Consider the following 71,782-nt stretch of genomic DNA (forward strand, 5'->3'; position numbering starts at 1 on the left):
TTTTACATGGTCATTAAATGTGCTTTGAAGCTGCTGGAACACTTAGCGTTTGTCGATACTCCTGGCGTACTTTCTGGAGAAAAACAACGAACTCAACGCAGTTATGACTTCACCGGTGTTACTTCATGGTTCGCATCGAAATGTGATCTTATTCTTCTTTTGTTCGATCCACATAAGCTCGACATCAGTGATGAGTTCAAACGTGTTATTGCCTCTCTTCGTGGCCATGACGACAAAATACGTGTGGTCCTGAATAAAGCGGATCAAGTTGACACTCAACAGGTGAACCAGTTTCAATTTCTTTGAATTCGCAAACGATATACTCATATCACACATGTTTCATCCTCGCAGCTTATGAGAGTTTATGGTGCATTGATGTGGTCACTCGGAAAAGTTCTAAATACTCCTGAAGTAATGCGTGTATACATCGGGTATGCCATCCTTTTCATTACACCTTAAAGTTTCTGATACAATATCGGTTTAATGAGGCCAGAATCTGTAAAATTGTACTTTGATAAATAAACGAGTACATGTATGTTTAAACAGTTCGTTCAATGACAAACCCATAAACGAGGCAGCGGTTGGTCCACTTGGGAAGGAGCTGTTTGAAAAAGAACAGGATGATCTCCTTTCTGATTTGAAAGATATTCCTAAGAAGGCTTGTGATCGCAAGGTAATTCAATCAAATTTCATATCTCCTTTTATGTCGCACTTTATCGTCTAATTTCTTTCAGACGTTTTCATTGATTGCAGATCAATGAATTCGTTAAGAGAGCTAGAGCAGCAAAAATTCATGCTTATGTCATTAGTCACCTTAAAAATGAGATGCCAGCGATGCTAGGCAAGGCAAAGGCTCAACAGAAACTCATTGATAATCTTGAGGACCAGTTTGCTAAGGTATTTTTTCCCCGTTACATTTAATTTAAAAATTGTTTCCTAGTGCCTTTTGCAAGATTATACAAAAAAAAAAAAAAAAAAATCAAGTACGACCCCAAAATGTAATATTTCGTGTATCTTTGCAATTCATACCCACACTCGAAGGTTCAAATTTTAGGAATGATTTAATCCAAAACTCCACTTCAGGTCAATATAGCTATTTATCAAAGTACTAGTTCAATGAAAAACTCACATGTTGCTCGGATACCGAAAACTTCTCTATAAGGAAATGGGCTCTTTTAGTCTCCAACCGCATCCAAATTGAACCCAAAGCGTCTTCTAGATTTCTGGAATGCAACTTTATTGAAAAACTCACAAGTTAGCCATATCATCCTTAGAAAATCATATTTCAAAATTTCTAAAATAGAATTAATTTAACACTTTCCATCATAATTGAATTAAATATAATTTATTTGGCACCTAATTGAGGCTATTATTCCCAATATTTGGCTGGCCTAGTACATTACTTCTGAAAACAATAATTGACAAGGTTTTTTTCTAATTTATTTCAAATTGATTGTGAAAATGTCGAAACTATGCTTACATTACGTCAGCTGCTTGGAACAGGTTCAGAGGGAGTATCATCTCCCAGCTGGGGATTTCCCCGACGTGGAGCACTTTAAAGAAGTTTTGAGCGGCTACAGTATCGATAAGTTTGAGAAGCTGAAGCCCAAAATGGTGCAGGCTGTGGACGATATGCTTGCTCATGACATCCCCCAATTGCTCAAAACTTTCAGGAACCCATACGAACGCTGAGAGCAGGTATCGCATCGAGAGCAGTTTATAACTACCAATGATTTCTATTATTTTTGAAACAGGGGCCAATCTATGGATGGCTCAGATTCCACCATGTCCCACTGCGCCATGTTATTATTAAATTCGAACTTGTAACTATAAGGTTGAGATGTAGTGCTTTGGATTCATATTCTGTGATATATAATCTTCGATCATTTTTTTTAAAAAATTAAAAGTAAATGTGTTAAATGTGGCAAAGCAAATGCTTTTAGTTGCTTCCTTTGAGTTGCATCAACAAGGGTTCGTATTTCAATAATACTTTGGTTGAGCAAACACATCCAAGTCCGTTCTCACCCAGTGTACTAAAATTGATACAAATATTATTGATCAAGTTGTTTATCGGCACATTCAACAAAAGTATTAAGAAAAGAGATTGACAAATGTACTACTGAAGCGTCGAACTCTTCAGTATAGACAAATAGATTGAAAATGTATTACTAATCAACTTCTGTTATGTTGGTTCTACTGATGCAATCAGCCTTCAAAATTTTTATGCTCGATAATATACTTATGTTTGATTAATTTGATCCAGGATTGATAAATTTAGTCAGGATTAAATGACTAATAAAAATAAGTTTTAATTGGATGTTAGATAAATGAGAAGTCTACTGAGTGATTAGTCTTAACTCGAGTTTAGGTAAGGGAAGTGAGTGAAGTTAGGTTCTATCAAGTGAAGTTAGGTGATGGAAGTCCTGGTTAGTGAAGTCAGATAGTGAAAATCCTAGTGAGTAAAGCTAGGCAATGGAAAGTCTTAATAAGTAAAGTTAGACAGTGGAAAATCCTAAGGGAGGTAACTCTATGTAATGAGAAGTCTTAGAGAAGTGAACTCCAAATAAAAGATAAGTCTAATATGTTAGGTAGACTTACAGGATTAGACTTAGGTTGTTTGTTTGTATTTTATATAGTTGTTTTTGTAGGAATTTAGAGTTGGAAGTAAAACAAAAAACAGACAAACATAAATGAGTGAGTTGTACTTGACTCGGGTCGAACTAGACTTAAACCAGTTCAGTAGACCGAACTAATGGTTCAATAGAGCAATTGAGTTCAGTTCTAAATTATTGAATTGTCAGAAATGTTGATATAGAAGCTTATGTGGAAAAAGATTAGGTTAAGCCTGATGATTTGGCTGAGAATAAATATAAGACTCATGCGACCGAGGGAAGCGCCAAGAGGAGTGTGTGACACTTAGGAGCTTTAGGACCAATCGACAACGATCTGTTTGATTTTCTTGTATTTATAATACTATACGTTTGAATTTAATTTCCATTTGTGTTTACGTACAAATTGTAAGGCGGGTTTCTCTGCCTCCTTAAAATTTTGGAAAAGAGACTACTAGTAGATGGACGCTTCCCATGATTAGGTCTTGGACATATTGACCCCCTGGGGGTCGAGAACCAAGTAAATCCGCAAGTCTTTTTGCTTTGTTATTTTATATTTTCGTTGTGCACTAACTCTGGTAGAAAGACGAATAAACGACGAAACGTGAAAAGAAACCCAGTGATATATATTTACCCTCCTACATTGACGCACACCGATCTTACATATTCCTGCAAGTGCAATACACTTTTGTACTTTCAGAGAGTACTTGTGTAAGTGTAACCCGGTTATAATTTTTGAATATTCTATAAAGATATCATCTAAACCCACAAAGCATCTGGTCTGGATCATGACTCTAATACTATTTGTTGGGACCAAAATAATTTGCGTCTCTACAATGGTATGATATTATTCATTTTAAACTTAAATTCTCATAATTTTATTTTTGGACTATATTTAAAAGGTCTCATACCCATAGAGATATTTTCATCTTTTTAAATTCATGATGTTTTTCATATCTTTTTCATGTTAAATTTTGATTACGTTACCCTTGGTGTAAAGAAACTTCTTTGACGTTTAGTACTGGAAACGTAGCATTTGATTTGACCTCCATTTCGGTCTCTTTCCATTCATGTTTTGCAGATAATATTTCTCCATCCCACAGACTACAGGTTGTTTCTCCATCCGTTTTCATTCTTTATAGAAGATTTGCATGGAACAGCTTGTGCGCAGGCCATTCACTTGTTTATTATTAGAAAAAAACAGAAGAAAGGCTTGGAGAAGCTACATATTTTCAAGTTCTGTACTAAAGACAGTTCTCATTCTCACTTCTCATCTTATAAGTCAGTATTCCACATTTAATTTGCTTAGTCCCACATACTTTTGATTTGCATTAAATGCCAACATATGGCTCATTAGTTTCACACCTTGGTGCCACTTAGGCTGAATTTTTAGTTCCAAACTAATCGATTCACATTTATCGTAAAGTTGATGTCCTTTTCCTTATTATAATGTTGAACCTTGGAAAACCCTTTTAGATGGGATACCATAAAACATACGCAATTAGTGTGCAACTACATATACGATAGCGATTACAAACTAATGAATTAGCTTTTAATATGAAAGAAAGAATGATAACATATCCTCCTATTCTCACAATCTTCTCGTTGACCATCACCTTCCATCAGAAATTTTAATATCAATGCTTTGAGTTAGCACAATTTACTCTCCTTCAACTAGCTTTTAGTTTGTATTGATATGGAGCCATAGTTGAACTGGAAGGGAAAGCTTCAAGAGCTGTCTTAAATGCGGCGATGGCGACCTATAACAATGGGTGTTGCTGTGCTGTAGATTAGCATGTGCTTAGTGAAGGCAAAGGTAAAAAAGTGAAACTAATTATTGTGTTTGTGAGGTTGGTTTCCTCATTGATGGACCGCATCTACTTCACCATCACGTACATAATTTATTGCAGGACACAATGAGTGTTGCTTTCGTGACGGGTTATTGTGGTAACTCTCCTTTCATCCATGTCAGAGCTAGACATAGACTGCCATGGAAAACCTATATTGCTTGGAAGTCCAAGTCAGATCTACCTTGCTCCACTATTTGGGTACATTTTCTTTGTCATAAATGTTTTCTTGTGTCTTGATCTTGCATTGAATTGTTTGTTGTAAATATAAACGATAGTTCTTCCAACAAAGGTTTCAAATCGTGTTATATTATTTGATGCGCGACGTCGGTAATAAATTATAGTTAAAGAAGGAGGTGAAACATAGGTAGAAGGTATTATTTGTATTGAGTATGACTTTAAATTTTATACCATGTTGAATAAAACAAAACGGTTGAAACATAATGATGCTGTCCGGAAGCTGAGTCGGATGGAGGCGTGCCTTGGTGTACTGGAAGTTGACGGAAAGTCGCAGCGACGTCGGATTTACCTGGTACCCTCCAGAAAGGTTTGCACGGGCGGCTGACAAAGGAGGATGATCAGGACGATGACAATGCGGCTCTGTGCACACTCAGACGAGCCCACGAGTCGTTAGAGACCAGAAACCAGGGAAAAAGTCTTCGGGTCAGGCCCTCCGACGCTCAAGTCAGGTATTTTTTCCCCAGAAAGCACAAAGAAAGGACAAAAAATAAAGACTAGTAAGAAATGATGAGTGAGCGTACCTGCATAAGGGATAAAGAATCCCTTTTTATACTGCAACGAATGTTTCTGGAACCTGGCGGGTGTCAGGGAATGTCGGTTATCAGGCCTTGTCTGGCGGTGATTGACATGTGACACTTCCTCATAGGTCGGCGGCAAAACCAAAGGCGTAGGGAGCCCCGATTGTTAGAATATTTCCCGACACACTGATTATTCTATGATATTCTCTGATAGACGGTTACGATTCCTTGACTTGTTTGTCCTGTAGTACTCGGACGCCGAACCTGCCTTCCGAGATCTGTACTCCGACTTGCTTCTGTATGCTATTATCCGTGGCTCGTCAATCCAGACCTATGCATTAGGCTTGTATCCTGACCTGCCTCTGCTGTTATCCATGGCCTGTACATTCCGACCTGTATGCTAGAGCTGTATCCCAACCTGCCTCTGCTGTTATCCAGGGCTTGTACGTCCTGACCTGTACTCCAGGTTTGTTTCCCGACCTGTATACGTTAATCGTTATTCATGGCTTGTACGTCTCGATCTGTACTCCAAGTCTGTTTCCCGACCTATATTCGTTTACTGTTATCCCTGGCCTGTACGTCTCGACCTATACGCTAGGGTTGTATCCCGACCTGTATTCGTTTACTGTTATCCGTGGTTTGTACGTTCCGACTTGTACGCCAGGTCTGTTTCCTAACCGGCCTCTGCTTTCATCCAGGGCTTGTGCGTTCCGACCTGTACGCTAGAGCTGTGTCCCGACCTGCCTCTGCTGTTATCCAGGGCTTGTGCGTTCCGACCTGTACGTTAGAGCTGTGTCCCGACCTGCCCCTGTTGTTATCCAGGGCTTGTGTGTTCCGACCTGTACGCTAGAGCTGTGTCCCGACCTGCCCCTGTTGTTATCCAGGGTTTGTACGTCCCGACCTGTACTCCAGGTCTGTTTCCCGACCTGTATACGTTAACCGTTATCCATGGCTTGTACGTTCCAACCTGTCCGACCGATCTGTTTCCTGACCTGCTTTCGTCTGGCTAGAACTTTCCCGACCTATGTAGGCCAGGTTTGTATCTTGACCTTCTGTTTTGCCCGAAGCCTTTCCTTCTGCGCCTTTATTTGGCCTGTGGGCCCACTCCTCAGCTATACCCGGCCTGGGGGTCCATCCTTTAACTATAGTCGGCCGGTGGGTTCAGTTCTTAGCTATACCTGGCCCGTGGGCCTACTTCCTGATCGCTATCGAGGCTGGTTATTGTCCGACTTGCCTCGTCAGCTGAGACTTTGACCCTGGTCACGCCCCTGGTCACGCAAACTTGACTTCGGACATCCACGTAAGCTTGACTTCTGACCGACCATGGAGGTTGGACTTCTGACCTCCCTGACTTTCACGTCAGCTAGACTTTTGACCCTGCTGACCTCCAATCAGCTTAACTTCTGACCGGCCACGGAGGTCGAACTTCTGACCTCCCTGACCTCCACATCAACTTGACTTCGGATCATCTCATGATCTTGACCCCTAGCCACATCATTTCATTGACCCCACGAACCTGCGCCGTATCACATAACATTCTGATAATGGGTTAAAATTCGATACCACTCAGTATAAATAATATTTCTTTCTTAGGTTTTATCTCCTTCTTCCTTCAACCTCTAACATCATTATAGTTTTTCTATCGAAGACCGAAACTATGACATGGTTGAACTTTTGTGTTAAGTGGTATCGATTTCGATGATTTACACTGATACAGTGCATAATGATGGGGTCCGATAAAATTGTGCAGTCAGAAGTTAAGGGGATGTGACCGTCAGAAATAAAGGAGACGTGACAATCAGAAGTCAAAGGGACGGAGTAGTCAACAGGTATGGAAAAAGGAAATAAGATCGGGTGACAACGTCAGCAACCTGATTCCTGATCGAGCTCTCATAAACCATAACTCCAGATCTGAGACACCTGGGTAGACAGTTGGGGTGATACCTGACCTGAATTTGACCGGTGGGGCTCCCACGGCCTGGTTGTAGTTGTACTTAGGCCTACTGCTCTCAGTAAGCTAAACTCCCGGTCAGCTCTTAGACGATCTCTCCACGGCTCCCGGCCCCCTGGGGTTTAGGCCAGGTGTTATACCTGAACTGAGCATCTCGAGCTGCCCTATTTATGCACGGTCGGGACAGAAGGCGCTACATGACAACAAGGTCAGAGAATTGTAACAATCTGTCAGAGAATAATTGTTGTCAGGGAATATTTCAATGGTCTGTAGTCATCTGTGAATAAAACCTTCCTTCAGTCTACAGGAGGATGGCGCGTGTCCTCTATCACCCAATAAGTCCTAACACCCGACATTTTCTGACATTAGTCAGGCTCCAGAAGGTACACATTGTCATATAAAAAAGGAGGTCCTCTCCCTCACGTAGAGACGCTCTCTCGCACATTCGCACTTGTCTTCTACTTTTTTTCTCCTTCGTACACTGTTTTTCTGGGAAAAAAGTACATGACTTGAGCGTCGAAGGGTCTTCTCCAGGGACTTTTTCCTTGATTTCTGGCCTCTAACGCCCGTGTGCTTGCCTGAGTGTGTGCAGAACTCAGCTACCGTCGGCTCAATTATCGTCGTCCATCAGCGTCACGTGGGAGTCCATTTTCGAAAGCACATACGAGAAAGTTTTAGTCGTCCCTCCGTCAACGATAGTAACAGCTCACCCGACCTTCTTCTGACTCAGATTTCGAACATGATCATACAGAATATAATATTTCAAACCTTGTTTCTAACATCCATAGGCTTCTAGCTTGATCATATATCGGTTGTGCATTTATGTGATTTCGATAACTAAATTATACTTAAACAAAGCCAAATTCATACTCAGTTTGCCATTTCGACTTGGTCCTTCAACTGCTTTATATACTTAAAAAAAAAACAGAATTAATATTCAGCTACATATGGTTTGACTAAAACTATATTTTATAGAATATTTTAAGCTCCTTTTTTTGGTTTCTTGCTAACAAATAATTGTATCCTTCCATGGATGCATGCTTTTTCATTTTTCACTATCTAATTTGAGCTCATCGAACAAGACAACCCTTCAATTCCTTTAGCAACCTAAGTTGCTTTCTTCTCTATTCTCTCTCTCACTATGTATATATATAATATATATATATATATATATATATATATATATATATATAAAAAGAGGGCGAACAATGGGCATGTGGGTTGTCCCTCTCATGTCAACTAGTTCATCACACTCATTTCTGTAGGGTAGGCCCATATTGGATGAGGAAGGAAGTCCTCTTACAGACTTTATGTCACTGGCTGGAAGGACTGCTGCATGCATGGATTGCTGGTCAAAGCGTGTTGCATCTATCATGGTACAACGGAGTAAATGACAGGGCAGAGGAAAACCTTGTAGCCGAGGCATGCCAAGACTCGGTCCTCGATTATCTTTGAATGTCTCGAGAATTCGAGGTGGATAATTATTTCAGCAAAGATAACTTTTAGGAAACTGAGTGACACTTGCTAGTAGTCTCTGATGAAGATAAGCAACACTGGAAATTGCTCTGGTTTGATGTTTATGGCCAGTCAATGAGTTTTATAATAATCAAATTAAAGGATTTTAAAGGAGGTACTGTGAGAGAAAAAATGAGCAGACAATTGAAGATTTAGCTGCAAAGACTCGATCTGTTCTTGAAAGCTACTAAATTTAAGCATATAAACAAACCAGAAGTTACAATCCCAGGACGATGCAAACGCCTAACTGCTGCATTTTATTTGTCTGTTTCTTACAGATTCGATTGGAGGCAGGAGCAGGCTAATGGCTAGTACAGTGCAGGGAAGACTCGCAGTGAAAAAAGGTTACTGGGTACGATTCTAGAACGCCGGCGACGAGGTGGAAGAAGAGGAAGAGTTGACGGAGTTGAGAATGGTGTTCCAGTAGTTCTTGTTCATTTCTACTTCCTCTTCTTCCTCCTCTCGCAGGCAGTCATTGTTTCCGTAAGAATCGCCGCCACCGTAGTCGGAATTCTTGTCTCCCAGCAGCATCCCGGTGAAGCCTCCGCCGGCTTGCAGTTGACCGCATCCGCAGGCCTCTCCATCTCCTAGCCACGGTGCCTCCCCGCCGACGACAGCGTCGTAGATGCCCAAGCCCGCAAAGTTATCCATCCTGTCGGCTCCTTGGTAGCCGAGCCCTCCGGCGGCCGCCGCCGCCGCCGCCGCCAGAAGCCGGTTCTCCGCGAAGCTCAACGTGGAGGTGGGCGACTCAAGATCCGACCTTTGACCTTGCCCCGGCGGCTTCCCTTCCCACGCCCCTCCTCGCCAAGCCCGGAACACGCCGACGCAGCCCGGCGGAGAGGCGGAGGATGAGGGAGGCGACCCCATGGCCGCCGCAGTCCGAATCCTCGACTCGCGCACGAGGCGCGCCTCGGCCTCCAGTCGCGCGCTCTCCCACTGCGCCATGTGACTGAGGTTGGCGGCGCTCCGGGAGCGTCCGGCGTCGGCGGCAGGGCCGAGGGCGTCGCTCTTCGCCTTGTGCGTGCACGGGTCGATGCCCATCTTCGCCAGCCGCTTCTTCAGGTGCGTGTTCCAGTAGTTCTTGATCTCATTGTCCGTTCTCTTCGGCAAGTGCGTCGCGATCGCCGACCACCTGAAACAAAGAAACCTCCGAACCATCAACAACATCATGCTCACGCAGAGAAAAACAATGCAGCATCCGAGGAGCAGATTGAACCTGTTCCCGAGCAGGGCATGCAGTTGGACGATGGTCTGCTCCTCCTGCACACTAAACTCCCCTCTCTTGATGTCCGGCCTCAGGTAGTTGGTCCACCTCAACCTGCAACTCTTCCCACACCGCTGCAGCCCTGCAAAAACACCACCACAATTCACACTTCATCGTCCTTTTTACCCTTCTCAAGCGCAATTCAGGTAGCGGCGGCAGAGGAAGCTCACCGGCTTTCGCCGGCAAAGCTCTCCAGCTCCCGTGGCCGTGCTTCTCGACGTAGGCCAGCAGCTTCTGGTCTTCCTCCGGCGTCCACGGCCCCTTCTTCAGCCCCACCTTCTCGCAGCACGGCGATCGACCCATCACAATTCACACACCCCGACCTCACAGGAACAATCTGCTTATATCTTAAGCTCTCATGCCCGTCGACCAATCTATCTCATAGTGTTATACGCAAAAGTCAAAAAAGGATAAATCCAGCTAGTGCTGGGTGACCAAATCCGATCTCATAGATTTTTCTATCGGCTATTATAATATATATCAAAAGTGCTGATGGTAAATAATTTAAAAGTCTAATATTCTTTATTGTACGTGCTATTTAAAAAAAATTACTATAAATTTACCGTAACTTAGTATTAAATAATGAATACTTAGATGAATCCAAATATCTTAACACTACATAATCCTGAACGTGATACAGCAGAAGTCTAGTATTTATTGGAGAGAGAGAGAGAGGGGGGAGGGGGAGAGGGACATGAGCATAAGACCATCTCCAACCACAAACTCTATTTTGGTGCACTTTCAACACCAATTTGGTGTCATTTGAGCACCAAAATTTTTTCCAACTCCAACCATGAGACACCATTTCCTACACTAAAAGGAATATTCTTTAGAATATTTTATTTTTTCATCTTATAATTTATTATTCAACATACATATTAATTTGTTAAATATTTTTATTACGATAATAATTACTATTAATTTTTATGACATTATGTTTTTAGTTACAAGAAAATTAAAATTAATTGTTATGTATTTTGAAATTTAAATATTTAATTGTGTGTTTGTTATGAAATTATCAATATTATAAATTTTAATATATTTATAATCTTAGCAACATAACCAATATTAAAATTTATAATATATATTTAATTGAAATTTATAATATATAAAATTTATATAATAAATTCAATTAAATTAAATCATATTAATTTATAATATTTAAAAATATTTTAAATATAACTTGTCTATTATGATATTTTATATTAAAAAAATCTCTACTTGCACCAAAATGGTGCAAGTGAACAGTGCGGCACCAAGATGGTGCTGCACTGTTTACTTACACCATTTTGGTGTAATTTTTGGGGTCACCATTGGAGAGGATATGGTGCCCTTTTTACACCAAAATGGTGTAAAAGGGCACCGGTTGGAGATGCTCTAAAAGGAGGGGCACCATACAGAAATGGCACTGAAATAAATAACGCTCTGCCGGTCAGGACACAATAATCCTTCGCAACCTCAGCTTGTCCTGTCCTTCTCTCAGCTCTTTTAACTGCTGGTTGAATCTGTTTTTTCATCCATGGAGGCTATGTCAGGTTGGCAATGAGAATGGGAATGGAAGCAAGGAGGAATGCCCGGCGCTCAGTGCAAGGGAACGCCTGCACGAGGCCTGCCATTCTTCATCTGCACCGCACCAGTGAATGGCGCTTCATCATGATCGTGCAAATGTCGACAGATGTTTCAGCAGTGGATCTTTTGTTCCTTCCAGCAGTCAAAACTTTTATGAGTTTTTGCAAGAAATTTGTGCATTTTGGATTGTCGGGTGTGGACAGTTGGACTGACAAGATAAATAAGAGGAAAACAACAGAACAAAAGAAAAATTAAGACCTCAGTCACACGATCCGGATCCGTCTCCTTGTGTAGGACGACGTTGCCACAAAAGTCAGATTGAGGCACCATTTACTGGCCTTATCAAATCATGTCGTTGAGTTTTATAACATGGTGTGTTTTACTTATACGCTCATAATGTTGTTCGACTAACCAGGTAGAAAAACAAAATTGATCGTCCCCAAATGCCTTGGTGAAGAGATATGTAAACTCTGGTGGTAAAAGATAAAAGCCCTTACGAAGACTTAGGCAGGCCTTCTGAAGAGGGACACGAGACTATTTAACTGTCGGCCGGTCATGTATCATGTTCGCCCTATTTTTACCCCAATTCAAACATTTCAAATCAATCATGTTATCAAAATAGTCCTGAAATTTTATTTTGAAAAGTCTTAAAATTACCTCATAAATTTCTTGAAAATTTAATTATATATAGATGCTATTATATTTAAGAGAGTTGGGCCCAAGTTGTACCCAATCTCTCAAAATATCTTTTTTACCACCAAACTCGCAATAGATAATTTCACTTGAATTGATGGTTACTATGTAATAATTGAAAGTGCATAGGACTTGTCTCAAAAAAAATTATACACTTCGAGTAAAGGGGTATTGAAGGACCTATTGCATACAACCTTATCTAATTTTGCGAGAGATGATTTCTGAGACTCAAATATGTGGCCTAAGTCACACGATATCAAATTTATTATTGCACCAAGGCCCACACTTCAATTGAAAAGAACAATTTATTAAAAAAAAAAAGGTAAAAAAAAATGGCACCTATGGAAAAGACTAAGAAGCCAAGAATGTAAAACCTTGCAATACCTCATCCTCCACACATGCAATCTGTAGCTGGATATGTGTAAATAGACTGTTTTGGCTTCCTCAACCTAATCTGCCCTTGTCGCGTCTTGTGACCTGACTCGACCGCCTGTTGAAAGTCAGACCACTCTATGCTCTTATTCAGAAACAATTGCCCTAACAGGCTCATGCTCGGTCGTATGGTCTTCAAGTTCTTATATGTCCGATAGCCCAACTAGATCCATCAAAAAATCTCAGTCAGTAGCTGTCAAAGCAAGTGATTGCCAAATACTAAATTGTTATCACAAGGAAACTAACTACTGCATTGTGCATATTGCCAGGGGATGCAGAGATGAAGATGTCTGCGTGCATGCTAACAAAGTAGTCGACGGCAGCCAGAAGAGATGCCTTGCCATCCACCTGCATTAGTTCCTCTTCTGAAGCAAGGTTCTTCTTATCTTCCATGAGTGGGAATAACTTTAGCAGGCTAGAAATTCTAGCCTCTCCACCATACACCTGAAGCAAGAAGGTTCAACATTAAGGCTTCTATGCCTTTGTCCACCGGAAAAAATTAGAAAGAGAACACAGTTTCAGACCTTATGGGAGGCGAGAAATAGCCGGGTGCTGCTGTCAAAGCCCAAGGCTACCAGTAGCAGTCCTATTTCTTCAGGGGTTAATGGGCATCTACCCTGGCCTCGCAACTCCTCGTCAGTGAATTGCGAATTTAACACCCTCCCTTGCCATATCACTTGCCTGTATTTGGCTAAGGCAAGCCTTTCAGCTTTACCACCTCCAAAATCACAGGAAGAGTGTGCCGTCATGTCCTGCACGTCTTTGTTGATTATGACTTGTAATCCTGAAGTCCAATTTAGGAATTATCTAAGCGGTAGAAATGTGTTAGGCTATACCTTATCGAACCGAAGGTGTAACACTGCAAATTTTCCTGAGCCTGCTTCATTCTCATCTTGTATCTCTTTTATATACTCATTGGTCTTTTCATGGATTGGATTCCTCAATCTCTTAACAAGGGTCTGTCCTAATGCAGTGATATGAGGAACAAAAGCTAATGCCTGAAAATTTACTTTACATCTCAGGCGTTGTATATCTCCTGGCAAATTGTCGAAAGTCAGTCGGTGGGAGAAGGGAGAAATAGCAGCGATGCCGTAACTGTTGCAGCACAATCAGAGTAAGCAACTGATAGCATGAGAAAAAATATGTAGCATATAACCCATAGAAACTTAATCATGTGACTCTACACAATGTTCTTATAAGCCAAAAACTACTTTAGCTATTGACGAGACCAAATTTGCTAACCCAGCATACAACTGTATTCTTCATTGAATGACAGCTCATTCAACAGAAGCTTTTAAATTTGTTCGATAACTCATTGGTGCAATCTAGTGAGTAACAAGCAGTGATAAGTCAGTTTTAGCACACAGGACTTGTTGAGTCTGAAGATCCAATTACAAGCTTGTATTAGGACTCCAGAAACATGATGAGTTTATAGAAAATTATTAAAGCACAAGAAGAGAATTAATACCCAATCTTTGGCTGTACAACTTGAGGGAGATGGTAAATGTGATAGTTAAACTAGTAATAAACTGTTCTAGCTACATGAAAAAGCTGTATAATCACTGACCTGTATAAGACAGGCAGAACATTCTCGAGATACCAATCTGCAGAAGCATGAACAGGTGCAGTCTTCACTCTTGTAGCACGAATGCCAATAGCATAATACTCTCTGGTGCTCCAAGAGTATTCTTTAGGCAATCCTCTAGCTATTGAGATGTCCTCTTTTAGTGTATCGATAAAATGGTCGATGTCAAATATCTCCTCAAATGAGCTACAAAAGCCAAAAAAGAAAAAAACATTAACTTTTTGTTCGTTATTCAGGTTCTAAACTCACTAAAGATGAAGCAAAAATAAAGCTATTTCTCCCAGACTACCTCATATCTTGCCAAACAGGATTAACTTCGAGGTGTGGAATAACAAGGGTAGCATTCAAAATCTTAGCAACAGCAACTGCATCACAGATCTACAAAACAAGTGAGGTTGAATTGGAAGTTTTCAATTACCAGTTATTGAAAAAGGCAGTAACACAATGAATCTTGCTTACTGCCATTCTTTGTTGATTCAGTCCACCGTCAAGGAAAACCTGAATAAATCCATTTAACTTGCTAGGGAGTGCTAGAGATTATAAAATAGAGATGTCATCCAACGAATCCATCAAGAAAAATCAAACATGGAAAAAGGAGGCTTCTGAGTTGACCATGTAGTCTCACTGCTATACAATACTTACAGGAGGTACTCGATGGTCGGATACAAGGTTTCCATCCTTGTGGTGCTAAGGGAGCCCAAAGTTCAGACTTTTTGTCAATTGACTTGAAAAAAATGGAAACAATGAAAAAGATGAGCATTGAAGTCAGTAGAATATATGATGATTAGTGTGTATAAGTGAATATATGTACTTACTGTTCTATGTTGTAAGGCACCCTTTAAAAGGGACAGATGCTTAGGTTGTGGAGCATTCCACTCCTGCGAATATTATTATCTTGACTCATTTATCAATTAAAATGCAAAGAAACCCAATTCAAATATCACCAATACCACTAAAATGCACAACGATATATGTAAAACTAAAGTGTTCCTGAATGCAGGTCAATATTAATATTTGAAGATCCGCCATACCTCAGTACACGACTCTAAATAGCAAACTCACTCTTATCACTCTAATATACTTTGCTTAAATGAAGTACTTAAGCCAAAGCTTGACCAGTAAATTTGGCCTACAAACAGTTTCAACTAATTCTTTGGGCAAATGAAAATGAGAGTGCATTGAGCCCCCTTATAGGATTTATAGTGAAAATTCATTGTATTCAAAACTCCATAAATTGATATCGAACAACAGCAATTTAATATGAATAATGCCTATTCAGTTGATTCGAGCTCCAGATTAAAATAACATTTTCATGCCTCCGATGACCATCGGTTGCTTTCAGCAAATTGGATAACCAATCCATTTCTGATGCACTCGAGGAGCAAGTGGTTCGGTAGGGCAATCAAATAACATGGATCATATCGAATCATCAATAATCTCCCGTTACCGAAATTCTCATAATTCGAAGGACCCAAAAAAAACAACTTTCGACGCGAAATTTCACACAAATCTAAAAATGGGGAAACGATTTCATACAAATTATAGTAACAGGAAAGAGGGCTCACAGAGAAGATGGAAGGAAAGGTGCGACCAAGCGGGATGAAGAGCGAGGGGAAGAAGGACGGGATGAGGAGCACAAGCGAAGCCGCCAGAAGTCCGCTCCTCTGCGGCGGCCGGTAACGGTAGCTCCACCACCGCAGCAGCATATCGCCTGCGGTCGCTGGATCAAGCTGTGGGGCGGCGGGTTAAGAAAAACATAGAATAAGGTACGCGTATGTTTACCGTCGACGGGACGTGTAGTTCGACGGTGGCAGAGATGCGGATGCGAAGGTGGTACGATGCCTGTCGCCGGAGATCGATGGGCTGGTAGCGGTTTTGGGCCTCGAATCTCGGAGGCGAGGACTAAGGAGGCGTCCTATTGAAACTCGATCCGATATGCTCAATTTCCTTAACGATGAAACTTTACTTTTCGCCCCCACAAGTTTTGATAATTAATTAAATTTGCTCTAAATCTGACTTTATATATGTGAAAACACTATTTGTGCATTGGTAGTTTATCCTGTTTGAAAGTCGAGTCGACAGATATTGGGATGTGGCGTTCTTGTTGACTTGTGTGAAGACTCCGAGCGAAGCGAATCTGCAACCACAATCACGTCAGTAGTGCCGAGTCAGGGAAGGGTTCCCTGACATTGATCCTCCGACGCTCGAGTCAGTTACCGGCGATGTGGAAATAGTGGAGCGAAGAAGTAGAAGAGCAGTAGCAACAGTAGATTATCGCATACCTCCGCTGAAGCTTGGATCACCTTTATATAAAGCTCTTGTAGCACGCGGATACATTTCCCAAGATACACACGCCTCCTGTAGTTTTCTCTGAAAATATGTATTAGTAAAGTGCCCTTGACACAATATCTTAACGAGCCGAGCATATCTCGGAAGTGGTAGTAAAAACTTCTGTCGTACGATCTTCTGTCTGAACCAACCGCCGACCATGCAGCCTGTCAGCGACACATGCTCCCAAAAAGATAATATTCAGCCAACCGTATCTTTTACTAGGTCGAGCGGAATAACCGTTCGGCTCGGCTGAGTGTGTTCTCTAGCCGATCAAGGAGGTCGCTCGACCGGCGCTTCCGATATCTTGAGAAAGTCACTCGACCGATCTTTTGTTTTAGCATAGCTCGATCGTGCATCCGCTTTGTATAAGGCCGAGCGAGGAAGCCGCTCGGCGTACCTTTGCATATGCCTATTTCTGAGCATCGGAAACTCAGAACTTTGCCGAGCTGTTATGATTTCGGATCGGGTTTTCTTTATCTCGATCGGGTGCTACCCACTCGGCCAGTGATCTAGGGGGCATTTGACCACCTTGATCGACTTCTACTATGACATTAATCTCCATCATGACAACAGGATGTGACCCTCCCTGATCCCTCATTCAGTTTAGTTGATTATCTACTTTTACTATATCCAAGTTTTAGTATTGCAGGATTTACATTTCTTTTGCTAATTGCATTGATATGGTTGCATAATCTCTCTATTTTTTTTTTTTCAGAAATTCTGACTTTGCCACAAGGCAAAAGTATGTTTAATTAGTTCAATTTGTCAAAGAATATCTCTAGTGACTATGGTGATCTATAAGAAGTGAGATGATTTTTTTATGCAAAGGTTCAAATTTTAATACTAGACCCTCCATCAATATCCATCTGTGTATTTTCTGATTTATTTTTATGATCAATAAAGAATATTAATAAAATTAGATCAATCATCTCTATAGAATTAATTAAATTGTAAGAACTAGAAATCTAAATTATCTATATATATATATATATATATATATATATATATATATATATATATATTTTTGATGTTATCCTGTCCACCCCACCCTACACGCATGAGAGATAGCTGCTCACGTAGTAGTTGATGGTCAACATTGCACGTAGATAGTAAAAGTGAACCCTTCATGTGTGCACTGAGACATATGCTTAGGTGGGTAAGATATCATTACCCTATATATATTATAGCATAGAAGTGAATCTTTCCAGGACAATACCAATATACCATATTTTCTGTAAAGGAATAAATTACGGGAAACATTTTCTCTAAAGAAATATACTTTTGAAGTTATGATGTAAGAGTATGTTGTTGAAGTTATGTTGTAGGGGTGTATTTTTGGACTTTGTGTTTTTGAGTGATTTTTATTCAAATCGTGAAGGAGTTGAGAGGCTGAGGTTGGTTTGAGGTAAGTAGGATTTATTTTGGGTCATAAGAGATACTAGGTCAAAAGATAGGTTATCCTATTTTTTTATCCTAATTCTTAGGTGGGTTTTTTCCAATGATCCTCACCTATAAAGAACATCACAGAGAACCAATGCCCCAATTATTATTGTTCAGAAATACATGTAGTATATCTTTCTTATTAAGTAGAAAGTGGGAAAGAACAAGACAAAATCTTCTTTAACCTAGCAACAAGTTTAGTTCGTCATAAAAAGGTCTTTATTAAATAAAAAAATTTATAGACCAAACATAATAGAAAGGAGATTCAACAAAAAGAAAATTACATTAAGGATATATAAACAAGTGATAATTACATACAAAAATACTAAGAACTTACAAACTAAGAAACTTGTACACAGAAAAATTATTTGCACACTGCATTGGATGCTTTACAAGGAGAGAGATGAGGACAGGCCCGACCCTGGAGGAGGGTCATCTTGGGCGATGGCCCTGGGCCTTGAGTTTTGGGGGGCCCAAATTTTTTTTTAAAACAATATTATGTTTAAATTTTAATAGGTGTAGTGCATCCGTGCAGGATTAGATTTAGGGCTTTTCTTCCACCACCTACACCTGTGCTATGCGATGAAAAACTCGCCACGGTGCCCCTGCTGGTTGCTGCCTTCGGCTTCACCTGTGCCTACAAGAAAGAGGACTCAAAAGATAAGTCTTCTCCTCCTTTTCGATTTGAAATTTTCTATCCCTATCGCATCTCTTCTTCTCCTTTCGCTCACGGCTTTGTCTTCAACGGCTATTTCTGTCACATCTCTTCTTCTCCAGTTCTCCTTTCAAATCTATGTCACTTCTCAAGATTTTTTTTACTGTTATTTTTGTATCCACAGAGATGATAAATACAGCCCATTGAATTAGATTTTTCATTGTGAACTACTGAACTGTGAGCTCTGCTTTGGTTGTCTACTTGTTTGTTGTCGTTGTGAAAAAATTGAAGACTTGCTATCTTGCTCTTGGTTAGTTGGTTGTATACTTGTATGCAACTAAGCTAATGATTTAATTGTAAGCTTCTTAAGGTGCTGCTTTTCTTTACTCAAGCTAATGATTTAATTGTCTTTCTTCAACTTTACATCTAAACTTTGTTTCTGCTTCAAATGATTTGCATTACTTGCTGCAGAAAAAATGATTTGCATTACTTGCTGCAGAAATAACATTAAAATCTGCAGCATTAAAATCTGCAGAATTAAAATCTGCTTCAAATGATTTTTGCATTACTTGCTGGCTTGCTGCAGAAATAGCATTAAAATCTGCAACATTAAAATCTGCAGAATTAAAATATGCTTCAAACGATTTTTGCATTACTTGTTGGCTTGCTGCAGAAATGACATTAAAATTTGCAGCATAGTGACTAGTGATTAGGAACTAGTTAATAAGGTTAAAGAGAAGTCTCACTATGATGTTGTCTAATGTACTTAACAAGCTAATTTTGAGCTGCTAATTTATATTGTGTGTTTTATCTCCAGTATCCATTTTCTTGTGAGCTTCTCAAGGTACTGTTTTTCTTTACTCACTTGAAGAATTGCTCTTGGTTGTATGCAGCTAAGCTAGTGATTTAATTAGTCAACTCATATTGATCATGCATACATTGTATGCAGTTACAGGAAAAACTGGTTGCATTTTGCATATTTGTTGTTTGTTAACTCAGATATCTATAGTGTAAATGACAATGTGCAATGGATATAGTTGGACTTATAGTTGAAAACCTAATATAAAAATTTAGCACAAATAGAGTTTGGACTTGATCTTAGGATGTTAGAATGATTACAAAATAACTCTCCTTTCAAATGGAAATGAAATGCTAAGTCTGTTGGTACAATGATACTCTTAAGTGGCCAAATTTTATTTAACTGAATTACTTATTTTAATGTGTTTTACAAAGGGTGTTGTTTCTATGCGCTTGAACTTGTGTTGTTATAATTAGTATTGTTGTTTCTTTAAGTACCATAATTTTACTAATTAATTTTAATTTGATAATGATTTGATTTTCTTTTAACAGGTGTTGTCTGACGAGGTGCTTAACTTAACGACCTAGGACATTTCCATTAATATTGAAAACTATCATATTCCAGGTGTTATTATTCCTTTACTAGTGAAATAATTTGAATTATTTTTTTTTTTTGTAATTGTTGTGGTTTTGTACATTATAATATGTTGCCTAAAAAACATCTTTCTGGATGTGAGAAAAGGAAAAAAAGAAAAAAAAATTAGAACAATTGACTGAATCACAAAGAGGTGCTATTAATAAATTCTTTATTAATAGTTCTCATGATAATGTACAAAATTCAACTATGATTGTGAATGATGTAGATGAGTGTAATGAGATTCACGATATTAATGAAGAAAGGGAAAATTTGAGTGAGCATGAAAATGTTATAAATAGGGTAGATAATGAGAATATTAACATTGATGAACAATTTATTTCTTCACTTGATATATATGATCCAAGAAATTGGGATAATCTTGATAACAATGCACGTGATATTTTAGTTGAAAAAGGGCCTATAAGAGAAATGAATATTATATATCCTTTGGACGATACTTCTAGGCATTTTTCTTGTGCTCATTATTCTAGACATTTAAGTAATGGAGAAATAAGAGACCGAAAGTGGTTGGTTTCCAGTAAATATGTAGATAAAGTTTATTGCTTTTGTTGCAAGTTGTTTAAATCTGAAAACAATAGAAGTTCATTAGCAAAGGATGGATTTAGAGATTGGAAACATCTTAGTGAACGACTTAAAGAACATGAAAATACTATTGAACATATAACTAACATGAACACTTGGAATGAATTAAAAATGCGATTAGATAAAAATCTAACAATTGATAAAGACTTACAACGAGAAATTTCTAAAGAAAAAGAGCGTTGGAGACAAGTTATAACAAGAATAATAGCAACTGTAAAATGTCTTTCTAAACGTTGCTTGGCTTTTCGAGGATCTAATGAAAAACTTTATCAAGACAATAATGGAAATTTTTTGGGGTTGATTGAAATGATTGCTGAATTTGATTATGTGATGCAAGATCATATTAGACGTATTCAAAGTAATGAAATTCATTATCATTACCTAGGTCATAAAATTCAGAATGAGTTGATTTCTATTTTAGCTAATAATGTTAAAAGTGTTATCATTAATAAAATTAAAGAAGCAAAATATTTTTCAATAATTCGTGATTGTACCCCAGATATAAGTCATCAAGAACAAATGACTTTTATAGTACGATGTGTTAATATGTCAGGTAATAAAGTGAAAATAGAGGAGTACTTTTTAGAGTTTCTAAAAGTAGATGATACATCTGGTTTAGGACTTTTTAACGAATTACAAAATGTGTTAAAATCACTTGATCTTAGTATCGAAAATATTAGAGGTCAAGGTTATGATAATGGTTCCAATATGAAAGGAAAACACCAAGGAGTTCAAAAGAGGTTACTTGAAATAAATCCAAGAGCGTTGTATATGCCATGTGCTTGTCATAGTCTTAATCTAACTCTTAGTGATATGGCACATTCTTGTGTTAAAGCTATTTCTTTTTTTGGAGTAGTGCAACGCATATATACATTATTTTCAAGTTCTCCTAAGAGATGGAAAATTTTACTTAATAATGTAAAGGGATTAACCGTCAAATCTTTGTCGAATACTCGTTGGGAAAGTCGTATTAAAAGTGTTCAAGCTATTAGATTTCAAATTGTGGAAGTGAGAGCAGCTTTACTTGAATTAAATAATATTTGTGATGATGCAAAGTCAATAAGTGAAGCTGAAAGTTTAGCTAATTCAATCGAAAAATTTGAATTTTTACTTGATATGATCATTTGGTATGATATCTTATTTGCTATAAACATGGTGAGTAAGAAATTACAATCAAAATCTATGTGCATGGACTCTGCTATGAAACAATTAGAAGGTGTAATCTTATTTTTTGAAAAGTATAGGAATGATGGTTATGCTGCAAGTTTGACTATTGCTAAGAGTCTTGTATTAAATATGAATATAGAGCCAATATTTACAACAAAGCGCCGTATTTTTAGGAAAAGACAATTTAATGAAAGAGAAGATGATGAAGTTTCACTATCATTAGAAGAGTCTTTTAGAATTGATTATTTTATTGTTGTTGTGGACATGACAATTGCTTCTTTAAAATGTAGATTCGAGCAAATGAAAACCTTTGAAAATATATTTGGCTTTTTATTTGATTCAAAAACATTAAGAACTTTGAATGATGATGAATTAAGAAAATATTGTGTCAATTTAAAATCTACTCTAACTCATGACAACTCATCAGATGTTGAGTTAGATGATTTATTTACTGAATTAAAAATATTACAAACGACTTTACCAAATATGATAATGTCTGCAATTGATATTCTTGAATTTGTTCAAAGTATAGATTGTTATCCAAATGTTGCAATTGCTTATAGAATTTTATTGACTATGCCTGTTACAGTAGCATCGGCTGAAAGAAGTTTTTCAAAATTAAAATTATTAAAAACATATATGAGATCGTCAATGTCTCAAGAAAGATTAAATGGATTGGCAATTTTATGTATTGAAAAAAACATCTTAGAAAATCTTGAAACTGATAATATTATAGAAGATTTTACAAATAGAAATGCTAGAAGAAGTCATTGTAGATAAATTATATATTATTAAAAATTTATTTAGGATCTCGTTTTATTATTTCGCCCAAGACCTCCTGAGTTGAAGGACCAGGGCTGGATGAGGACTTTAAATAGGGAGAAGAAGGTTTCTTAGCAGAGAAGAAAAGAGATGACATTTTTAGAAAGCCATCAAACAACCTATGACTTGTAATATCTTTTTGTTTAAAAGTTGCCTCTAAATCTTTCAAAAATAAAAATGGATGATATTTTTAGAAATATCTCTATATTTATTTGTGTTTATATTGATGACATCTTAAATTTTTTCCAAAATTAAGTTTGAACATTTTGTTCACCTACGTATTATCTTCGACCTGTTTGAACAACACGAGCTAATTATTTAAAAAAAAATTAAGGATATATTTGTCTTAAAGTGTAAATATTAAAGGATATTTTTTATCAAAAAATTTTATGAGAGCTGCTTCCCCCCTTGACACACACCCCCTCCACCTCCTCTCTCGCTCCCGGCCAAAAGACGCATGTAGTCTTCTCTTTGTTTTTTTTATTTTTTTTATTTCATTTAATTCTCATTTAGTTTTAATTTTTTAATTAATTTTATTTAAAAATAACTCTCATACAATTATATTTTTAATTTTATTTAGTTTTGTTTTTTAATTAATTTAATTTATTATTTTTTTATCAAATACTTTATTTTTCAATTTTATATAAATTTTATTTAGTTTTTATTTTTTAATTAATTTAATTTATTATTTTTTATCAAATACTTTATTTTTCAATTTTATATAAATTTTATTTAGTTTTTATTTTTTAATTAATTTAATTTATTATTTTTTTCATAATACTTATATTTTTTCAATTGATTTTTTTAAATTTTATTTTTTTATTAATTTTTTTAATCAATTTCTTTATCAATTTTTTATGAGTTTTATTTTTTTTTTCAATAATTTCTTTTATATGTTTATTGATCCTGTCCGAATGCTGAATCAGCGAACGCTGGGCACGGGGCGCTTTCCGACTGCTGACGTGGATCTTCGACTGGTGGCACGAAGCTCCGGCGAACCTGCACAGAAGTCGGGCCGGGAAGGGGTTCCCGGCGGCGACCCTCCGACGCTCAAGTCAGGCAAGCAAGCAGTGGCAAGTGGCTCTCGAAAAATCAGAATGCGTACCTCCGGTGAAGGATGGAGGCCTTTATATAGGGCAGCGGAGAAGCAAGTGCACACACACCGAGGTGTACACGTGTCCGTAGCCCATACCCCAGTAAGGGCTTGTCAGTGAGCTTACCTGACCCATACTGCTACAGTTCCAGCATGTCCTCGATGGGACAGCGGAACCCCCTGTCGCGTGATTTGGAGTATAACCATATCAAGAAGCATGCCAGTTGTCAGAAGATGTCCTTTGTTTGTTTCTCCAAACTCCTGCCGGGCACCCGACCGGCCCACGTCCGACTTCCGTCCGACCGGCCAAATATGATGGTCCACTTGGGAAGTTTTTGGTAATGTGTGTTTTGGCGACCGTTAGCAGTATGTTTCATGTCTTCGGCCGAGCGTGTCGTCCGCTCGGCCTACGATCTTGTTCAATGAGCGGCGGAACCCCGACTTCCATAGGGGTGCCTTTTGCCCTCGGCTAAACACCGGGCGGCCGCCCGGTCGATCAGCCCCCTTTCTCCGGTCGGCCTAGCTGGTCCGACCTTCTCCGATGGGCCGTCCGGGTCTTTGACTTCCACGTGGCGTTGACCCCTTACAACGAGGGTCCCCTGTTCTTATCGCCGGATCATTTGCCTCCCCTTCAAGTCTAGTCGAAGGAGGCGAAAGTCCGACTGACTGGACTGCGAGTCTGGCCGGGCGGCTCCTTCGTGCTAGTATCCTCCGATCGGCCTACCGCAGAGATGGCCTTGAGTGAATCAACAGTGGCCTTCATCGGATCTCCTCGTAATCTGCGCCAATCTTCGACATTAAGGCTGAGCATGCGTTCATTAAATGCTTCGAATGGTCGAATGCCACGTGGCGCAATGCCATCATCGTACGGCGGCGGTGGCATGGTGCTTTGATGTGATCGAAGCGATTTCAAATGGACGGCCCGATGCACACTTTGATTCCCGTGACCTGGATCCGACGGTGGAGACCGCCCGGCCTCCACCCTATAAATCCTTCGTTTCCTTCTCTCTCGCATCTTCCTTTGCGATTTCGACCCCTGCCCCCAGCGCTTTGGAGCTCTGGCGATTCCGCTTCTGCTTTCCGACGACCTCCGGCGCCTTCTTTCCGCTCCTTCTCATCGTAAGGCCATCTTTCCTTGTTTCCGGTGCTTTCCTTACATTCCTTTTCCATATTTTCATCCTCGGGATATCTTTTCGTTCGCTGTCTTCCTCCTTTTGCCTTTTTGCCTTTTCGATTCCTTCCGATCGGACCATGGCTAGTTCTTCTCATCCGGAAGACCAGTCCCTTGGGCCATGGTACACCACCATGCAGTCACGCTTTGACCGGCGTGACTTTGATATCCTGACAGATAACTTTGATATTCCCGACGATTTTGAACTTCTTTTAGCCGGTCCTTCCGCTCGGCCGCACAGGCCGCTGCGCGGAGCCTTCTGTGTCTTCCGCGACCAATTTACCGCCGGCCTGCGGTTCCCTGTACATCCCTTCATCGTAGATGTTTGTAATTTTTTTGGTGTGCCGCTCGGCAGTCTAGTACCCAACACCTTTCGTCTCCTCTGCGGTGTTGTTGTCTTGTTCAAGATTCACAACATCCCCCTCCGACCGGAGGTCTTCTTTTATTTCTACTACCCTAAGCAAGCCGAGCCGGACACCTTCATGTTCCAAGCTCGACCCGGCTTAGTCTTCTTCAACAAGCTACCTACTTCCAATAAACATTGGAAGGATTATTTTTTCTACATCCGTATGCCCGATCGGGCCAACTTCCCGACCCAGTGGCAGGTCAGCCTACCCCCCACTCCCGAGTTGAAGAAGTTCAAGACCCGACTTGACTATCTCCACGCAGCAAATATACTAGCCGGTCTGCGACTTGACATCAACAAGCTTCTGCACGAAGGAGTGATGTACATCTTCGGCCTAAGTCCCATACGGACTCCTCTTCTGACCGGCTTCGGTAAGAACTTTGCTTGGGCATTTGCTTTAATTGCTAACTGATTTCTTTTCTTTCCCTTGCAGCGGATATCGTCATGGATTCGGTGATGGCCGGCGTTTTGAAGAGAAAGGCGGCAGCTCTGGAAGCCGCGGCAGCTAGAGAAATGGAAGCGTTGGGTATCCAGCCGGTCGGATCCCACGAAGGAGAGAGCGGGACTCAAGCTGAGTCGGCCGCTCCCGCTTCTCAGCAAAACGTGGCCAGCGGAGCAGCCTCTACAAAAGAGGAAGGTTCCGCTCGGGAGGAGGAGCAGCCTCTACAAAAGAGGCGCCGAGTGGAGACTCCCCTGCGGTCGGCAACCTCCGCGGTCCAACCATCCGAGCGGGTCACTTCAACTGCTCGGGGCAAGGCGCCAGAGACCGAAACCATTTCGTCCGACCGGACGCCTTCTGACTGGGACGAGCCAGCTGCTCCAGTGGAGGCTACTCCAATCAGCACCCTTCCGCCCGCTCGCCACTCAGTCCAGTGCTCGACCATTCATTCCCAATTTTCTGCGCCAGCTTCTGATCCCCTTCCAACCGCCGGTCGGACGACCCCCGGTCATGGCCGCACGATTCGGGTCACTCTTCATCTCCCGACTGAAGAGCTGCTTCCAGAGGTCGACCGCCCATCCGCGCCCGAGCACACCATCACCTTGAAAGGGCCCCTAGCTGAGATGTGGGTCGATGCTCGGGCACGCACTGCGCTGATCCCCCTCCGAAACTTGGCCAATAGCCACATGCGGGAGGCCACGGGGGTAAGTTCACTCTCTACGAAGTTTTGTATGCATTCTTTCCGATCGACATCTAACAACTATAATTTTCTTTTGCCAGAGATGGGTGGAGGAAATTGTGGTTTCCAACCGCTTGGCCTTGGTGGATGAAGAGCTGCGACAACTGAAAGCAACAGTTGGTCCGTCCGGCCCTCAGGGCCCTTCCTATTCTGAGCTGCAAAAGGAGCTGCAGAAAACTCAAAATCTGCTGGCGGCTGAGCAGAAGAAGACAGCCGATCAGGCCCACGCCTTGGCCGAGTCGAGCGACAAGTCAAGTCGCTCGACACAAAAATAACCCTGGCCACCACTCGGAAAAATACAGCTATCTCCGATCTGGAGAAAAAGAACGTGGAGGCTCGGGGCCTGGAGCTGAAGATAAAGGAGTTGACAGAGCATCTCGACAGGGAGAAGGCGGGCCGCTCGGCCGACGCGGACAAGCTCCAGAGTCTGAATGAGGCCCTTACTAGCTCCCTGGCGACCTTCAAAGAATATCAAGATGCCGAGCCGAGTCGAATTGCTGCCTTAAGACAGAGCTACATCCGCTCGCCTGAATTCTCGGAGAAAATATGCGAGCGGATGTACACAGCTTTCGACTTGGCTATGACCACCACCACTACTTATCTGAAGTCTAAAGGTCTTCTTCCGGAGTCTACTACTATTCCGGCCGGCGATCAAGTGGAGCTTCTGAATAACATTCCCAGGGACCTCTATGATTATATTGAGTAGTTTTATGTAATTCGGCCACCCGCTTGGATATCATCCTTTTTGTAATTGGGCCGCTCGGCTTAAAGCTTTACCTTTAATGTAATGTTTTCCTTGTATTTGCTGTCTCCTTTCATAACCAAGATGTGTGTTTATCCGCTCGCCCATTATTATTTCTCGTGCTCCCCCATAAGGGATTTTAACAAATCGTCGTGATCTCCCCGCTCGGCAAAATATACCGTGTTCTCTGATGGTAGAGCTCGTTTACCCAATGCCAAGTACTTTTGGATACTAGGCCAATCGGAGTGTGGAGACGATCGAACGGTATCAAAGTCGCGTGTCTCGGGACATTAGATGCTTCCGCTCGGACGTTTATAGACGCCGGCTCGTCTCTCGATTTTTAACGTCGGAGCTCGACGGTCTTCCGCTCGGAGGGTTTATAGACGCCGGCTCGTCTCTCGATTTTTAACGTCGGAGCTCGACGGTATTCCGCTCGGAGGGTTTATAGTGTTGGAACCCCAAGGTTGTTTTGGTGTGATCAACAAGCTAAGTTAGGTCCTGTGTGTATTTAACCTTGTGTCTAAGTATGCAGGAGCTTAGGAGCACAGGTACTCGAGCGGAAGACGCAGCTAGCGAGAAGGACGGCACGCTGTGCGTCCGAGGGACGAGGCGCTGCGGAAGAGTACACCGGCGGACGAGAAGGAAGCGCGCGGTGGTTCCGAGGGACGAAAGTCGGAGTGGAAGATTGCTCGGGGAGCAAGAGACGCAGCTAGCGAGAAGGTCGACGACCGAGGGACGAAGACTGTGGATGAGTACGCTGGCGGACGAGAAGGAAACATGCGGCAATTCCGAGGGACGAGAAGCCGGAGGGAAGCACGCTCGAGAAGACCGGAAGTTGGGTTCGGGTGAGCCCTTTTCCGGATGGCAGAGATCACCCAAGCGAGCGGATCCGGAGTAGAAGACCCAGACCGAGGCGGGACTGAAACGGAGCAAAGGTCCCGGACTCAAAAGTCAACCAGAGTTGACTTTTTTCTCCGGGGCGCCCGGAACTGTCCGGGGCGCCCGGAGCAGCCCGGGGCGCCCGGAACGTGAAGTTTGACTAGAACGCATCTTTCGCATTCTGGACGTTGGGGGATAAAGTTTTATCCCCCCTAGGGCGCCCGGAACCCTTCCAGGCGCCCCGACCAAGGCTATAAATATAGCCTTAGTCCAGAAGCTTCAGATCATCTCAGTAATTAGCATTCCAAACACTTGTGCGCTCACTGTTCTAGTTTAGCTTCTGTTTTTGTGCTTTCATCGGTGTAAGAGGCTTCTCCGCCCGAAGGAGTTTTTAGTGCGATCACTTTCCTTGGATTAACAACCTCCCCGGTTGTAACCAAGTCAAACACGGTGCCTCGTTTCTTTCTTGTATTTCTGCTTAGCTAATTTTATACAAGTGTTAGTTTAAGAGTTCGAGAAGGGTTGCTTTTGTTTTTTTACAGGGCTATTCAACCCCCCGTCTAGCCGGCCCAACGGTCCTACAAGTGGTATCAGAGCCAAGGCGCTTCAGGAGGACTAACCGCCGAACGAAGCAACGCGATGGCCGGACCAAGCATCCACTCGCCGAAATATGAAGGGGACTTCGCTACCTGGAAAAAACTGATGCAGGTATTTCTTACAACAGATATTGAATTATTTTTAACAATGAAATTTGGCTTTGAAGCTCCAGAGGACAAGGAAATAGATAAATGGACAAAAAAGGAGCAGGCCGACTTCGTGGCAAACGACAAAGCAGAGTACCATCTGCTGAGCGTTCTTCCGCCTCAAGAAGTCAACAGGATCGGTAGATACAACTCCGCAAAGGAACTTTGGGAGAAGTTTCTTGAGCTGCACGAAGGGACGTCCGAAGCCAAGCTCGCTAGACGAGATCTGCTTCGCAATCAGCTCACCAGCCTACGACTTGGGGAAGACGAGACAGTCGCATATCTGCACTCCAGAATAAAAGAAATCATCACCGGACTCACGAATCTCGGAGAAAAGGTAAGTAACCGAGATTCGCTTAGGTACGCCTTAAATTCATTTCCAAGAAATTCAAAATGGGCATCACTAGTAGATGCTTTTTACATTTCTAAGGACTTAGAAAAAATTTCATTAGAAGAATTTTTTTCAACATTTGAAGTCCATGAGTCAAGATGTGCAGGAATAAAGGAGCCCAAGAACAATGTCGCCCTCAAAGCTTCGAGAGACGAACCTGAGTCAGAATCCTCTCTCGACGACGAGGAAATGGTAATGATGGTAAGAAGATTTAAGAAACTTTGTAAATCTAGATCTACTAACCATCCGCAGGGAAAGAAGAAAAGGACGATCCGCTGCTATCACTGCGACGAAGAAGGGCACGTCAAGGACAACTGCCCCAAGCTAAAGAACAAAGACAAGGAGAAGGGTAAGAAGCCTATCCAGAAACGAAAGGCCCTGAAGGCGACGTGGGACGATACGTCGTCCGAATCGGAAGTCGAAGCAGTCTCCGGACTCGCACTGATGGCGAGCCATCAAGACGATGACTGCGATTCAAGCTCTTCCGAAATGAGCATCGAGAGCATCGATGAAGGGGGAGACACATCGGAAGAAAGCAGCAGCTCAGGGGGAGAAACGGACAACGAGATCGACAATGTAAGTCAGGTACGATCTCTTCCTCCCGATAAAATGTTCAAGTTCATTAAACTTTTAACAAAAGACTGCTGCAAATTAGAAAGTGAAAATAAAAATTTAAAAGTAATTCTAGCTAAGTCTTGTCTCTTAGAAGAATTAGATAAATTAAAATTGAAAAATGAAAAATTGGAATTAGAAAATCAAAATTTGAAAATTCAAATAAATAACTTAAAAAACTATGCATGTTCATCTAAAACCAATTTTAGAAGATTTAATAATTTAAATTGGTACTTTAAATATCACCCGGGACAAATTAGGAACATCTCAAGAAAACATGTCCCTAAAAACTTTTTAGTTAATCCAGTAGGTTGGAACCTATATTGGGTTCCTAAATCATGCTTAAATTAATTTTAAAATTAAAATTAGCGCTTTAAGTGAGAAAATTAAACAAATAATTTCTTTATGAGGCTTTGTCTAAGGAAGTGGTTGTTGCTCCAATAACCAAGAAGGCCTAGTGCCTCGCCACGACCTGGAAGCCAAAATATTGAAATAAATGTTTAATTAACTTACTAATGAAGCATTAATACAAGAATTAATTAGTGCTTGAAAAATGTTATTCAAAACATTTTATTTCAAACCTACTTAGAATTTTTTTTAAAATATTATCAAAAATCATTTTTTTGTTAAGAATCTTTTTAAACAAGAAATCTCAGCTTAAATTACTTAGAAAAACTTTCTAAATTTCTTAAAAATTTAGAAATTTTTTTTGAAATATATATTTTTTTAAGTCTTTAACCCTTAGATTATTTTTCTTGGAACCCCATTTTTTGTGATCAAAGGGGGAGAAAGGGAAAGTATAAGTCTAGGGGGAGGTAGGTAGATAGATTTAATATTTCTATCTTTTTGTACTTAAATTGCAAATTAAGTTAATGTATTTAATTTTATTAAATGTCTATTTTTACCCTATCTTAACTTGGGTTGATCACACCAAAAAGGGGAAGATTGTTGGAACCCCAAGGTTGTTTTGGTGTGATCAACAAGCTAAGTTAGGTCCTGTGTGTATTTAACCTTGTGTCTAAGTATGCAGGAGCTTAGGAGCACAGGTACTCGAGCGGAAGACGCAGCTAGCGAGAAGGACGGCACGCTGTGCGTCCGAGGGACGAGGCGATGCGGAAGAGTACACCGACGGACGAGAAGGAAGCGCGCGGTGGTTCCGAGGGACGAAAGTCGGAGCGGAAGATTGCTCGGGGAGCAAGAGACGCAGCTAGCGAGAAGGTCGACGACCGAGGGACGAAGACTGCGGATGAGTACGCTGGCGGACGAGAAGGAAACATGCGGCAATTCCGAGGGACGAGAAGCCGGAGGGAAGCACGCTCGAGAAGACCGGAAGTTGGGTTCGGGTGAGCCCTATTCCGGATGGCAGAGATCACCCAAGTAAGCGGATCCGGAGCGGAAGACCCGGACCGAGGCGGGACTGAAACGGAGCAGAGGTCCCGGACGCAAAAGTCAACCAAAGTTGACTTTTTGCTCCGGGGCGCCCGGAACTGTCCGGGGCGCCCGGAGCAGCCCGGGGCGCCCGGAACATGAAGTTTGACCAGAACGCATCTTTCACGTTCTGGACGTTGGGGGATAAAGTTTTATCCCCCCCAGGGCGCCCGGAACCCTTCCAGGCACCCCGACCAAGGCTATAAATATAGCCTTGGTCCAGAAGCTTAAAATCAACTCAGTAATTAGCATTCCAAGCACTTGTGCGCTCATTGTTCTAGTTTAGCTTCTGTTTTTGTGCTTTCACCGATGTAAGAGGCTTCTCCGCCCGAAGGAGTTTTTAGTGCGATCACTTTTCTTGGATTAACAACCTCCCCGGTTGTAACCAAGTCAAACACGGTGCCTCGTTTCTTTCTTGTATTTCTGCTTAGCTAATTTTATACAAGTGTTAGTTTAAGAGTTCGAGAAGGGTTGCTTTTGTTTTTTTTACAGGGCTATTCAACCCCCCTTCTAGCCGGCCCAACGGTCCTACATATAGACGCCGGCTCGTCTCTCGATTTTTAACGTCGGAGCTCGATGGCCTATTTAAGGCTAACTTTAACACCGCTGCTCGGCAAACCCATTGGCCATCCTTTGAATTAATTTTGCTGCCTGCATTACAAGAACATGGGCGACTAGAATATACACAAAAGTGAGTTACATCAGTGCACCTTTCACCCAGCTCTATAAGGCTGGAGATGATTTGCACTCCATGGCCGATCCAGCTGCCGTCCGTCTTCATCCTCCAAATAGTAAGCGCCCGAGCGGAGCTTTTCGATGATTTTGAAAGGACCCGCCCACGGAGCTTCTAGCTTGCCGACGTCGCCGACCGGCTTGACTTTCTTCCAGACAAGGTCGCCGACTTGGAATGATCTGGGGATTACGCGTCTATTGTAGTTTTGCTTCATCCGTTGACGGTACGCCATCAGCCGGACGGACGCCTTGGCTCGCTCCTCATCGATCAAATCCAGCTCCATGTTCCTCCGCTCGGCGTTGCCCTCATCGTAATTCTGGGTCCAGACGGATTCGACACCGACTTCGACGGGAATCACCGCTTCGCCGCCGTACACCAGATGAAAAGGCGTGACGCCCGTTCCTTCCTTTGGAGTCGTTCGGATGGCCCATAGGACGCCCGGCACTTCATCCACCCAACTTCCTCCCAAATGGTCGAGCCGAGCGCAGAATGCGAAGAATTTCCCGATTGGCTACTTCGGCTTGACCGTTGCTTTGGGGATAGGCTACAGATGTGAAATGTTGCTCGATGCCATAGCTCTTGCACCAATATTCAAGAAATTTTCCGGTGAACTGCCGTCCGTTGTCGGAAATCAGTCGGCGAGAGATGCCGAACTGACAGATGATGTTCTGCCAAATAAATTTCTTGACTATCTGCTCGGTGATCTTGGCGAGTGGCTCGACCTCCACCCACTTGGAAAAATAATCGACCGCCACTAGCAGAAATTTTCGCTGCCCGGTCGCTATAGGAAATGGACCCACGATATCCATTCCCCACTGATCGAACGGACATGAGACTGTTGATGCCTTCATTTCCTCTGCCGGCCGGTGGTTGAAGTTATGGTACTTCTGGCACGAAAGGCACGTCGATACGGTCCGAGCGGCGTCTGCTTGTAATGTTGGCCAGAAGTACCCTGCCAACAGGATCTTCTTAGCCAGGGATCGTCCGCCCGGATGTCCTCCGCATGATCCTTGATGTACTTCTTGGAGGATGTAAGCCGAGTCCTCCGAGCTCACGCATTTCAACAGCGGGCGTGAGAAAGCCTTCTTATAAAGCTGGTCGCCGATGAGTGTGAACCGACCGGCTCTCCTCCTTAACAGCTGGGCTTCATTCTGATCGGACGGTGTGGCTCCTGAGCGCAAAAACTCCGTGATGGGTGTCCTCCAGTCGCTCGGAAACATAAGGCCCTCCATCCGGTCGACGTGCGCCACCAAAGATACTTGTTCAATTGGTTGCTGGATGGAGATCGGTGTTATTGAGCTTGCAAGTTTGGCTAACTCGTCAGCCGCTTGGTTCTCCGCTCGGGGTATCTTCTGGATAATAACTTCTCTAAAGTCGGCCTTGAGTTTCTCGAAGGCTTGAGCGTAAAGCTTGAGCCGAGCGTTGTTGATTTCAAAAGTACATGTGAGCTGCTGAGCGGTCAGCTGGGAATCCGAGTGAAGCGTTACCCGACCGGCACCCACATGCCGTGCTACCTGCAAGCCGGCTATGAGGGCCTCATACTCTGCTTCGTTGTTCGTAGCTTTATAATCCATCCGGACGGATAAGTGCATCTTTTCTTCTTGTGGGGAGAGCAACAGTATTCCGATCCCGCTTTCGAGCCGAGTGGAGGATCCGTCCACAAATATTTTCCACATGGCTTCTGGCTCTGAATTCTGCACCTCGGTCACAAAATCTGCCAAGGACTGCGCTTTGATTGCCGAGCGGGGCTGGTACTGGATGTCAAATTCGCTTAACTCCGTTGTCCATTTGATGAGCCGCCCAGACGCTTCTGGATTCAATAATACACGCCCGAGCGGGCTATTGGTTTTGACAATGATGGTATGCGCCAGGAAGTATGGGCGAAGGTGCCGAACGGCGAGGACCAGAGCAAAAGCCAGCTTTTCGAGTCCAGTGTAGCGAGATTCAGCATCTTTTAAAATATGACTAAGGAAATACACAGGCTCTTCTCCGCTCGCCCTCAATAGTGCCGAGCCGATTGCCTGCTCGGTCGAAGATAGGTAGATACAAAGTGGCTCACCCGCAGCCGGCTTGGCTAATACCGGGAGGAAATTCAGATATGCCTTCAAATCCTTGAACGCCCGGTCGCATTCTTCGTCCCAGTGAAATTTAGTGGCCTTGTGCAAGATTTTGAAGAAAGGAAGGCTCCGGTCGGCAGTTTTGGAGATGAACCTGGACAGAGCAGTTATCTGACCGGTCAAACGCTGCACTTCCCTTGTATTTCTTGGAGGCGGCATGTCTTGTAGAGCTTTCACCTTGCTGGGATTTGCTTCAATGCCCCGCTCGGTCACTATGTACCCCAGAAAACGCCCTCCTTTTGCTCCGAACAAGCACTTCTGGGGATTTAGCTTGACTCCATACTTGCGTAGCGTTCGGAAGGTTTCCTCCATGTCTTTGAAGAGATCGGCCGCTCGGCCGGACTTGATGAGAATGTCGTCCACATAAACTTCCAGATTCCGCCCGATCTGCTCTCTAAATACTTTGTTCATCAAGTGCTGATATGTGGCTCCCACATTCTTCAATCCGAACGGCATCACATTATAGCAATAAGTGCCGTCGGCCGTCACGAAGCTGACTTTTTCTTGATCTTCACGGGCGAGCGGCACTTGATGATAGCCTTGGTAAGCGTCGAGCATACATATTAATTCGCAGCCGGCCGTAAAGTCCACTAGCTGATCTATCCGAGGCAGAGGGTAAAAGTCTTTCGGGCAAGCTTTGTTGAGATCCCGAAAATCTATGCATACTCTCCACTTGTTGCCCGGCTTGGAGACTAATACTACGTTCGCCAGCCAGCTCGGGACCTCCAAGAGTTTTTCCACCTCCGCTCGGATGATGGAATTCTGCTCGGCGCTGAAATCTCTCTTTCTCTGCTTTACTGGCCGTGCGTCCGGTCGGACGTGTAGTTCATGCTGCGCTATACTTGGTGAAATTCCGGGCAGCTCATGTGTTGACCAGACGAAGACATCATGGTTTTTCCTGAGGCATTGGATCACCTCCTCTTTCTGGTTGGCCTCCAGATCAAACGCGATGAATGTTGTAGCCTCCGATCGGGTGGGGTGTATCTGTACTTCCTCCTTTTCTTCGTAAACTAAAGAGGGAGGCTTTTCAGTTATAGCATTCACCTCGATCCGTGGTGATTTCCGAGCAGAACTTGCTTCTACTCGGACCATTTCAATGTAGCATCGCCGAGCTGCCAATTGATCTCCCCGTACTTCTCCCACTTTGTCTTCGACGGGGAACTTGATCTTCTGGTGGAAGGTAGAGACGGTCGCTCGGAACTCACTGAGCGCCGTGTTGGTGCAATATCCTTTAGGTCAAGGTTGACTGAGTTGACCAAGCTTGGGTCTTAGTCATAGTTTCGATGTTTGACAATACATGTAGACACATGGACAATGCAGGTGCAGTTGTTCATGTGGGGAGATTCTGATCAGGGATTGATCAGTGTGATTGAAGGAGAGTCAAGTAGGTCAAGAGTGACCAGATACCTGACTAGGAAGTCCTAACTGGTATGTTAGGCAGCAGAAGTGAAAGTCCTGGTGAGTGAAGCCAGGCAGAAGGAAAGCCCTAGTGAGTGAAGCTAGGCAAATTGGAAATCCTGGTGAGTGAAGCCAGGTGAAAGTCCTAGTGAGTGAAGCTAGGCAGAAGGAAATCCTGGTGAGTGAAGCCAGGTGAAAGTCCTAGTGAGTGAAGCTAGGCAGAAGGAAATCCTGGTGAGTGAAGCCAGGTGAAAGTCCTGGTGAGTGAAGCCAGGCAAGGGAAAATCCAGATGGATCAAGGATGATCAGACATCTGGTGGAAGTCCAAGTAGGACAAGAGAGTGACCGGATACTTGGCACGACGAGTAAAGTCCAAGTGGGTCAAAGGGATTGACCAGACACTTGGTGGGAAGTCCTAGCAGGTCAAAGGAGTGACCAGATGCTAGGCATGATGTATCAACAGGTCAAGGTTGACCGGATGTTGGTTTGAGAGGCTTGGGACTTGGTTTTGGGCAAAAACCAAGTGCTGGATCGATCAGTGGATCGATCCAGGAGCTGGATCGATCAGTGGATCGATCCAGGCCTTTCCTAGCGAACAGAGAGCCTCTGGATCGATTCGTGGATCGATCCAGATGTCCAAATCGATCAGTGGATCGATTGGGACGCGGCTGCTTTGCGCGATAAGCGCTGGATCGATCCGTGGATCGATCCAGGCGTTTTTCCAGAGCACAGAGGCGCTCTGGATCGATCCGTGGATCGATCCAAAGCCTCCCGATCGATTGGGAATATTCGAATCGATCGGGATCCGACCGTTGCAGGCGTGTGTTGGCTGCGGCATCTCTTCACCGATTCACTCCAGATCTCTCGCCAGCTTCTCCACAGCACTTGCAAAGCTCAGATCGCCAATTCTTGAAGGATCTTGGAAGGTTTCCAAGTCAAGAGGCGGATCAAAGTCAAGAAGAGAAGCTAGGGTTAGGGTTTGTACTCATTGTAAGCTTGTAAGCTTGTATTTCTTGTATCCTTTCCCTCTCTTCTTGTACTGAGTCATGTAGGGCTTCTCTGCCCTTGGTAGTTACCATAAAGGAGAGTTTTATTAGTGGAGGGTGCGTGCGTAGGTGTGGATCCTTGGACTAGTCACCTCTTGTGAGGTGGATACCAAGTAAACCAACCTTGTTAGCATTGTGTGATTTGTTTCTTTGTATATCCGCTGCACATCTTTGAAGGAACAAGCAATGCCGAGCACCGAGCGAACGCGACGAGCTATTCACCCCCCCTCTAGCTATTTTCGGTCCTAACAAGTGGTATCAGAGCAAGGCCGCTCTTCACCGGAATCATCACCGGAAGGGTCAAGCATAACAAGAAAAGCTAGAGGGTGAAGAAGTTGAAGCAAAAATTGTCAAAGTTAAAGATATCAAAAAGCTCAACTTTAAGATGCAATTCCAAGATGGATTTGGATTTGACACAAGGGTGGCTCCACCATACACTTCCACGAGTTTTGATTCTTGGAAATCAAGAATTGAAAATTTTCTTATGATGGAGATAGAGCAATGGTTTGCTCTAATGGAAGGCTTCGAGGCTCCAAGAAATTCAAAGGGCAAAGTTCTCAAGAGGAGCAAGTGGAGCCAAGAGCAAGTCCAAAGGTGCAAGGCCAATGATAAAGTGACCAAGCTCTTGGTAAATTTATTGCCAAGCACCATCCTTTGTAAAATTGGAGAATTTGAAGATGCAAAGGAATTATGGAGCAAATTGGCCAAGCTTCATGAAGAGATCCCCTCCACTGTACAAGAGCAAGAAGTATCCAGAGAGGGTGACTCTTTGGAGCAAGACCAAGAGGAGGGCTCCGAGGTTGAGAGATGCTCAACCTCCGAAGAAGAGGAAATCCAAGAAGCTTCATCCTCAAGGGAATGCAACGAAGGGAACAAGGAGGGAGCATACTCCTTGTTTCATATTCAAGATGATGAAGCCTCCACCTCTAGGATTGAGGGGGAGCAATCCTTGGTGACGCCGGATCAAGAAGAAGGAGAAGCTTCTACATCCGGGTCAAGAGATGAAGAGATTGAAGAAGCTTCTACCTCCACGAGTCAAGAAAAATCAAATGGAGGAGAATCAAGATCGGATCAAGAGGAAGCTTCTACCTCCGGATCCAAAGGAAAAGATGCCACCCCTACAAGGAAAGGTATAAATATTTCAATTAAAAATAAAAATCATATTATATGCTTTGAGTGTAGGGAACATGGGCACTACAAGAGCAAGTGCCCTAAATTGGCCAAGAAGAAGGGCCAAGTGGCACAAAAGGGCAAGGCGAAGCCCAAGGAGATCATCCCCAACACAAAGAAGAGCAAGGAGCATATTATATGCTTCTCTTGCAATCAAAAGGGGCATTACCGAAGTCAATGCCCCAAGGGGAAGAAGGTGGTCAAGGCTCAAGGAGGCACTAGTCAAGGGGGAGCCTCCAAGGTAAAGAAGAAGGTATCTTTTATTGAGCCTACCCCCTTACATTATGGTGAAAAGCATGATAGTTCTAACTTTGATCATTTTAATGCAATTTACCATAAGAATAGAAAGCATGAGGGCTTTAAGGAAAAACATGTGACCCTACATGCCAAAACTACCCAACCTAAGGTTAGGAAGGTAGATAGACACTTGGGCGGGAACACTAAGGAAAATAGACACATGCCCAAGATCAAAAATGCTCATGGACCAAAACCTAAGGAATTAATGATAGAAAATCAAGTCTTGAGGTCAAGACTTGACAAACTAGAAAAGACCCTAAAAAGGATGGAGAATATCCTTAAAGGGCAAAATGAGCAATACCTAGGGCTAGAAGCACAAAGGTCATCCAATGGCTATAGAGGTTTGGGATACAAACCCAAAGCTAAAAAGGATGTGCCTAGTTATCATAGGGTTCCATATAGCTATGGAACAAACCCTAAGTCTAGAGGTCAAGTCAAAGATACAAGGGAAGATATCCCTAGAAGTATCTTTGCAACCAAAGTGACTAAGACTTCTAAGAAGTCTAAGAAAGTCACTAACAAGGTCACAAGGGAGGCTATCCCTAGAGTTGACCTAGAAAATGTGACCAAGGCTTCTAAGAAGCCCAACAAGGTCACTAGGAAGGTATCTAGGGAAGTTATCCCTAGTGAGTACCTAGAGTATCCAAGGAGCACCAATAGGTGTTGGGTTCCTAGGAGCATCTTCTCTACCCCATAGATGGGTTAGAGAGTGTCAACTCCGATTAGAAAGGTAGTTAACCCAACTTTGAGGAAATTGACACTCAAGGAGCATTTTCAAGGTTTTAGTTAACCTTTGAAAATGAAATGGACCTATTATTTACTCTTATGGAAGAGTAAAATGTGCCTAATGGTGGAAAATTTGATTTTATCTTAAAATGACACAAATTGGGAAAACCTAGGGAAATACCAAGTTGGGATTTTGGTATTCTCTTAGAAATTTAAGGCAATCTGGGCCTTGATTTATGTGGTTACTCTTGAGGAAAAATGGAATATGCCAACATTTAAGGACATGTTTATTTTCAATTGGCATACATTAAATCAAGGAAATTAGAAATGCCAATTTAGGCTTTGGCATTCTCTTGAAGCACTTTAGGGCAATCTAGGTTTAAGTTGTAAGTTTAGCTAAGACTTTAAGGATACTTAGATAGTTAATCTAGGTATATTTTATTTATGCTAAATCTTGCCATGATTGTTTGCCCATCATATGCCATGATATCATGTCTAGTTTTGCATTCATGTTTTATTATGAAAAATCCAAAAATACCATGTCATGACATTCATACATCATGTAGTTATAGAATATTTTTCTTTTGAAAATTATTTTATTTTGATGTATGCCATAACATAATCATGCGTTAAATTTAATTCCTTGTAATTAAGGACAAATGGCATTTAACAACACTTATTGACAAGTGACATCCTAGGTGGATGTCTAATATTTCTAAAATGCCTAGATAGATATGCATGATCCCTAGATTAGGGCAAAAACTAAAATCTACATCTCACAAAGACTATAAGGTGACTTGTATGTGATTAGTGCACATTAGATACAAGTGAGATGTTAGGATGATGAACAAAGCTCAAGATGTTGATTTAGTGCATTCTTTTGAGTTTTTAGGTTCATCAAAACACATAGTTATGTGTTTTCCCATCATTGGGAAAGCTAATGTACAAGTCATGTGCATTAAGCCCAAGGAACATGATGGGATATTGGTTTTTAAAAGGTTTTTAAAATGTTTTTGAAAAACCTTGGTGAAGGCTATCTTTTGATAGTAATCACCGTTGAATAGTTAGACACAAGCTTGAAGAAAACACTAAGGTTTTTGTAAGTTTTCAAGTTTGTGTCAATCTTTGAAAATATGAAGTATTTTCATAGAAAACTATTTTTCTTTGATAGTATATGCCCTAAATAATGTCTACACGAAATCTCATGATTTTTGGATTTTTGTAGAATTTTCTAGGGGTTTCTGAAGTTGACTGAAATAGAATTTCAGCAACTATCAGAGCTCCGATCGATCCATGGATCGATTGGAGTGCCTGAATCGATCCGTGGATCGATTCAGAAGGCAAGTCTCCCGCGAGCAGAAGCTCGCTGGATCGATCAGCCGATCGATCCAGGTAGTCTGAATCGATCAGTGGATCGATTCAGAAAGGTTCAATCGATTGGATCCCAACTCCAATCGATCCAAGTTGCTGATTTTGGCTGGGAAGGCATGATTTCAGCATCTTTGAACCATGGTTAGTCTATGCAACCATTCCAAACCCCTAAAATACATTTGTATACAATACAAGGGTGTTTTCGTGTTGAAAACAAGGATGGAATGGTTAAGGAAGACTTCGTTGAAGTTTAAGTTGAGGTTTGTTTCAAATTTTGAATATTTGAACCTCAAAACTTCTAAATTTGGGTTTCCTAAAGTTTTGGGGATTCCAAGTCATTGTTGGTGCAATGACAGAAGTTACCACCATGTCTTTAGGGGGAGGGACTCTTTAAAGACATGAAAATTATTTTTCATGAACCTTGGAAGGTGGTCAACCTTCCGTTAAGAACATGCTCAAGGTTGAGCGTTTGAACTTTAATGGAGAGTGGATATCCTCATTGTTCAAGTGGCTTCAAGTGGATAATGCTCAAGGATGGGCACTTGCCTACATTGGGGGAGAATGTAGGGTTAAGGTTAATGAAGGGTATGGGACCTTCATTATCGTGTTGGTCACAACGAGTGAAGTTGTGAACAACGATGAGCAACTCTTCAGGGGGAGAGTTTTCAACAATGGGGCATTTGTTGAAGTGTGCCTAAAATTGAGGCATGGATTGATGTGTGCTCAAAGATGGGTTGATGTGTGCCAATAGGGGGAGAATGTGTGATTTAAGCTAGGCTTTCATTACCTATGGGGGAGCTCATAGGGGGAGAATGAAGGGAACCAACATTCATACTTTTGGCATGAATGGAGTTAAGGCTATGGGATTAGCTTAACTCAGAATGGTCCTAACTTAAAGGTATTGTCAAACATCAAAAAGGGGGAGATTGTTGGTGCAATATCCTTTAGGTCAAGGTTGACTGAGTTGACCAAGCTTGGGTCTTGGTCATAGTTTCGATGTTTGACAATACATGTAGACACATGGACAATGCAGGTGCAGTTGTTCATGTGGGGAGATTCTGATCAGGGATTGATCAGTGTGATTGAAGGAGAGTCAAGTAGGTCAAGAGTGACCGGATACCTGACTAGGAAGTCCTAACTGGTATGTTAGGCAGCAGAAGTGAAAGTCCTGGTGAGTGAAGCCAGGCAGAAGGAAAGCCCTAGTGAGTGAAGCTAGGCAAATTGGAAATCCTGGTGAGTGAAGCCAGGTGAAAGTCCTAGTGAGTGAAGCTAGGCAGAAGGAAATCCTGGTGAGTGAAGCCAGGTGAAAGTCCTAGTGAGTGAAGCTAGGCAGAAGGAAATCCTGGTGAGTGAAGCCAGGTGAAAGTCCTGGTGAGTGAAGCCAGGCAAGGGAAAATCCAGATGGATCAAGGATGATCAGACATCTGGTGGAAGTCCAAATAGGACAAGAGAGTGACCGGATACTTGGCACGACGAGTAAAGTCCAAGTGGGTCAAAGGGATTGACCAGACACTTGGTGGGAAGTCCTATCAGGTCAAAGGAGTGACCAGATGCTAGGCATGATGTATCAACAGGTCAAGGTTGACCGGATGTTGGTTTGAGAGGCTTGGGACTTGGTTTGGGCAAAACCAAGTCTTTGGATCGATCGATGGATCGATCCGGCCTTTCCTAGCGAGAGAGCCTCCGGATCGATTCGTGGATCGATCCAGATGTCCAAATCGATCGGTGGATCGATTGGGACGCGGCTGCGATAAGCGCTGGATCGATCCGTGGATCGATCCAGCGCTTTCAGAGAGGCGCTCTGGATCGATCCGTGGATCGATCCAAAGCCTCCCCGATCGATTGGGAATATTCGAATCGATCGGGATCCGACCGTTGCGTCGTATTTGAGCTGCAGGCGTGTGTTGGCTGCGGCATCTCTTCACCGATTCACTCCAGATCTCTCGCCAGCTTCTCCACAGCACTTGCAAAGCTCAGATCGCCAGTTCTTGAAGGATCTTGGAAGGTTTCCAAGTCAAGAGGCGGATCAAAGTCAAGAAGAGAAGCTAGGGTTAGGGTTTGTACTCATTGTAAGCTTGTAAGCTTGTATTTCTTGTATCCTTTCCCTCTCTTCTTGTACTGAGTCTTGTAGGGCTTCTCTGCCCTTGGTAGTTACCATAAAGGAGAGTTTTATTAGTGGAGGGTGCATGCGTAGGTGTGGATCCTTGGACTAGTCACCTCTTGTGAGGTGGATACCAAGTAAACCAACCTTGTTAGCGTTGTGTGATTTGTTTCTTTGTATTTCCGCTGCACATCTTTGAAGGAACAAGCAACGCCGAGCACCGAGCGAACGCGACGAGCTATTCACCCCCCCCCCCTCTAGCTATTTTCGGTCCTAACACGCCGGTCGTCCCAGAATGACGTTGTATGATGAGGGAGAGTCGACCACGACGAAGTTTGCTGAATGCGTCCTTCTGAGCGGCTCTTCTCCCAATGAAATAGCCATCCGGATTTGTCTGACCGGAAGTACTTCATTGCCCGTAAACCCGTAGAGGGGGGTTGTCATGGGCAGCAGCTCGGCACGGTCAATTTGTGGTTGATCGAACGCCTTTTTGAATATTATGTTGGCCGAGCTTCCTATGTCAACAAAAACGCGGTGAATAGTGTAGTTGGCTATTACCGCTTTGATGAGCAGAGCGTCGTCGTGGGGCACTTCAATTCCTTCCAAGTCCCCAGGCCCAAAACTGATTTCGGGTCCACTCGCCCGCTCTAGGCTGCAGCCGACTGCATGGATCTGGAGCTGCCGGACGCTCACCTTTCTTGCTCGATTGGAGTCTCCTCCGGTCGGCCCGCCAGCGATAATGTTGATCTCGCCCCGGGAAGCATTACTTCTATTTTCTTCCTCCCGAGCGGATGGTCGAGACCGTTCTCTGGACGTTCGGCGATTCTCCTGCCTTGGAGAGCGATGCCGATCGGGAGTCTGTTGCTGTCGCCTATCAGCTCGCGCACGGTCGACTTCATGAGTTCTCTGTCGCCGGTCGACTGAGGGAGACCGTCGGCCGCCATTCCGGGGAATGGGATGAGCCACAAAGGGAAGACTGCGACAATCCCTTGTGTTGTGTGTGTCCGTCCGGTGGAAAGAGCAGAACATCGGGGTCCATTTCTTCTTTGGCTTGGGCCGGGCGGTAGCTACTTCTTGCACATGAGACCTGGTATGGGGGGAGCGGATTGCTTTGGCCCTCGGTCCTCTGGGCGGCTGATGAGCGGCGTGCTGTTTCCGCTCGGCAGGAGGAGCCCGCTCGGTTGGAGTTTCTTTTTTCCTGGCCGCTCGCGCTTCCTCCACGTTGATGTATTCGTTGGCCCGGTGTAGCATATGGTCATAGTCTCGAGGCGGCTTCCGAACGAGCGAGCGGAAGAAGTCCCCGTCCACGAGGCCTTATGTAAATGCGTTCATCATTGTCTCTGAGGTGGCCGTTGGAATATCCATGGCTACCTGATTAAACCATTGGATATAAGCTCTGAGCGGCTCTCTCGGCTCCTGTTTGATGGCAAACAGACTAACACTGGTTTTCTGATAGCGCTGACTGCTTGCGAAGTGGTGGAGGAAGGCCGTCCGGAAATCCTTGAAGCTTGTGATGGATCCGTCCGGCAGCCTCCGAGAGTGGTAAGAAAAACTCGGCATTTCACTCCATCTGTGTATTGATGGAGCGTAGCTGTATTATCAAACTTACCCAGATGATCGTCTGGGTCGGTTGTCCCATTATACTCGCCGATCGTCGGAGGCACATAGTGCTTGGGCAAGGGGTCTCTTAGAATGGCCTCCGAAAATTGGCGGTTAATTCGCTCGGGCGATGCATCCGCTCGGGGGGCTTTTCCTTTTCTGTCATCCCGTCTAGGCCTTTCATCAGAAGAAGATCCCCGATCTCTATTAGTTGCTACGGCTTCGGGGGTGCGGAATAGGGCCCGATGAAATGCAACGGTGGCCTGTGGTGCCTCCGCTCGGCCACCAGACGCTGACGTTGCTTGCTGCTCCGGCCGCTCGGCTGTGGCTTTTTGTTTTTGCTCCACAAGCTTGGCGGCCCTTATCTTGATCAGAGCGTCGAGTTCCTCCATCGAAAGCGTCACCGTGTGTTGTCGTCCAGCCTCGTCCATTGTTTCCGTTCGGATGCAGGAGCGTTCCCACAGACGGCGCCAAATTGATCCTGTCCGAATGCTGAATCAGCGGACGCTGGGCACGGGGCGCTTTCCGACTGCTGACGTGGATCTTCGACTGGTGGCACGAAGCTCCGGCGAACATGCACAGAAGTCGGGCCGGGAAGGGGTTCCCGGCGGTGACCCTCCGACGCTCAAGTCAGGCAAGCAAGCAGTGGCAAGTGGCTCTCGAAAAATCAGAATGCGTACCTCCGGTGAAGGATGGAGGCCTTTATATAGGGCAGCGGAGAAGCAAGTGCACACACACCGAGGTGTACACGTGTCCGTAGCCCATACCCCAGTAAGGGCTTGTCAGTGAGCTTACCTGACCCATACTGCTACAGTCCCAGCATGTCCTCGATGGGACAGCGGAACCCCCTGTCGCGTGATTTGGAGTATAACCATATCACGAAGCATGCCAGTTGTCAGAAGATGTCCTTTGTCTGTTTCTCCGAACTCCTGCCGGGCACCCGACCGGCCCACGTCCGACTTCCGTCCGACCGGCCAAATATGATTGTCAACTTGGGAAGTTTTTGGTAATGTGTTTTGTGGCGACCGTTAGCAGTATGTTTCATGTCTTCGGCCGAGCATGCCGTCCGCTCGGCCTACGATCTTGTTCAATGAGCGCCGGAACCCCGACTTCCATAGGGGTGCCTTTTGCCCTCGGCTAAACACCGGGCGGCCGCTCGGTCGATCAACCCCCTTTCTCCGGTCGGCCTAGCTGGTCCGACCTTCTCCGATGGGTCGTCCGGCTCTTTGACTTCCACGTGGCGTTGACCCCTTACAACGAGGGTCCCCTGTTCTTATCGCCGGATCATTTATAATCTTTTATTTATTTTTAGTTTATATTTAAAACTAAAAAAAATACTACCAATTAATAATGAACACATTCATAACTTAGGAGCAAACTTATTTTTTCCAAATGAAGAGTACATGTAATAATACAAAAAAAAACATAAAAACGTATAAAAATAGAAATCTTAATCAATATTGCCTCCAAATTCTGCTCCCGATGCGTTTGGTGGTGGTGTACCTATTACTTCGTACCACAATGAGCGCGTGTCCTGTAACGATTGACCCATCCTTTAGCTTCATACGATGAATGTTGCCACCACCAAGTTGGAATGGGTGGTACAGGATAATGAGGATATAAGAAAACTTGTACGAAGTGATTGCCAATATGAGCAATAGCTATTTCTCGACGCTCTTGGTTTGGAACTGGAGGAGTTCTTAATGGCAAGTGAGTAAAACAACTCCCAATACCCTTACATAAGCAGCCCTCATGTTATCCTGGCTGAATACCCTTACATAAGCCCCTCAAGTGAAATGATTTAGATGTCGGAGACATGGCGAAACGGTGTAAAGCTAACATTTACTACTTTCCTCTGCTAAATTAGAATAATTGGTGCAATGGTAGAAGAAGAGTAGGACTATTAAACGTACATGAGACAGCAAACTAGTCGACTTATATTGTATGTTATCCTTCCTGATTTTTTTTTTCAACAAGTCATAGAGTGCAGAGATTTTTTGTGAAATGATTTAGAAATGTTTGAGATATAGTGAGACTTCAAAAGATAGCATTTACTACTATCCTCTGCTTAACTAGAATTGATCATGCAGATGCCTATGAGTTTTTTGGTGCGATGGTTAAAGAATACTAAGAGTATTGAACATAGATGAGACAACAAACTAGTCAATTTGTATTGTATGCTATCCTATGTGATTATTTTTACATAAGTCATAGAGGAGAGAGATTTTCTCAAGTAATATGGTGAGACTTTGTAAAGCTAACGTTTACTACTATTCTCTACTAAACTAGAATTGGTGCATGCAGATGGCCATATGAGATCTTTGGTGCGATTTTTTTAGATAACCTTTGTATATTTATCTTTCATTTGGAAGTCTAGATTCTGCATGTAGATTAAAGATTATGTTTGGTAGTTTCATTTTCACTTAACACAACCAATGTTAATTCCAAGCCGGATGGAAAAGGATGATGGTTGCATTGGGTCTAGGCAGCAAGGTTCGATTTGTCTAGTAATTTCATTTTCATTCACAAGTAGAAATTATCATTCATCTTTACAATACTGATTTACATTATTTATATATCATTATTTTTCGGTATTGTAAGTCTGAAGTTGATTACAAATTCAAATATGTGGAGTTGTGTTTTACACTGTGGATGTTTCATTTGATTAACCTAAATTGTTATCTGACTCATTTTTGTGCATTTCTCAATTGATGGTCAGTAATCATTTCTGTGCATTTCTTGTCAAAGAATCCACTCATGGAAGCATCTAAGCTATCAGATTGTCTTGCCTGTAAGAAACTGCTGGTGCTCTATTCTAGAATTCCCTTTATACTGGTAAATACATCAAATAACGGAGCTACTTGTTCCTACTACAAGCACTTCTATAGTCAGACCTCTTAGTAATCAAATGGATAAGTTGTACTTCCATCAAAATTATGCCAAGATAAAACTTCATGTACAACTTGTGTCTGATTTTCAGGGCTAAAATTTTTTTGGATGTCATTTTGAACTTTCAATTAATTAAATGTTTCAGGACTTGTATGCTTTATCATGGCAATTAAGGGATCCTATGACTTCCTTTTGAATGTTGGCAACTTGGCAATTTATTGTTCAACTAAAATAACAGGTGTTGCAGGTTCAGCCATCCTAATCACATGCAAGTAGTTCTTCTTTCACGTGTGTGGAAGTGCACATCTTTATTATATTTCTTGTAGAAGACAAATCCATTCCCCGTGTAGTTTAAGACAGCAAGAACAATGTAAGTAAAAGCTAGCCAGTTACATTAAAGTTTCATATCAAACTAAATTCATTACTGCAAGCTAATTGCCAGAAATTGCAAAATCGAAACTACTTGAGACTAATTCCCACTTTCACTATTTGTTTTTCTCTAAATATAAAAACATCTATGACCAATATTAAAACTAATTGTATGATTTTCATTGTTTCCATAAGCTTTCTGTTTAGTGGTTGGATCAGTGATATAAATATTTTTTGATTTGTTTGTTTTTTCCATTTTAGCAAATTGTAAAAAGTAAGTTGTTTTTTGGTAGCTTTTCTTACTTTAAATTCTCCTTGTATGATCTTTTTAACTTATACCCCTATGATGACATTATCGTTATGTTAGTTTTGTGTTTAACCAGTCATCAATTGCCACGAAAGAAACTATATGATTCTATCTTGCTGGTCAGAAGTCTTGAACGTGGGATTCTTTATTAGCCAACTGCACAGTCTTCTAATACATGCATGGAAAAGCAAGCAGCTAATTGTAAATGTATCTATTTTCCTATGAGTTGATTTCTAAATATACCATTTATTTTCAAGATTGTAATGATTCTCTTTTGATATTTGATTCTGCTGCAGATCTATACATTCTCGACCATTTCATTCTTTTTCTCCTGAACTTTGATGCCATTCCATGTCAAGTATTAACAAATGGATGAAAAAATTAATAGAGGATGGATTTGAAATAAAATTGAATTAAGACTAGATTTCTTAGAAAATTTAAGATGATATACTGTTTTTGTTGAAAACTTTAAGGTAAATGATATTTTTTAGTAATCAACCCTTTCCCCTATCAATGATGTATGTTCTTATTTTTGCTGATGGACTCAAACTCTCTTCCAAATATTGCATTAGATTCTATGAATATCATCCAAATATCACCTTCACCATGGAGAGATTAACTGTCTTAGCAGTTGGGAGGAAAACTTGAATGAGAAATTCTTCTGATGAACAGTCATTATTAACAGTGGTACTCTGGACACTCTTTTTGATTTTAGCAGTGTGTTCCAGAGGTGGACATAAATAGCTTTGTAAAAATGGACTGCGTGAAGCTGCACTTTGTATGCTAACTTAATTCTTGGTACCTGCTTCAGGTCCCCACAGTCACCTTGTCTGGAGGGTAGCTACATGTTCTTTTCAAAAAGTTAGACTTTAAATTTGTCTAACTTCTCTTTGCTGTTAAATTCCTCGTGGTAATCCAAGAGTACTAATAACTCACCTGCTCAAAAATCAATCCATCCCACTCTTCGTTTGTCCGTGCGCAGGTTACAAAGTAGGAAGACATGGATAATGCTTCAGAGATGAATGCACTATGATTGCAGCTGGAGGTGGGTAGAAGCAGTAAAGATATTGCTGAAATCTTTGTCTAGTGGTCTCCCTGATCTGACACACTTCACCACTGTCGCTGCCACTGCCGTGCCACATCCTTCACAAACAGAAATGGAGGTAAAGTTCATTGGCTTCTTTGAAAATTTCCTGCAGTGTTAAATCTTTAGTGATGATGATTGATTTGATGTCTGCTCAGTCATGTCCTCTTAGCACTTTGCAATCAACCCACTTACTCTATCTGTACTGAGATTTTGACAGCCTACGTATGTAGTATGTAGCATCCGTTTCTTTTCAACAAATTAATACATTAAGTATAATTCTCTTGTGACCAATTCTTATTTTGCACGATACTTTGATAATATGCTACATTAATTACTATATATGAAGAAACCTTTGCAATTGTACCATGTGTCCATATGTTGATTAGATACCAGGCTCGAACAGCACAAGTTTCTCTGCCAAACTGGCAATAGATAGGGTAAGATTTTGAGTGAAAGAGGATGACAACCCAGGGGAAATGTGCATGACAGTATCGAGTCATAATTGTCTAGGTGATCATTGTTGCCATGCCCTTCCTTCCATGGTATTGTCTTGATGATGTCTTTTCCTGTCATTCTCTTTATGAATGCAAATAGTTTGAAGCCATGGCCGTCCCCAGAGCCTGCGTGCCATGTAACTATCTAGCTGCAGTTAATACTAGCATGCTAATGTGTGTTAGTGTTTTTAACTATCAGACAAGTTGTGGCATTAATTCATGGTTTCGTGCAAATGGAATCAGTATTGAATCCAAATTTTATCCGTTTTGGTTTTGACTGGTTCATTATCTATTCCGTCTTAAGGCTTAATAAATATCAGATGGGAGATTGATCTCGAGCCAAATCAGCTAGTTTGGTTTGACTTTAAAAACTCTCGTTAAATTTCTTCTTTGTAAGGGGATGTGCAAAAGTGATCTCGAGTTTTTGCATTGTGAGACAATTAATTTGCTGTAGCATTCCTTCTTTGGAGTCACAAAAAGTAGGTGAGTAGGATGGTACATGAGCTTGAGTCCCCATAGGAAAGATGTCATGAATGTGTGTACCTTCTTAGTTAAATCTAGAATAAAGGTCTCACAGCTCTTTCCTTTATCTTAAAGTTAAAACTCAAGTCTCAACTTCTTCAACTTTCCTAATAGCATTTTTTAAAGATTATTTTATTTCTGGGGAGATATAAAACTGCTTTATTGCATGCTGTTCTCAGTTTACTGAATTGATTTGATTTCCAGATGATCTACTTTGGAATTTAATGGGAAGAGCTAGTTGGGTAGGACCTTACTGTCATTCCTTTCATTACATCCACAGCACAACAACTACTCCCTTGCTATATATGGTAATCTTCCAGGGCCCCTGAAAGTTGAAGCTGTGCAATTGAGAAGAAAAAGATGCCTCTTATGTGAACTCATTGTCCAGTTAAGCATATGGAATATGGTTGGGAATTGATTGGGACCCTTCAACGAAACCAATGGCTATTTGGAGCTGTGTAACATCTAACAATTAATCTGTCAGAACAACGAAGTGGTGGAGATGAGTTTCTGTCGGTCAAACCTAAGCTTCGCTTCCATAGAATGTTGGATCTGGATTAATTCAGACTTGAAGGTCTGCAATAAGATTGGTCAATCATAAGACATCACTTGCACCATGGGAAGAGGAAATTAAAACGTTCAAGTAATATGCCTCACGAACTCTGAGTCTTATGCTTAAGAGCCCTGTAAAATAAGTCAATTACATGCTAATATAAAAACTTTAAGAGAGTTTTCACATTCCTCAACATCTTGGAAGGGTTGTATTTGCAAAATGGGAGGAGAAATGGCTTGTATAATTTGATATGAGGATGGATTGTTAATAAGTATGGACACCTCTAATGCCGGCACAACTAGTTCTCATCTTGATTGTCTGACATCTTGCGCATTCAATGTTGAAGAGTCTTTGGCACTGATTAGACAAATTGTTCATGTCAATGCCATTGCCTTATCAGCATCTGATATAGGCTGATAGTTGGTGCCAGACAGTTTCAACTATACTATATGATCGAGCATAGTACAAAATGGGCATTAGGATTCAATCCTGGCTAAGAACCTTCCTTATGCAAGCACCAGATGTGCTTAACACATCATGAAATGGTGCCACCAACTTATTCCAAGGATTGATTGGCAGCAAAAGATGAAATCGTCACCTTGGCGTCCCCTCCAGGGTGCCCTCCCAATGTGGAAAGGAGGTAAATCACGGGAGACTTCACCCAACAACAGCAACACATGCAAAGAGGGGTTAAGGCAATCAGTGGGACATTCCACATTATATCAAGGATTGATGCATGTATTGGATGTGGTTTAGACTTTGGAAATTATGGAAAGGTTTCATATCTACTAAAGCTGTGTAGTTGTATGCCCTAAAGAAGTAAGCTTAAGGGATACATTATTCTTTTCCTTGCATGCTCCTCCAAGTTGCATCCAACCAGTTCTCACGTTGATTTACTTACCTGAACAACACAACAATTATAAGTAACGAGACTCATTATGGATTTTATCTTGCCATTGGACATTTAATTTATTTGACCTATTCTCCATAAATGTATGACATCTGATATTTGACTGTTTTATCAGTTTGAAAATGTGCATTCTTGCTGCCCTCTTCAATGAACCCACTCCTACTGTCCTCATTTAATTGCAATGAGCCAGCCACCCACAGTGGTATTACACAAACTGCAACAAACCCTAGCTTTGAGGCCTTTTGGGTGTAGGGTGGTACATGCTTCGTGCAGAAACAAGTAGGTCCTTGTCTATTTCTTGGGGTGGTTGTGTTCCTGTGACCATTTAATATTTAGGACGCTTGAGCGTTGCATAAATAGGCAACAGATTTGGTTGGTTTAAGGTATCGATTAGTTGCGTTAGGTTTATTCTTATTCTTTAAACTTAGAACGAACAGTTGAGACAGCTTACAATTAGCATTTAGTGTTCGAGTGCCCTACCAATTTTAACTTCACCAAGTTTGATGAGGTTGAGTTACTATCCAGGTTCCATTTCCCACATCCATTTTCAAGGCTGGTGGTCCTCAACTCTCCCCTCTGCAGCTACACAGCACGAGCTTTCATTCTTTCTCAGGGGAGAGAGAATAATGTAGCTCCATTTGGGTGGTAAATGATTCAAAGCTAAATATTAGCCAGAGGCCAATAGTATTATTACGCAGGAAAGATAAAAAATGACTTTGGCAATAGGATCAGATGGATCAAAATTGTCCGGAGGGAAGTAAATGGATGCCAACGAATTGCTTTGGTCAGATGCAAAATGACGCTAGCAGGTCCGGTCCGTTGCTCAGCATGGTAAACCAGAAGCCAGACCAGTCTGATCGACTCTGTTAAAGCCGACTGGTCTACCCTTCAAGTTTTTTAAATGCACTCGGCTTCACCATTATTTGCTTTTAACTTCAACTGTGCACGTCTTGTGCGTGATGAGAAAATTCCCACACGTGTGGAGCAGCGTCCTGGTGACCAATAAAGAAGTAACGAAATCAGTTTAAAAAGATCAAACTCTTTATTTCAATGTCCTGTTCCACACTGCTTAATTGATCATTTCCCTGTGCTGAAGGAGAAAGCCATGACCACTGCTTTCCCCTCCATGGAGTGCTGCCAGAGGTCACCAGAGAGCAGTGAGGTTGTTAATTACAACAACAATGGTTCGCCAAAGATCAGTGCAAGAGGACACTGGAGACCATCCGAAGACCGCAAACTCAAGGAGCTTGTTGAGCTCTATGGCCCTCAAAACTGGAACCTCATTGCAGAGAAGCTGGAGGGCAGATCAGGTGCTAGTCTTTACTCAATAACCTATATCAAAACTTTCACCCTTGTTCAAGAAAGTAGAGTAACTGTAGTTTTTTGTGAATGAAGGGAAGAGTTGCCGCCTGAGGTGGTTCAACCAGTTGGATCCTAGGATCAACCGGAGACCATTCGGCCATCAGGAGGAAGAGAGACTAATGGCTGCTCACAGGGTGCACGGCAACAAGTGGGCAATGATCGCGAAACTCTTCCCTGGAAGAACTGACAACGCAATCAAGAATCATTGGCATGTCATCATGGCCAGGAAGTACAGGGAACAAACAACGCCTGCCTCTTTGAGGAGAAGGCTTATGGTCGAGGAGGAAGTAACCAAAATGGCGTCTCCTTGCTTGCCTTTTCTTGGTGGCTCATCCAGTGACTTTGATTGCAGCTGCGAGAGTTCTACTCGAGCAACTCCATTTGACTTCTTCTCTGGTAATTTTTTTTTTACGCCATTACATTTTTATTCCTTTACAAAAATTTAAATTGTTTTAGATGCATGCATATCTATTATTTTTTCTTGAGTAGAGGATATAGTACCACACCCACAAAAGCATTACATGTATACATGCATTCTTCTTTTACCTTGAAATTTTCATTATTTCTTTCTTTACTTGCCCCTATGATTAGAATTTATCAAAAGAAATAGACAAAAAGCATCTTAGGTTTCACGTAAGAAATAGATATATGTTTGTTAACTGTTTTTTTTTTAATAAAAATAACCATATAAATAAATACTTCTGTTTCATTTATTTCTTTTAGCAGTATTGAGCAATATCCAATTTTTCCTCCATACATTCTCAAATCCCCATTAAATATTTTTTTCTTTGAAATATGCGACATGTTACGAATTTCTCTTAATAATTGCAGTTGATCAACCCAAGGTTCGTTTGTTCGACCAATCATCTTTCATTAGCTTTCCACCTCAGCAGTCAAGCCATGTTTCAGCCAATGAGACACCACCATTTGATCACGATCATGAGATCACCAATCTTGATGCACCGCCAAGCTTCATAGATTTTCTTGGTGTCGGGGCCGGATGAGTTGGCAGTTGGATTAGTGGGGACCAATTTGAGAACACAGAAGGATCCTCTTGGTATGTGTTACCGGACACTTTGTTTTTTTCTTTCCCTTTTCCCTTCGTCTAGATCAATTAATTGTTTTCTGAACAAAATATTTTGTTCTTAATCTTTATAATCTAAAAAATATTTTATATCCATTAGTAAATTATAAAGCAGACTAAAGTCATGAAATTAGTAATATATATATATATATATATATATATATATATATATATATATATATATATATAATTTACATATTTGTAAGTTATTGTATTGATTTATTAATTTTGCTTGCATAAAATGTATTTGCCACTTCCAATTGTATTCCATAGTCTTAATTAATTTCATTATGTTAGACTTTTGTTGTCTGCTAATTCTACTTTAATTGGTCCTCAAACATTCCAATTTACCACCTCAAATTACATCAATTCCATAGTCATAATTTACGTCAGTTTTTCAAGAAATATATATTATATACCCCGTATCTCTTGCACGCACAAAAGGACTTTCTTTCTTCAGGAAACTGTAGCGGATAAGTTAAGTAACATGGACCCAAAATTGGTGGTTCAATCAATGGGCTCAAAGGTGTATCGTTAATGGAATTCATCCCAAGTTTCTTGATGATCTTGTTGGCTTGATCGGTTGGATGGTACTCGTCCCAGAACGCATACTCCAATCTTTATACAACTAGTTCTTAAGCCCTACATTAGCTGAAATTGTTACCATCCAATGTGCTAAGATTTAGAGAATTTTCCATGACGGATGATACATACTATATATGTATGGTCGATTGATTGGACTTTGGAAGGCATAGTAGGCATCCCCAAACTTAAAGGTTGCATTAGGGAGAACTTTGGATTGGCTGCGGCTTTGTTGAAGTTTTGTGCAAGCTCTTGACAGCTTCCTGTTGACGCCATGAACCAACAGTTGCAAAGGGATGCATCCCATTGGCCCGAAGCCGAAGAATGTCAGTTGTCTAGCACCCAACAAAATGCTATTCAACATGTTAGAGCTATGTTTTAACTACTTGAGATTGGTTATATGGATTTTATTGTTTTGGTCGAACTTTATGCAAAACTATAGCATAGTAATATTCAAATAAAATAAATAAATAAATATATTTATTAGAGTTCAATTTAAATCTATTCAACATGATTGGAATTGAAATATGCATGTGTTGAACTATATATGTGTTATAGGAGTAGATGATTTGCCTTGAGTTGTGTCTAAAGTGTAGTCATGAGGTAATCGATGAAGGTATCGCTATTATAGTTCCATGAATCAGTGTGCACTGGAAGGAGGTAACTGTTGAGGAAGTCAATGCTTCCTAGTGCCACCTCATAGCGAGATTGCTTGAAGAACGGGTTGGTTTAGGGAAAAAAACTCTTTTTATCTTCTAGTCATTTTGCGATCGACTATAAGTCGACCCTGTGATTTACCTCCCTTCACATAATTTGAGGACAGATTGTAAGGGACACCTATGGTGAACGTAATCACTTTTTATTACAATCGAATAATTTGTTGGTTGCCTCACTACTACTCTTTTGTCCTAACAACTCTTGTATCCCTTGAAATAATTCTTCGATTTGCTTATAAAGCGAAAATCGGAGTTGAGATCTCGAAAAGAAGCACCAAAACAATGATCGCAATGGGTCGTTTTAGTTGTCTTCCTTCCATGGTGTTGGATTACACCATCAAAAGACAAGCTTTTGAGAAAGTTTGTATAAAACGCTTGGGAAAAGTACTTTAAGAAGTGGGGTTCATTGTGGTTGAGAGTTAGAAATCTTGTTTATTTCAGTGGATCTACTTCGAACTTCCAAGCACTTGTTAGAGTTTGAAATGTGGAGTTAGATTTTGATGATTTGGTTGGTGGAAAGGTAAATTTGCTTTCCTAATATAATGTTTTCGAAATCTGATGGGATTGGCCGGTTCAGTCGGTATATCCGAGATCCAACTTTGTGCAAATCGTCTTGCTTGAGCAATGGAGAAATATCGGCTCTCACCAGTTAGAAATATAGAGTTGGTTTTTATGGTTAGGTTGCCAAGGAGTTAGCTTAATTCACTTATCTCATCGAAGAACCTAATGCCTTTTAAATCGATCTTATTAGCAACGGGGCAATCTCAACTGCATCGGTCGAAACTTTTGAATATTGAAAAAAATCTTGGCCATCTGATTTTGAAAATACTAATCACATTTAACGATATGATGCACCTAAATCTCATTGAAGAACTTGTTTTTCTCTACTATAGCTACAAAATGTTGTGTGATACAGAAAAAAATGAAAAATTGTTGTGTACTTTTAATTGATGATGGGTGGTTGGGTCCACCTATTGATTGATATGGTGGTTGGGGTGCCGATTTTCTATTAGCCCGTGAATCTTTTTTGGTCCCTTGCAAGATAAATATCTCCACTAAATGATATAATTTTAAAATATTTTAATATAACATTAAAAAAATGATTTTTATCTCTTAAGATTGCATATAAATTTATCTTTTTTTAAAAAAAAAAAATCATGAAAATATGTTTGATTAGATTAGATTAGATTAGATTGCGATTTTTCTTTTTAGCGATTTTTTCTTTAAAGATTTTCTATTGCTCCTCTTAAAAAAAAAAAGCTTGCGATGACGTTGTTGACTTTTTTAATTAAAAGAATTGTGTTTAAATTAGAGTCAAATGTGTTGTAGATCTAGGCAATCTTACCTTGGCGATTTAGTGACTTGAATGTAGATGCACTTTCTTAAGTCAAGAGAATCTTTCTAATTTGGTAGAATTGATCACGTAAAACATTTGGACAACAACTTAAAGAAACAAGTTTTTGGACCATGTTCGAAGTTAGTGGCGAAGGAAAGTGAAAGCACACTTGAATCAACAACAATGACTTCAAGAATATATATAAACAATGAAACAAACAAACAAAAAAAAAAGTTGCAATCAAATAAGTTATGGTGAATGCGAAAAGTGAAAAAAGGAATGGTTTTGATTAAGGCAGCAAACTAGCCAAGCTAAGCTAAGTTTTATGGCGTTCGAAGATGTTTGATAAGGTAATCGAGTCACATCAAATATAAAATAAATCAAATCATTGAAATGACTCTTCAAGCTTGATTTGATTTCTTTTTTATAAGTTTGAACTTGGTTCAAGATTGACTTGAGCTTGATTCGTTTAGTTGTCATCGAGCTCTTAATTCAAACTTATTTGATTATTTTAAATTTATTTGATTGATTATTATTTTAATTTTTTTATTTATTTAACATATCGATAAGTGTTTTACTGATGAATATAATTTACGAACATTATTTTCGATTATTGTTCATCAAGTTGAGCATATGTATTCAAACTTATTTATTTAAATTAATGAGTTATTCGAACTTGTTCACCAACGATCAGTTAGTTGAACAAATTTAAACAAATTCTTATCAAGTCAATATCAAATTTGTTCACAATGGTTCAATTCATTTATGGCTCTAGTTTTGATTCCACAATTTCGAAAACACTACTACAATTGCAATGTAAAGTGTGAAGATGAAAGTAGGATTGTAAACTAGCTCGAGCCCTCTTAGGCTCAAGCTTGACTCGACTCGATTTATACTGGATCGACTCGAGCTTGCTCGAGCCTATAGAGTTGAGTGCGAGCTCATGTTCGATATTTAATTATGGACTCGAGCTTGAGCTAGAATTTTTTTTTTTAATTATTTTTTAATAAATAAATTAATATATTATATATTATAAAATATATATATTACTCAAACTCGGCTCGATTTCTAATCAAGCCGGCTCAAACTCGGCTCAATTTCTAATCAAGCCGGCTCAAACTCAGTCAACTTTGAACTCGAGTCGAATTTTGATCAAGCGACTTGCGAGCGACTTGACTTATTTACCTCCTTAGACGAGAGAATCCATTATTTTTCACAAGGCTATTTCAATCTGTCTAATTTGTATTTGGTACATGTTTGACATGAATATCAAATATTTTAGTCGATCGTTTTGATTAGACGATGGATTCGATACTTAAGTATAATGCATCATAAAAGAGCACACTAAAGGTGCGTTTGGTTCAAGTTATTATGTATTACCTTTGTTATGTGATTATCAAGTAGTCATATAACCAAGGTTATGAGAAATAAAACATAACCAAATGTTATTTGGTTCAATCTAGATAATGCAACAAAAATTTATTTGTTTGAAGTTTTAATAAATAACCTAGTTTAATATTTTACTATATTATCCTTAGTTACAAAACTAACCATATATATTATTATTATTATTATTATTTAAACTCTATGTTTTCTTTTCTTTTTTTCTTTTTCACGCTTTCTTTATTTTTATGTGTTTTCTTTATTTATTTATTTTTTTTCCATTTTTTTATTTAAAAAAAAAATTTTAAGTTTTTTATATTTTTTTTACTTTATATATATATTTTGTATGTTTTAAATTTTTTTATATTTTTTCTATTTTTTTAATTTTTATTATTTTTTATGTTTTTTATTTTTAAAATTCTTTAAAGTTTTTTCTATTTTTCTATTTTTATATTTTTTTAATTTTTTCCTAGTTTTTATTATTTTTTAATTTTTTAAATGTTTTTTCTATTTTTTTTAAAAAAAATTATGTTTTTTTGCATTTATTATTTTTTTTAAAAAAATATTTAATTTTATTATATTTTGTTTCTTTACATTTTTAATTTTTATCACATTTTTTCTCTTATTCGAGGGTATTTTGGGTAAAAATTTTTTGTTAACCTCGGAATCAAGAAAAACCTCAGTTTTCCGAGGTTTTTTAATTCCAGATTGCATGTCCCTTTTGTTGACGTATCGGGTATGAAAATTACTCGGGAATCATCAATTACTTAAATCAAATAAGATTTTTGTTGATAATTTTGGATGGATACCTAAGGTTATCATGGATAATCATAAACCAAACACACCCTAAAAATAATGAACAATTGAGAGTTAAAGAAGTAATTACGATATTGTGCCAACATTGAACGTGAGAACCATAAAGTTAAACTTCTCTAAACAATGTTGTTATACATATTGAAACCTAGATCCAACTGCTTATTGCTAGAGCAAGTAACAATTGGTTGATGACTCATTTACAACAAAGTAAAATATATAGAACATTTATCAACTATTCGTGTCTAACTTAAAGTCGATCGAGATACAAATCTTTCATTCGTTTATAATTCTCTACATGAATCTTATCTATAATGAATATAAAAGAGAATTATCAGAATTGATCAAGATTAAATCATCAAATCAAATCAAATCAGTATTAAGATTATTCTAATAATTTTATTATAATTATTAGAATAATTCTCAAAATAATTCTTAAAATAATTATGTTATTTATTAATTGTTAATTAACCAAGTACTTTTTAAACATTATATATTGTATTGTCCTTAAGATAAATATCAATGAACAATAAAATTTATGATTGCTCTTATATTTTTATCCTCTTCCTATTTTTCTTCTAACATGATATCGGAGTATGTCTTTTTCTTTTCCCTTATCTTCTTGAGGCGGAGATCCAATTAAAGATGAACCCTTGTTAATTAACCTCTTCCCTCTTCTCGATTTTTGCTATGCCTGTGCACCTGTTATTGTGCACTGTTACCATCTTTTAAATCCCTCTTCCAAAAATTTGCATAACTTTTTTGCTGCCTCCGGCATTCCTCCGACCTCCGGAGCCCTCCAGAGCTCTCCGTCGTCGCAACCCATGTTCCTCGTCACTTCGTTGCCCTCTTTCGTAGCAGCAAGCTTCATTACCAAGGTTGTTCCCACGTTGCTGGCGAGTAGCGATTTTAGCTTCTCCTTGTCTCTGTCCTTGCTGCTGAACTTCAGTGAGCTTGTTGCTTCCGCCTGATTTTCTACCACTGCTAGCCACAGGAGTATCTCCTTCACAATATGTAGAAGCCAACATCATCTAAACAAGTTATTTTACTTTAGATGTCAAATATTCAACGACATCAAGGAGGCCAAAAGTAAAAATTCAGACCGATGTCAAATTTGTCACATCGTTTGTCATATTGAAAATCTATACCCTAGAAGATTTGATTAGTCATATACTCAGGGGAAATATCAAATTTTTATCAGAAATGGACATTTTGATATTCAATGTCCTAATCGATTTGACTCGAATTTCATTGGTGGTCCTATAACTTCAAGACAACCATCGATTTCACAATTCTATCGAAAGTTCTCTACTCATGGTAAAACCCCAGAGTTTTCATCTACTGATTAGTATATTGACACTGGAGCAACTCATTATGTCACATCAGATTATAATATCCTTACAGACATAATATCATATTATGGCTTAGATACGGTTCAAGTAGGCGATGGTTCAGGTTTATAAATTGCTAATCTTGGAAATACATACATTCATTTATCTAATCGTACTTTTTACATATGCAATGTCTTTCATGTTCCATCTATCACTAAAAATTTACTCTCTACACGTCAATCTTATCTTGATAACAATGTCATTTTTGAGTTCCATCATAATCATTATTTTATAAAAGATAAAGGAACAAATACTATTGTTTTTGATGGGAGAATTAAAAATGACCTCTACTATCTTCAAAGTTCTTCAATTAAATCTTTTGTTAGTGAACACACAAATAAACCAGCTTGGCATGCTCGACTTGGTCATTCTTCTCTTCGCATTGTTCAATTAATCATCAATAGGTATGGTTTACCTACTTCATTTACCTCCTCTTCATCTCATTCATGTAGGGTCTGCATGAAATCTAAAAGTCACAAGTTACCTTTCTCTTCATCCGATCATGTTTCTAATTTTCCACTTGAAATAATTCATTCAGATGTTTGGGTCATGCACCTATTTTGTCTAACCAAGGTTTCCAATATTATGTTACTTTCATTGATCATTTTAGTAATATACTTGGTTCTACCCTATAAGAAGGAAATATGATTTATTAGACATATTCTGTAATTTTTAGAATCAAGTTGAACGATATTTTAATCATAAAATACTCTCTTTTCATTTTGATTGGGGAGGTGAATATCAAGCTCTTCATCGTCATCTTATCTCTTGTGGAATTGTTCATCGAGTCTCTTGTTCTCACACCCCAGAATAAAATGGCCCTGCTAAAGGAAAACATAGACATATAGTTGAAATTACCTTAACTCTTCTTCATCATGTCTCAGTTCCGCATAAATTTTAGGATGAATCTGTTAACACTGCCTTATATCTCATAAATCAACTTCTTACTTCATTGCTTAATCATAAGTGTCCTTTTGAAAAACTTTATAATCAAACTCCTTATTACACTTTTCTTCGAATTTTTGGTTGCGCATGATATCTATGGTTACACCCCTACTCTAAACATAAACTTAACTCTCGTTCACTACAATTTGTTTCCCTTGGTTATAATAATTTGTACCATGGTTATCATTACTTGCATATACCAATAGGATGAATTTATATTTCATGATATATTACTTTTGATGAGCCTCTATTCCCTTTTTCAGTAGCTTCTTTGATCTCTCCTTCAGATACAGGTGGCACCATCTTAATATCTCCTAAAATTGTCAGAAGTGATGACATTCTAGGTCCTGCTCTGGAGCTCTCTGATAACTCTCATATACCATCAGAATCACCTCAGACTGTTGATCCAATCTTTGAAGTTTCACCAGTTGAAGATAATACAAGTCCATCAAAATCACTATGTTAGTCTACTTCCTCGTCACCATTAACAAGTGATTCAGATGATAATCCTCTTTGTCACATGCTTCCCTTGAGTGACATATATGCACAATGTCTACCAATGACAACTTGTCATCCCCTTCCACGAGCTCTAGTGGTCTCTTCAAAATCTATTGAGTCAACTTGTTTTACATAAGTGAGCAAGGATCTAAATTGGTGTAGTGCAATGGCTAAAAATTTGATGCATTTTTTCGCAATGGAACATGGAGTCTAGTTCTGCGTACTCCCTCCATGAATATTGTGGGCTCTAAATGGATATTCCGTCTTAAACATCAAGCTGATGGTTCTCTTGAACGACACAAAGCTTGACTTGTAGCCAAAATATTTAGTCAACAACCAGGTATTAACATCAATAACACTTTTAGCCCAATCATCAAAATTACATCTGTCATATTATTATTATCGATAGCTGTTAGTTCTAATTGACCTGTATGTCAATTGGACATTTCAAATGAGTTTCTCCATAGTCATCTTAGGAAAACTGTATTTATGGAGCAACCACATGAGTTCATTCATCCATAATTTTTGTCTCATGTTTGCCAACTTAAGAAATCCTTATATGGTCTTCGACAAGCTCCTCGTGCATGGTTTCATCGACTATCTAATTAGTTATAAGCTCAAGGATTTTCTAAATCAAAGATTGACTCGTCTCTATTTCACAAATATAATGATGGATCTATAATATTTTTTTCTTATTTATGTAGATGACATCCTGATAACCGGTAATGATCACAAGGATATCACAACTTTATTAAGTCTTCTCAATCAAGAATTTCCTACTTGAGATTTGGGTATTGCTCATTTTTTTCTTGGTATTAAGCTTATTCCACATGATGATGACTATCTTCTCTCTTAGAGCAAATATATTACTGGACTTCTTCAAAGGGCCAAAATGGATTGAGCAAGTCCGGTCTCTACACCAATTGCTATAAACAACTCTTTAACTTCATCCTCTCCTACTCTGTATAATTCACAAATTTATCAAAGCATTGTTGAAGTCTTACAATATGTCACTATTACACGCATTGCTATTACTTTTGCAGTAAATCGTATTTGTCAATTCATGCATGCTCCAACTGAATAAAATTGGGATAATGTAAAAAGAATACTTCGTTATCTCAAAAATACTATTCTATATAATTTTCTTTTATATCGCTAATTGTTTCGAGATTTACATGCCTAAAATGATACAGATTGGGCAAGTTCTCCTGAAGAGACACTCTGCTAGTAGATATGCAATATTTCTTGGACGAAATTTTATCTCATGGAATTCGAAAAAGCAACCTACGGTATCTCGTTCAAGTACTGAGGTAGAATATAAAGCTATAGCAAATACAACGTTTGAAATTATTTAGCTTTAATCACTTCTCTCTGAACTTCATCTTGCCAGACCTGACCACCGAACCGCCGGTTCGACGGTTCTAGGCAGGTCGACCCTTAACCTTAACCGCCAAAGACGGTTACGGTTCACGGTTTGAAATCGCCGGTTCACGGTTCAAGATTATTATGTTAAAAAAACTAAAAATTAAACATTACAAATTACAAATTAAAATTTATTAGAAAAAAGGTTTGCACTTATTTAAGTTGCCTACGTATCCCCTTAGGGAAATCAAAGCCCACGTAGTTTTTTACATTTTTATTCTTTTACATTTTCACTTACTTCCATTTCTCGTTCCTGTCATATTCATTCCTTCAGTATCGAAATCTTCAGCTTCATTATTTGAAAGTTACATTCTTTGGATTCTTTTCTCCACTCTGGTCCAATCGTCCAGTAATGTTTGGGCTTCCAATGATTCAGGAGACAAAGTTGATCGTCGTTCATCTAATATGTTGCCGCCGACATTGAACGTTTGCTCCAGAGCAACAGTTGACACTGGACAAGCTAAAATTTCTTTGGTGATCACGGAGAGGACGGGAAAGCTTTGAGCCTTCTGTGACCACCACTTTAAGATATCAAAATTTTCGCTATCTGCTTCATTAAAATCAAAAGAAGCCATAAAATAATTATTAAGTTACTGTGTGGAACTTGAGGATTTTCGTGAACGTTTTGTCCGTTCTTTTAATAAAAGTTGTGCTTTTGTAAGTTTTAAATTACTACTAGTAGTTTGTTGTATTTCAGAAATATTAATTTGTGTTCCATGTTTTGCATAATATTGATTATAACTATCATATAAATAAATTCTAACATTATATATAATATTAACTAGATCAGGAGAAGAAGATTCTTTAATTAGAATTAAAGTGTCATAATATAAAGTTAACATTTCTTGTAAAACTTCTAATTTAAATCTAAGATCTAAAGCAAATGTAATTAAATAAATTTCAGAAATAAAATAAAAATATTTTTCCCATTTAGTTTGCATAGCTAAGATGCAAAGAGATAAAGATTCATTATTAATATGCTCATTTAAAACTAATACTATATTAGAAAAATTTTCTAAAACTAATTGAGTAGTGGGATAATAAACATCGGAAAGTTGTTCGGTTGCATCATTAAATACTTTTAAAATTTCACAAATACTACTACAAATATTCCATTGTTGTGAAAATAAATATATATTAGTATTTTGTGCAAAAAATGAACATAATAATTCTTTATATTCAAATGAATCTTGTAATAATTGGTATGTTGAATTCCAACGTGTTGGTACATCACGTGGAAATTTTTTAGGTCTCATTCAATTAGTTTTACAAAACCTACCCCATTGTTTCATTATAGATAGATGAGACCATAAATAAGAAATTACAATTCTAATTGGTTTAATATAACTTTCTAAAATTTTTAAACCATCTTGAACATATAAATTTAAAACATGGCATACATAACGAATGTGAAAAAATAAACCGCCAATAATAGGTTGACAAACAAATTTTAGATCATCTATACAAGCGGTATTGGAACTAACATTATCTAATGATATTGAAAATATTTTATGAGTTAAGCTATATTCTTCTAAAATTAAACATAATAATTGTGCGATGTTATGAGCATTATGTGATTCATCAAAAACACTATAAATTAACAATCTTTTTTGGAGGTTCCAAGAGTTATCGATCCAATGGCAAGTCACACCTATATACGAATGTGTTTGCCAATGATCACTTCAAATATCGGAACATAAAGAAACTTTATTATCTAATTTACTAAATTCATCAATTAAAATTTTTTTCCTTTGTTCTACTAATTTTTTAATTGTACGAGTAAGTGTAGTTTTAGGAACACGTTTAGCACATGAATTAAGATATTCTTTATAAAAATCTTCAAATGTGTATTTAGATCCAAAACTAAAAGAAAGATGTTCTACGGAAACAAATTTAGCTAACAATTCTCTTAATTTATTATCCGAATATAAAAATAAACCAGAATCGGTACTGCTGCTAGTTGAAGAAAATCTTGATAATTGTGTTTGAGAACGGTCGAGTCCAAATTCCGTCGGGTGCTTCGTTTCTACATGCCGTTTCAACGACCCATAACAGCCGCCGGCTTGGAATTTGTAGAAAGTATTGCAGTGATTACATTTTGCACGCATTTCTCTCGACGGAAGAGTGCCCTTCTCAAAATGTTTAGTGAAAATAGAAGACTTTAAAGGAGGAAGTTCCTGAACCTTATAAGTAATTGCGTCGGTACTTCCTTGTGTTTCGGGTGTCGGATTTGGAAGATGCTCGATCTCATCATCGGTGGATTGCATGTTGGGGGTCCTCCTCCCGCGGATTCATTATTTCCTTTCCCTTCTGAGCTTGAGATGACGCACCTCCGCGGCCTCCTTCCATTGTAATTGAAAATTGAAAACGAAAGCGTGTAGAGAATACGAAATTGAGATTAAGAGTAGAGAAGATATGTATAAAAATGATGAAATGAGCTCTCTATTTATAGAGTTTTTGATAGTAACGGACACTAAATCATAGCCATTGATCAAAAAATGATCAAATGATCCTACCCGTTGAAAAAATACCCAAAAAATCCCTCCACCCTCTCCCAACGGCTATGAACCACTGGTTAACTGGCAGTTCCAACGGCTATGAACCGCCGGTTCAAGCCGGTAAAAAAAATTCAAATGTTGAACCGGTGGGTCGACCCGGCGGTCCACCAGTTTTGCACCAACGGAACCGGACTGGCCCCACAACTTGCCGGGTCGGTTCCGGTTTGACCCTGCGAACCGGGTCAAAGGGCAACCGACCTGTTGACCCGGTTACGGCCCGGGCTGGGTCCGGACCAGACCTGGCCCGGGTCTACATCTTACATCAAATATTGCACCAAAAATTTGATATGACAATAATAGAGCAACATATCTTACAACAAATCCAATCTTTCATGCTGGTACAAAACATGTGGAAATTGATTTTCATTTTGTTCATGAACGTGTGGCAACTCAACAGTTATCCGTCTCTTATATTTCTGCTTAAGATCACATCACTGATATCTTTACTAAGTCATTATCCAAACAATATTTCAACAAGTTAGCAAACAAACTTAACGCTAAAGATCTCCCGTTAAGTTTGGGCGTATAAAAGAGATAAAAGAGAATCACCAGAATTGACCAGATCAAATCACAAAATCAAATCAAATTAGTATTAAGATTATTTTAATAATTCTTAGAATAATTTTATTATTTATTAATTAGTTAATTGACCAAGTACTTTTTAAATATTATATAATATATTATCATAAATATCAATGAACAATAAAATTTATTATTATTCATATATTTTTATCATCTTCCGCTTCTTCTTCTAACAAGATGAACAACATGCCAACCACCACATGAAGCACCTAATGTTGCGTTTAGTTGGGTGTAATGTAATCTAACTTGTAATGTAATCAAATTTGTAATGTAATGTAATATAATCTTTATTACATTACTATGTTTGGTAATGTAATGTATGTAATCTTTGATTACAATGGTCATTACATTATTTTGTTTGGTGTCCATTATTTTTTATAAGCAATGTAATTCGTATTATTATAAAATGACAAAAATATTCTGCGACCTCTACCGACGGCCACTGCACCTCTGCCGGAGCTTGCGACAACCAGCGACCACCGCCATTGGCCTCCTCTGTCGGCTGCCGCCACCGGCAACCGGTGACGACGACGACGGCGGCGGCGTCGACCGGCGGTGGGCGGCGGCGGCCGCCGACGGTGGGTGGCGACTGCCAACGACAGTGGGCGGCGGCGGCGGCCGACGACGGTGGGCGGCGGCCGACGACGGTGGGCGGCGGCGACCGATGATGGTGGACGACGACGGTGGGGGCGGCGGACGATGTCGGTGTGCGGCGGTGACCGCAATGGACTAGGGGTATATTCGGCATTTAAATTTTGATTAAATGATGACCTCGTAATGTAATCGGATTACATAGTATTTGCTTTGTAATCCAGATTACAAAATTTCACTATCTTTTGTAATCCATATTACATTACATTACAAGTTTAAAATTAAACCAAACAAAATAATCAACCTTGTAATGTAATCCTGATTATATTACAAGGTAAATTACACCCTATCAAATGTAGCCTAATTCTAATGCTAACAAGGAATTGAAACCCTCCCTCTCCTAAGGCCATATGCATGCAACATGAGACCCATACAAGGGGGAATATTAATAATGATTTGATCGATACTCTATGCTTTAACTTATCCATTCATCTAAAGAGGAGAAAGATAGAAGATAGACACGACGGTTCATTCCCTCGCTATCTGTGGACATATGCCAAGATGGAACTTGTCTCATTTTCTCATCCATCAAAACTCAATCTAATTAATTTATATGTAACTTGCTCTTTTTGACCAACTCAGTGGACACAAATTAAGTCGATCGACATCTCCCTCCCTCACTCTAATTTGTGCGTGGTTGGTAGTCGAGAAAGAGTTGAATATGTAGAAGTTAGTGGTGAGGACCAAGTGTTTACGTAACTTTCTCGAGGGTTAATGTTTGGATAGGGCTACAAATGAGTCAAGTTGAGCATGACTGTATTTAAGTTTATTTAATTTTTTTTAATCTCTAGTTGTGTATATCAAACTATATAATCGTAATTAAGATTAAGTCAATTCGACCACTTTGCAACCAATTAATGTTCTAAGAAGAATTAATATTAACATCGATATATATGTACTAAATCCTAATCACTTAGATTGGACAAAAGAATACAATGAACTATCTAGCTAGCAAGCTAGCGTGATCATTCTCCCAATAAAGGGCCCTTTTAAGTGATAATTATCGGTACAATCGACCTAGGTCAAGGTCGACCAAGATCGGATTGACTTGAGTTTGAATTTTGATATTTGATCAACATATTTATAAGAACTCAAGTATGTTATGGTTGATTGAATACTTGACTAAAGTGAGATATCCAATGGGAAGTTGGTAAGAGAAGTCAAAGTTGGTTAAAATTGATTGGACACTTAGCGATCAGAAGTCTAATAGAAACAAGAGAAAAGTCCAAGTCGGTCAAGATTGACCAGATACTTGATAATCGAAAGTCCAATATGAAGTTGGCAAGAGAAAAGTCTAAGTAAGTCACGAAAGATCGGATATTTGGCAAACAGAAGTCCAACATGGAGTTGACAAGAGACAAAAAATCCAAGTATATCATGGATGACCAAACACTTGGTGATGACAAAGTAGAGTAAAACATTAAAATTTTCCAATAGCTTTCAATTGTATCAATCTTTGAAAATGAGAGTTATTTTCATAGAAACTATTTGTCCCTGATAGTATATGACACAAATAATATCTATGTAAATTTTCATGATTTTTGCAAAAACGTAGAATTATTTAGGATTTTCTGAATTCCAGTCTGAAATATGAAATTAGGAAATCAGATACAGCAATTGATTGTTGTACAACAATTGATTAGGCAATTGATTAGTGAAAGATTTTCACGAGCACATAGGCTGGCGGAATCGATCAAGTGATCGATTAACACTCCTTAATTGATTAATCCAATCGATTATGACATTGTAATCGATTGAAACTTCTTAATCAATTGAAACCAACTTCAATCGATTTAGAGAGACTGTAATTGATTTGTAGATAAAACCAATCGATTAAGACTGCTGATTATGGTTGAAATGGTCAGATTTCAGTTCATTAAATCATGTTTAGTCAAGTTAAATGTCCCTAACCCTCTGAAATACTTATATAAGTACATTGAGGTAATTCTTTTTAATGAAAAATAAGAAAGAAATGGTTAAAGGGGACTAATTTGGAATTTAGGATGAGGTTTGGATTTAATATTAAACTTTTAATCTCAAAACTTTAATTTTTGAATTTCCTAAAGGGTTAGAAATTCCAAGTCCTTGTTAGTGTAATGATAGAAATTTGTTGCATATTTTGAGGGGTGGTTTTCCTTAAAGACATGATTCATATTCTTTTAATGATAATGAGATAATGGAAGCTTGAGAACCTTCATTATTATGAATAAATACTCAAGGGGGAGCATTCAATAAATACTTAAGAGTGAACATATGATATAATAAAAGATATGAGACTTTCGTTGAATTCCCTTTGAACAAATTGACTTTTGAGGAGAATTTTTTATGTATATCAAAGGGGGAGAAAAATGTAGGATTTACATTAGAAATTCTCATTCATGCTTAGACATGGGATGAAGTTGGGCTAATAGATTAACCTAATTTAAATGTATTGTCAATCATCAAAAAGGAAAAAATTGTCGGGAGATTGTTAGTGCAATCGTCTTTGGTTCAAGGTTGACCAGTTTGACCAAGCTTGAGTGGGTTTGAGCTTGAGTTTTAATGTTTGGACAATATGTGAGAAGTGGTCAAATTGGTGAAGGTTGATTGGATATTTGACAATATGTGAGAAGGGAGTCAAGTAAGTCATGAAGGACTAGATACTTGATTGGAAAGCCTAACTGGAGGTTATGCAAGGTAAAAATCCTAACTCGAGGGTTAGGTAAAGGAAAGTCCAAGTGGGTCAAAGAGGATAGCACGTTGGCAAAGAAAAATCCAAGTGGGTCAAGGAGGACCACAGGTTGGCAAAGGAAAGTCCTAGTGGATCAAGGTGGACCACACGTTAGTAAAGAAAAGACCTAACTGATGTTAGACAAGAGAAAAATCTAAGCAAGAAGAGGTTTTTCATTTGTATTCTTGTATTTTCTTTTTGTGTGTGTTATATCTTGTTGTGTGAGTTTGTACAAGGCTTCTCCGCAGGCGTCTTCATTAACAAGAGATCAAGTAAGAAGAGGTTTTTCATTTGTATTCTTATATTCTTGCATGTGTTATATCTTATTGAGTGAGTTTGTACCAGGCTTCTCCGCCTTTGGTAGTTACCGAGAAGGAGTATTTTTCTTAGTGGATAGCGTGACGTATGTAGATCCTTGGATTAGTCACCTCTTCTTGAGGTGGATAGTAAATCCTTTGTGTTAGCGTTGTGAGTGTTGCTTCGAGTTCTATCCGTTGCATATCATCATCACGAAGCAAGTCAACGAAGCGCGACGAGCTATTCACCCCCCCTCTCTAGCTACAAATCGACCCTAACAGTTCTAACCTTCTGGGACCAGGGTTGTATTTATAGCCCTGGTTGGGGCACCTGGAAGGGTTCCAGGTGCCTGAGAAGGGATACACTTTTATCCCCGTTGCACCAGAATACGCCACGTCGTGTTCCGGATAAAAGCTTGCTCCGAGCACCCAAACCCAAGTTAACATCATGTTAACTATTTAGTTCGGGTTCTTCTGCTCTGGCTCCGCTTGTTTGGGTCCGGGTCTTCCGCTCCGGCTCCGCTTGGGTGATCTTGGCCATCCGTAATAGGGCTCACCCGAACCCAACTTCTGACCTTCGAGCAAACTTCTACTCTGGCTTCTCGTCCCTCGGAAACGTCGTACACCTCCTTCTCGTCCACCCGCGTACTCTTCCACAGCACCTCATACCTCAGATGCACCGAGTCTGTCGGTTCTCTCTCGTGTCGTCCTTCTCGCTAGCTGCATCTTTTGCTTGACTTCCTGTGCTCCTAAATTCGTGCACACTTAGACACAAAGGTTAAATACCAACAGGACCTAACTTTACTTGGTTGATTACATCAAAACTACCAAAGAAGTACTTACAACAAAGGCCCATCGGATCAAAGGAGAGGAAAGGGGAGAGGGCTTACATGTCCGAAGTTCGTCGCCAAGAGGAATCACCCTTGCCGATGCCAACGAGAGGGAAAATAGATTAGGGTAAGGAGGGATCGGGTGTGATTTTGGTAATTTAGGGTTTTCTAGAGACGAAAGCAATTTCGTCGTGAAAATCATCCCTAATTCGGGGACAAAAATTGTTTTCGTTGTAGACTCTATGACAAATCCAAGATTCATCACAATCTTGGATGTTTTTTTTCAGAAAACAAATATGTCTAAAGGCGGATGATGGACCTAGAGAGCGGAATGACATGAAATTAATTCCTATATGTTCGTCTAGTTATTCTGATTATATCTATGTTTTCAAGTATTAATTTGATCTAATATATTTTGATCTGTGATTTTTCGAACACTAATATGTCTGAAAAATATAATTTGTGTTTAAAAAATTATAGATCAAAATATATTAAATCAAATTGATATTTGAAGGCATAGATATAATCAGGAGAACTAGACAAATACATAGAAACTGATTTTGCATCATTCTGAGATCTCTAACATTAATTTGTAACTTTAACATGTTAAACTAATTAAATTTACTTTTTAACTCTAATATATTAAACTTACCTTTGAAATTCATTTAATTGACTTAGCTATTAAAAAAATATTGGGTTAAAATAATATTTGAGGTTGTGAATATAATTAAGAGAACTAAACGAGCACATAGGAATTAGTTTCATGTCATTTTGAGCTCTTTAGATTCATCAACTACCTTCGGATATATATATTTTAAAAAAAAAAACTAATTTTGAGATAAATCTAGGGATTCATTGGAAATTTTGTGACAAATCTTAGATTCGTCACAAACTTGAATGATTTTTCAAAAAAAATATCCGAAGGTGGTTGATGGACTTAGAGAGTTCAGAATGATATGAAACCAGATGTGTTCATCTAGTTCTCCTGATTATATCCATCATTCAAACATCAATTTGACCAAATATATTTTAATCAGTAATTTTTTGAACACCAATATATCTAAAAAATATAATTTATGTTTAAAAAATCATAGATCAAAATATATTGGATCAAATTGATGTGTTTGAAAGAATAAATATAATTAGAAAACTACACGAACACATAAAAATTGGTTTCATATTATTCTGAGAACTTTAATATTAATTTGTAATTTTAATATGTTCAACTAATTAAATTTACTTTTTAACTCTAACATTTTCAACTTACCTTTGAAATTCATTGACTTAGCTATCAAAAAAAATATTGGGTCAAAATAATATTTGATGACATTGATATAATCAAGAGAACTAAACAATCACATAGGAATTGATTTCATGTCATTCCGAATTCTCTAAGTTTATCAACCACCTTCGGACATAATTTTTTTTTTTAAAAAAAATCTAATTTAGAGACAAATCCAGAGATTCAATGGAAATTGTGCGATGAATCCATGGATTCATTAGAAATATTGCGAATGAATCCGAGGTTTCGTCAGAAATTTTACGACGAATCTAGGGAATTGTCGTAAAATTAAATGATTTTTCAAAAAAAATATGTCCAAAGCCGGTTGATGAA

At 40.0% G+C, this 71,782-nt stretch overlaps 4 protein-coding genes across 5 annotated transcripts in view; 2 read left to right on the forward strand and 2 right to left on the reverse strand.

The window, feature by feature from the left end:
* Positions 1-1,910, forward strand: part of LOC122008630 (EH domain-containing protein 1-like) — a 5,709-nt gene extending 3,799 nt beyond the window's left edge. Inside the window, exons 12-16 of the mRNA XM_042564428.1 lie at positions 31-282; positions 352-431; positions 547-673; positions 754-897; positions 1,504-1,910. Of these exons, the coding sequence (XP_042420362.1) occupies positions 31-282; positions 352-431; positions 547-673; positions 754-897; positions 1,504-1,692 (792 nt within the window). The 3' untranslated portion in view covers positions 1,693-1,910. The remainder of the gene's footprint in view (positions 1-30; positions 283-351; positions 432-546; positions 674-753; positions 898-1,503) is intronic.
* A 6,921-nt stretch (positions 1,911-8,831) lies between these two features.
* Positions 8,832-10,405, reverse strand: LOC122008631 (transcription factor MYB106-like). Its single transcript, XM_042564429.1, has 3 exons — positions 10,115-10,405; positions 9,897-10,026; positions 8,832-9,812 (listed from the first exon to the last, which is right to left on the reverse strand). Exons 1-3 carry the CDS (start codon positions 10,245-10,247, stop codon positions 9,041-9,043), a joined length of 1,035 nt encoding a protein of 344 aa, XP_042420363.1. The 5' UTR covers positions 10,248-10,405; the 3' UTR covers positions 8,832-9,040.
* Positions 10,406-12,441: 2,036 nt separating this feature from the next.
* Positions 12,442-16,154, reverse strand: LOC122008632 (O-fucosyltransferase 31-like). Of its 2 annotated transcripts, XM_042564430.1 has the most exons (11): positions 16,006-16,154; positions 15,789-15,934; positions 15,039-15,101; positions 14,866-14,947; positions 14,683-14,753; positions 14,513-14,601; positions 14,206-14,409; positions 13,475-13,733; positions 13,163-13,390; positions 12,885-13,082; positions 12,442-12,801 (listed from the first exon to the last, which is right to left on the reverse strand). In XM_042564430.1, exons 2-11 carry the CDS (start codon positions 15,927-15,929, stop codon positions 12,592-12,594), a joined length of 1,545 nt encoding a protein of 514 aa, XP_042420364.1. In that variant the 5' UTR covers positions 15,930-15,934; positions 16,006-16,154; the 3' UTR covers positions 12,442-12,591. The 2 variants fall into 2 exon arrangements, with proteins under 2 accessions (XP_042420364.1, XP_042420365.1); XM_042564431.1 differs by having other exon boundaries at positions 15,789-16,133.
* Positions 16,155-48,327: 32,173 nt separating this feature from the next.
* Positions 48,328-53,574, forward strand: LOC122011440 (transcription factor MYB54-like). Its single transcript, XM_042567832.1, has 4 exons — positions 48,328-48,605; positions 52,105-52,318; positions 52,404-52,766; positions 53,202-53,574. Exons 1-4 carry the CDS (start codon positions 48,465-48,467, stop codon positions 53,372-53,374), a joined length of 891 nt encoding a protein of 296 aa, XP_042423766.1. The 5' UTR covers positions 48,328-48,464; the 3' UTR covers positions 53,375-53,574.
* The last annotated feature ends 18,208 nt before the right edge of the window (positions 53,575-71,782 follow it).

The sequence above is a fragment of the Zingiber officinale genome, chromosome 8A (assembly GCF_018446385.1).
Source record: "Zingiber officinale cultivar Zhangliang chromosome 8A, Zo_v1.1, whole genome shotgun sequence".
Classification (NCBI taxonomy): domain Eukaryota; kingdom Viridiplantae; phylum Streptophyta; class Magnoliopsida; order Zingiberales; family Zingiberaceae; genus Zingiber; species Zingiber officinale.

Excerpts from the sequence above, each read along its gene's own strand:
- LOC122011440 (XM_042567832.1), top strand. The coding sequence starts at position 48,465 with ATGCACTATGATTGCAGCTGGAGGTGGGTAGAAGCAGTAAAGATATTG. Across the intron at positions 48,606-52,104 it reads CTTCACAAACAGAAATGGAG|GAGAAAGCCATGACCACTGC; the intron begins GTAAAGTTCATT and ends CCTGTGCTGAAG. Across the intron at positions 52,319-52,403 it reads GAAGCTGGAGGGCAGATCAG|GGAAGAGTTGCCGCCTGAGG; the intron begins GTGCTAGTCTTT and ends TTGTGAATGAAG.
- LOC122008632 (XM_042564430.1), bottom strand. The coding sequence starts at position 15,929 with ATGCTGCTGCGGTGGTGGAGCTACCGTTACCGGCCGCCGCAGAGGAGC. Across the intron at positions 14,410-14,512 it reads CCTGTTTGGCAAGATATGAG|CTCATTTGAGGAGATATTTG; the intron begins GTAGTCTGGGAG and ends TGGCTTTTGTAG. Across the intron at positions 12,802-12,884 it reads GCAATATGCACAATGCAGTA|TTGGGCTATCGGACATATAA; the intron begins GTTAGTTTCCTT and ends TGATGGATCTAG.
- LOC122008631 (XM_042564429.1), bottom strand. The coding sequence starts at position 10,247 with ATGGGTCGATCGCCGTGCTGCGAGAAGGTGGGGCTGAAGAAGGGGCCG. Across the intron at positions 10,027-10,114 it reads AGCTTTGCCGGCGAAAGCCG|GGCTGCAGCGGTGTGGGAAG; the intron begins GTGAGCTTCCTC and ends GTGTTTTTGCAG. Across the intron at positions 9,813-9,896 it reads CATGCCCTGCTCGGGAACAG|GTGGTCGGCGATCGCGACGC; the intron begins GTTCAATCTGCT and ends TCTTTGTTTCAG.